Source organism: Tachypleus tridentatus, chromosome 8 (assembly GCF_004210375.1).
Source record: "Tachypleus tridentatus isolate NWPU-2018 chromosome 8, ASM421037v1, whole genome shotgun sequence".
Classification (NCBI taxonomy): domain Eukaryota; kingdom Metazoa; phylum Arthropoda; class Merostomata; order Xiphosura; family Limulidae; genus Tachypleus; species Tachypleus tridentatus.
Genome location: NC_134832.1, coordinates 152,099,332 through 152,154,896, shown reverse-complemented (window position 1 = coordinate 152,154,896; position 55,565 = coordinate 152,099,332). Strand labels below are relative to the sequence as shown.

The 55,565-nt window shown below is 32.9% G+C and overlaps 1 pseudogene across 2 annotated transcripts; it reads right to left on the bottom strand.

Annotated features, from left to right (window-relative positions):
* Positions 1-22,076: 22,076 nt before the first annotated feature.
* On the bottom strand, positions 22,077-52,038 carry LOC143223755 (hexosaminidase D pseudogene; annotated as a pseudogene). Of its 2 annotated transcripts, XR_013013067.1 has the most exons (3): positions 51,835-52,038; positions 48,650-48,776; positions 22,077-28,964 (listed from the first exon to the last, which is right to left on the bottom strand). The product of XR_013013067.1 is annotated as a hexosaminidase D pseudogene, transcript variant X2 (transcript). The 2 variants fall into 2 exon arrangements; XR_013013066.1 differs by lacking the exon at positions 48,650-48,776.
* Between the last annotated feature and the right edge of the window lie 3,527 nt (positions 52,039-55,565).

Sequence of the window (55,565 nt, the reverse complement as noted above, 5' to 3'; positions counted from 1 at the left end):
TTGAAACCTCAAATTTGCATGGACTTAACAAGTCTTCATGCTAAATTCGGTGAAGATCTCTCCACACATTGCGAAATAGTTGCATAGACATACAACAGATAGTACTATTATATTTGCAAAAACACAGAACACATAACAATTCTGTTAAGTATTACCACAATAATAATAACTAATAATCCTGAGAACATATATAAAACTATTATTAATTAAATAGTGCCATTTTGACCTAATTTCAGATTTGTTTAATTTTTTGGCATTAAGTATACGCTTTTCCAAATATTTTATTTCTGACGTGAAGTTATGTCTTTATATAATTACATTGATTTCAATTCACTGGCGCTACAAAATATGGCGTTATGTCTTACCGAACAAATAATCTAAGAAAAAAAAAAAAAAAGATAGTAAGTACTTTCAAGCACAAATCGTAAAATTTCAAATTGTATTATTTTATTCCGTTAAGTTTCGGACAGAAAGTGCTAATGTACAATGACTTATCATAGGAAATTATTTTTTTCGTCTGACTACTGAATTAAACTTTTTTAGACATGATTATGAAAAGAGTGAATAAAACAAATAAGACCGCTACCATTCTGTTGAATAAAACGAATTACTCTGGAATAAAAACCACATATTTGTAAGTTCCACTGTGGATAACTGTCATCCAATCAAATAGTGCCACACCAGCATGATATCTATAAAAGTTCATACATTTCAAAACAGAAGCGTGACGAAACAAATATGTCGCATGAGAAATATGCAAGAAATCAGAGTTTTGACTGACGAAAGCTAAGTTACGCGAAAGAATGGGGTGAAATTTCACGTGGTACGTTTAGTTAATAGAGTTTATAATAGAAGTGGTGGAGATTGATAAACAAAAAATTTTAAAAGTGAGTTATGTAACTCAAGGCTCGTTCTTTACGTTACACAGTAATGTTGCCAATGATACTGTTATAAGTATACATATAAATGTTACTTCTAGAAGAGCAAGACAAACATAGGCAAGAGGTTGCCTCAATGGATGTGCATCTGTTTAAAAACCATTGCTTAGGAGAAATAACGAGTCCTAAAAGTTGAAAATGAGTACCATACTTCAAGAAACGACGCGTGTGTGTTTTTTTATAGGGAAGCCACTTCTGGCTATCTGCTGTGTCCACCAAGGGAAATCGAATTCCTAATTTTAGCAATGTAATCCTGAAGACTTACCTGGGGCACGACGACAAACGAAAAATTGGAGGAGTGCACACTTAAAAGATAAACACAATTCAAAATGTTTGAAAATAACCAAGAATAGTTTGTTCAATGTCCAAAAGAGTATTATTTTCAGTGAAGCATGCACAAAATATGGTGCAATGATACCTGGAAGGAAAGAGGCTAGTGAAATATATAAAAAAAAAAAAACAACATATCCTTGTGCGCATAAAGTACTGATATAAATATCATTAAGGCAGTATGGACTTTTATAGAAACTGAAAAGCTCAAAAGGCAAATCAGCAATTTGACTGAATTATAAATGTAATATAAACATTTGGAAAAACAACATTTCCCAATGATGCACTAACAAACTTTTGCTAGTGTAAAAACAAGAGGCGAGCCCGGCATGGCCAAGCGTGTTAAGGCGTTCGACTCGTAATCCGAGTGTCGCGGGTTCGAATCCCGGTCGCACCAAACATACTCGCCCTTTCAGCCGTGGCGGCGTTATAATGTGACCGTGAATCCCACTATTCGTTGGTAAAAGAGTAGCCCAAGAATTGGCGGTGGGTGGTGATAACTAGCTGCCTTCCCTCTAGTCTTACACTGGTAAATTAGGAACAGCTAGCACAGATAGCCTTCGAGTAGCTTTGCGCGAAATTCAAAAGAAACAGAAACAGAAAAACAAGAGACAGTGCTCTGTATAAAGTAAATAGACAATATCAGCGCATTGTACAACTTAGTTTCTTTTGATTTGTATATTCTATAATAATATCTAATTCAAGTTGTGTCTTTCTGAATTTCTGCATTTGTTTGTCCACAAACTCGACTCCTCTCATATTTTGTAAACTAGCAGGATTAAACTTGGTTGGTAAAGCTTGAGATTCCCGGGGATGTCTATATAACTTAACCTCCACCCTCCATCACAGGAAGGCTGAAACACGTCTGGAAGGTCATCAAGATAGGATGTAGTCTAGAAGTTGGTTTTGTGGATTGTTGAGCCTCGAACCTAACATTTGATTTTCTGTTTCTAGTTCTATCGGCTTGAAAATCGATTCATGTTGTCATGCACAAGCTAATGAGACCAAATGGGTGTGCGTGTTCTAGCGGGATTTATTTTCAGGTATGGACCCCTCCTTCATTTAGCTATAGAAATAATTTGGAATAAAATAATAGAGAAAGTTGATCGAAACACTATGGATTTTGTGAATTGTGAGCGGGTCTCCAAACTCCTCAGTGTAACATGGATACTTTATGCTATTTTTACTAATGATAAACTGGTGGAACATGGATAGTTTATGCTACTTGTACAAATAATAAATTAAGCATTAAGTTGCGATAGCTCGTTGTTTGTGGTTCCTATATTTTATTATGCGTGCATTTACATAATGTTTTCCAATACTACACATCAGATGTGTTAGCAAACACTAGGGAGTGGACGGGTGGGTGGGATCTTTTCTTCTATACGAAGAATATAAATGTTTCACTCGATAGTCAACTGCTTATTTAAAAAAAAAGAAAGAACATATTGAACATTTTAGAGTACTGAAGTGGTCGTTTTCACCCTCTTCTTTGCAACGTCCCTGCTGTAACTGTAGGCTTCACATATTTTGTAGGTGTGTTCAAAAGTTCTCTTGTTAACCTTTCTTCCAGTTTTAAACTACTTATATTTTTGTTTTACTGGAATAGTATGGTATAATAAAAACCCCTAATTTTTGTTTTTACACGTGGTTCTGTTTGAAGTTGGTTATCTTTGGTGTTTAGCGGATTCACAGATGCAACAAATCGTTTAATAAAACTAAGAATATTTATAACTATATGTAAGACATTGTTAGGGTTAGATGAATCTAGAGATTCCGAACATTTCTGTGCGTTTAGGAGAAATATTACAAAAGCATTATCAACATATAATTTTTAGAAAATTGTTCTGAAAAAGAAAAGTGTTGGACAAGGTTAGGCTTCGTAATTGTGTAGGAGCTGCCTTACAGCAACGTTACCTGTCGGTGTAAAAAGTGATCACTAAATGTAAGTATAAAATATAAATGTATAAAAGATATTTTTTTATATATAAATACAAAAATCTCAAAAACTTGTTTAAATAGTTGAGAAATGACTCAGGTAAAATTAATTTTTTGAAACAATTACAGAGATATTTGCAGACGAGTGGGAATGTTGGTAAAAACAGATTTTTGAATGAAAATTGGTCATGAAGTAAACTTCCTCAGTACTTTATTAATTCTCTAGAAATAGTTTACATTTGAAATAGTATATTCACTACCCGTCCAAACTTTCCTCAAACTTTTTTTCTAAGAAAAATAGTTCCTCATCACCAACTTTAAATTCAAGGGTATGGTGATGTGATTTGCAAAACAAAACAAGTCGTTAATTGCAAAGTTGTTGGTGATAAGTGACCGTAGTATTAGGAATGTATCTAACTGACATGAATGTACGTGGATGACAGAAGGTACGAGTCTGATATACAGGTCTGCTTTCTGTACTTTAGGAAAATCAAATAATGCACCAGGATAAAAAAATCATAGTGTCAAGTTTTATCGCACGTATCTGGTGGTCGATTTTCTTTTTTTTTCGATTTCTGTGGATGTACTGAAGTGTAAAACTAAAAACGTTAGAGTTAACTTTTGGTAAAGTCGGATAAAATTCATGTTGTGTATGCACTATTTTATATTATATCCAGAAGGGTATTAAATATATTGAGATAAATACACAGTTACTGATAGTGATAAGAGAAAAAAGTGGAAAAAACAAAAATATATAATTTATGCACGAACATCTCTGAACATGCAAAATAAATTAAATGCGGGAAAATAAACAAACTTAACTGGAAACCAATAACATTTTATAGAAAACGGATAACTACATGTAAACATGAATCGTTGAATTTTGTTTAATCCGAAGCCTAATTTGAACACTTCTCAATAACGCTACTTCAATACGAAAAATTTCTGAATAGGAATTGGAAGTGCTGAGCTCGGGTAGATAGTTGTCTTAAAATGCACGAGTTAGTTCGATAACGAACTTTTTTACAACCTAAGTGATTTTATTTTCAAACAATCATAATTCTTATGAATGAAACACATTGAGACTGTTACAAACGTGTAGGACTCAGAAATGGTATTTTAATTAATGGTTATTTATTAAAATAATGTAAAATTTGTTCGACAGATGGCGAGATATCTATGTTTATTTGAATAAATAACAATTCAGTTCCACTCGGGCTACGTATGTCAAGTAGGAAAAGGTTTATTTAACATTTGTCCCTCCCAGGTCACCCGTGCATGACCAAATACGTGTCATATTTCTCAGTACATATGCCTGCCTGTCTGTCTGTGAACACTATGAAATTTCAACTTCAGTCTGGAGTAATTTTTTAAACAATATAAAGAAAATTTATGGCATTAATAGTTTCATACAAAATAAATGGTTATATAAACTTTCACTTGTTTGTTTGTTTTTGGAATTTCGCACAAAGATACTCGAGGGCTATCTGTGCTAGCCGTCCCTAATTTAGCAGTGTAAGACTAGAGGGAAGGCAGCTAATCATCACCACCCACCGCCAACTCTTAGGCTACTCTTTTACCAACGAATAGTGGGATTCACCGTCACATTATAACGCCCCCACGGCTAGGAGGGCGAGCATGTTTAGCGCGACGCGGGTTCGAACCCGCGACCCTGGGATTACGAGTCGCACGCCTTACGCGCTTGGCCATGCCGGGCCGAACAGAAGTCATTAATTTACGGTAAAAGTAATTACCGAGTATTACGATGTTTACAAGGTATTCTATAATTGATTGAAAGCAAAGCACAAATGTTATTTAGTAGTGGCATTATACCGTTATAAGCTAGATTTTATATGTTGTAATGTAGATATTAGATAGAGCACACATGACGTTAAGATCAAATAAGTTTACGAGAGAGTAGGCTTAGAACTCTCGGAATTGACGTTACGAAACTTTAGAGGCTTTGCGACATATCTAGAACAAAGGTTAGAGATAAATGCGGACGAACTAGTCAATTGGTTAAGTAAGTGAAGCAAAGATAGCTGGTTTCTAGTCGGTAGAGTGGATTAGTCAGTACATTTATATAGCTGGATCTTTGTTGGCTAGTCGATATAGTGGATCAGTCAGTACATTTATGTAGCTGGATCTTTGTTGGCTAGTCGGTAGAGTGGATCAGCCAGTAAATTTATATAGCTGGATCTTTGTTGGCTTTAACACATATTGAGTTACTTTGTAAAAGTTAGTTAATGTTTGAGTTTAGTGTAGCGTTGTTTGTGTTGATTTCAATATGGTCTAAATGTTACCAATGTTCAATATTGAATAATTTGGCCCCAGTAATACGAAGAGACCCATAAATGAAAAGAATACGTTACAACTCAAACGTATGTAATATTAAACCACTTCTATGATACTGAACTGGTAAACTTACTGAACTCTCATGTACTCCACTAACTGATCATTTGTACTTATAATTAATATATCCTCGTATGTCTGTTTGTTATGAATTTCGTACAATGATACAAGAGGGTTATGTGCGCTAATGTAGCAGTGATAGACTAGAGGAAAGTCAGCTAGTCATCACCACCAACCTCCAACTCATGAGCTACTCTTTAGCCAACAGATAGTGGTATGAACGGCACATTATAACGTCCCATGACTAAAAGAGAGAGTATGTTTGGTGTGACAGGAATTCAAATACGAGTCGAGCGTGTTAACCACCTGGTCATGCTTCAGGTGACCTTTGCAACTTCTGTTTCCACACTACCATAAAAACTTGTTGATAGCGGTATTCAGAGCATTAAGCTGACAGCACTAGGACACGTTTTCAATAAACCTCACGACACCAACGTTTCCTGTATACAAGTAGTGTTATTAGTCCAGTGCATCCCAATGAAATCCAGTTCTGGAAGCGTTAACATCATAATAACTTTCATTTTATCATAAGTTGATACATAAACACAATGTATTCCATTCTTTGTTTCCTCAGGACATGCAGCACTGTTTGGTTCAACTGTGCCTCAATCACAAGATGTATATTTATTCATAATAACTCTCTGTGCTCGTGTTTCACTTCTAAGTGGAACAATGAACATTTTCACTGTTATCACCAAAAGTCAAACACTGATTTAGTAGTTACCGTGTAACACACAGGGATTTCCTTATCGTTAAGCTATTTAAAATTAGTCTTACAACGAGTCAGTATGACGTCAATTATTTATACATCACGAGATTTAGAGAACCGTCCCACAGTAAAGTAACCTTCAATTATCCTTTTAGCAGGAACTTTACACCCAATTACTCTTCACAATAATCTTTCTTCATCCTCACGAGGAACTTCTCACCTTCCTTTAACAAACTGTGATCATACAGTTGTAGCTGTAGAACCGGTATCGAACAACATACTGTAAGGTTCTTCATCAATAAACCCATGCACACATTATTCCAAATAATGAATTTTTAATTCTTTTTGGGATAGATTGTGCATTCTTCGTAAATTCAGCTAGTTTTGTTTTAATCCATGGGTAACTAACTCTTTATTGTTTGTTTGATCTGGTTGTGCTCGAAGACTCATCATTACAGTATTGTCTCCTTCATTTGGTAAAAAATGTTCATTCTTCACAGTCTCGGCTAAGTCCAGGACTCCCTCATTTATAACGGTTCAATTTTTTTCGACATGGTCTGTGATGAATTATTGTTCAATACAAGATTTACTACGCAGTTCTTGGCAATAGGTTCTTTCAAATCACACTTATAATACCTGTTGTCTTATCTATTACTTCTTCTTTGTAACTGGTCACCGAATCAACGTTTCAGTTATTCCAGACTTTCGTCAAAGAAAGACAATGTTTAAATGCTACCTGATATATGATGTATCCTTAGCTTTGATCGTTTACCTACAACTTTAATGGATTCCAGTTCCATCTCTGACACAAGCTGGATCCAGAGATTAGACTAACAAAAGTGCAACACACACAGTTAACAACTGCTATGAATATTTACAGGGAACATTTAAAACGAAAGTAAAGTTAATTGAAAGTTTTAAAGCTCACTAAATATTATCACATCCTGCTCTGCTCTTTCTGGTAATTCATGTATCTTTATCATTTATAGCGAGTAAAGTTCAGTTCAGATTCGTTAACATTAAAATGTTTATTGTTTCTCTGTATCTTTATATTTATGACACTAAATATGTCTCAGTCCTTTTCATGTTGACATCACTGCTTCTGGTTTGTGATCGTCATTTATCGCCCATGTAGTGAATGTGTTGTTTCGCACGCTCTCATGACTGCGCCCCAAACCAATGACTGAAACTTAACGTGTAGTCTCTAGGCTTAGGCTTGTTTCATTACCATGGGTGATTCTAATTATGACGACAGCTCTAATCTAAGTTTAAAGATTTATTTGGAATTAAGCACAAAGCTACACAATGGGCTATCAATGCTCTGCCCACCACAGGTTTCCTATGGTGCGAGTCCGCAGATATATTGCTTGCCACTGGGAAGCAATTTTAAAGAACTGTAGCGTTACAAACCGAGTTTCAACCCCAGTGGACGGCTCAGCACAGTTAACCTGTCTTATAGATTTCCATTTAATAACAAACAAATATCACCAGTCTAGAGTAATAATAAACAAACATTACCAGTACAAACTTTACCAGTCTAATCTAATAACTAACAAACATTACCAGTCTAATCTAATAATAAATAAACATTACAAGTCTAATCTAATAATAAACAAATATCACCAGTCTAGTGTAATAATAAACAAACATTACCAGTCTAATCTAATAATAAACAAACATTACCAGTCTAATCTAATAATAAACAAATATCACCAGTCTAGTGTAATAATAAACAAACATTACCAGTCTAATCTAATAACAAACATTACCAGTCTAATCTAATAACAAACAAGCATTACCAGTCTAATCTAATAATAAGCAAACATTACCAGTCTAATCTAATAATAAACAAACATTACCAGTCTAATCTAATAACAAACAAACATTACCAGTCTAATCTAATAATAAATAAACATTACAAGTCTAATCTAATAATAAACAAATATCACCAGTCTAGTGTAATAATAAACAAACATTACCAGTCTAATCTAATAACAAACAAGCATTACCAGTCTAATCTAATAACAAACAAGCATTACCTGTCTAATCTAATAACAAACAAGCATTACCAGTCTAATCTAATAATAAACAAATATCACCAGTCTAGTGTAATAATAAACAAACATTACCAGTCTAATCTAATAACAAACAAGCATTACCAGGCTAATCTAATAACAAACAAGCATTACCAGTCTAATCTAATAATAAACAAGCATTACCAGTCTAATCTAATAACAAACAAGCATTACCAGTCTAATCTAATAATAAACAAATATCACCAGTCTAGTGTAATAATAAACAAACATTACCAGTCTAATCTAATAACAAACAAGCATTACCAGTCTAATCTAATAACAAACAAGCATTACCAGTCTAATCTAATAATAAACAAACATTACCAGTCTAGTGTAATAATAAACAAACATTACCAGTCTAATCTAATAACAAACAAGCATTACCAGTCTAATCTAATAACAAACAAGCATTACCAGTCTAATCTAATAACAAACAAGCATTACCAGTCTAATCTAATAACAAACAAACATTACCAGTCTAATCTAATAACAAACAAGCATTACCAGTCTAATCTAATAATAAACAAATATCACCAGTCTAGTGTAATAATAAACAAACATTACCAGTCTAATCTAATAACAAACAAGCATTACCAGTCTAATCTAATAACAAACAAGCATTACCAGTCTAATCTAATAACAAACAAACATTACCAGTCTAATCTAATAACAAACAAGCATTACCAGTCTAATCTAATAATAAACAAATATCACCAGTCTAGTGTAATAATAAACAAACATTACCAGTCTAATCTAATAACAAACAAGCATTACCAGTCTAATCTAATAACAAACAAGCATTACCAGTCTAATCTAATAACAAACAAGCATTACCTGTCTAATCTAATAACAAACAAGCATTACCTATCTAATCTAATAACAAACAAGCATTACCTGTCTAATCTAATAATAAACAAGCATTACCAGTCTAATCTAATAACAAACAAGCATTACCAGTCTAATCTAATAACAAACAAGCATTACCTGTCTAATCTAATAATAAACAAGCATTACCAGTCTAATCTAATAACAAACAAGCATTATCAGTCTAATCTAATAACAAACAAGCATTACCAGTCTAATCTAATAACAAACAAGCATTACCTGTCTAATCTAATAATAAACAAACATTACCAGTCTAATCTAATAATAAACAAGCATTACCAGTCTAATCTAATAACAAACAAACATTACAAGTCTAATCTAATAACAAACAAGCATTACCAGTCTAATCTAATAATAAACAAATATCACCAGTCTAGTGTAATAATAAACAAACATTACCAGTCTAATCTAATAACAAACAAGCATTACCAGTCTAATCTAATAACAAACAAGCATTACCAGTCTAATCTAATAACAAACAAACATTACCAGTCTAATCTAATAACAAACAAGCATTACCAGTCTAATCTAATAATAAACAAATATCACCAGTCTAGTGTAATAATAAACAAACATTACCAGTCTAATCTAATAACAAACAAGCATTACCAGTCTAATCTAATAACAAACAAGCATTACCAGTCTAATCTAATAACAAACAAGCATTACCTGTCTAATCTAATAATAAATAAACATTACAAGTCTAATCTAATAATAAACAAATATCACCAGTCTAGTGTAATAATAAACAAACATTACCAGTCTAATCTAATAACAAACAAGCATTACCAGTCTAATCTAATAACAAACAAGCATTACCAGTCTAATCTAATAACAAACAAGCATTACCTGTCTAATCTAATAATAAATAAACATTACAAGTCTAATCTAATAACAAACAAGCATTACCAGTCTAATCTAATAATAAACAAATATCACCAGTCTAGTGTAATAATAAACAAACATTACCAGTCTAATCTAATAACAAACAAGTATTACCAGTCTAATCTAACAACAAACAAGCATTACCTGTCTAATCTAATAATAAACAAGCATTACCAGTCTAATCTAATAACAAACAAGCATTACCTGTCTAATCTAATAATAAATAAACATTACAAGTCTAATCTAATAACAAACAAGCATTACCAGTCTAATCTAATAACAAACAAGCATTACCAGTCTAATCTAATAACAAACAAGCATTACCTGTCTAATCTAATAATAAATAAACATTACAAGTCTAATCTAATAACAAACAAGCATTACCAGTCTAATCTAATAATAAACAAATATCACCAGTCTAGTGTAATAATAAACAAACATTACCAGTCTAATCTAATAACAAACAAGCATTACCAGTCTAATCTAATAACAAACAAGCATTACCTGTCTAATCTAATAATAAACAAGCATTACCAGTCTAATCTAATAACAAACAAACATTACCAGTCTAATCTAATAACAAACAAACATTACCAGTCTAATCTAATAACAAACAAACATTACCAGTCTAATCTAATAACAAACAAATATCACCAGTCTAGTGTAATAATAAACAAACATTACCAGTCTAATCTAATAACAAACAAATATCACCAGTCTAGTGTAATAATAAACAAACATTACCAGTCTAATCTAATAACAAACAAGCATTACCAGTCTAATCTAATAACAAACAAACATTACCAGTCTAATCTAATAACAAACAAACATTACAAGTCTAATCTAATAACAAACAAACATTACCAGTCTAATCTAATAATAAACAAGCATTACCAGTCTAATCTAATAACAAACAAACATTACCAGTCTAATCTAATAACAAACAAGCATTACCAGTCTAATCTAATAATAAACAAATATCACCAGTCTAGTGTAATAATAAACAAACATTACCAGTCTAATCTAATAACAAACAAGCATTACCAGTCTAATCTAATAACAAACAAGCATTACCAGTCTAATCTAATAATAAACAAGCATTACCAGTCTAATCTAATAACAAACAAGCATTACCAGTCTAATCTAATAATAAACAAATATCACCAGTCTAGTGTAATAATAAACAAACATTACCAGTCTAATCTAATAACAAACAAGCATTACCAGTCTAATCTAATAACAAACAAGCATTACCAGTCTAATCTAATAACAAACAAGCATTACCAGTCTAATCTAATAACAAACAAGCATTACCAGTCTAATCTAATAACAAACAAGCATTACCAGTCTAATCTAATAATAAACAAGCATTACCAGTCTAATCTAATAACAAACAAGCATTACCAGTCTAATCTAATAACAAACAAGCATTACCAGTCTAATCTAATAATAAACAAGCATTACCAGTCTAATCTAATAACAAACAAGCATTACCTGTCTAATCTAATAACAAACAAGCATTACCAGTCTAATCTAATAATAAACAAGCATTACCAGTCTAATCTAATAACAAACAAGCATTACCTGTCTAATCTAATAACAAACAAGCATTACCTGTCTAATCTAATAACAAACAAGCATTACCTGTCTAATCTAATAATAAACAAACATTACCAGTCTAATCTAATAACAAACAAACATTACCTGTCTAATCTAATAATAAATAAACATTACAAGTCTAATCTAATAACAAACAAGCATTACCAGTCTAATCTAATAACAAACAAGCATTACCAGTCTAATCTAATAATAAACAAGCATTACCAGTCTAATCTAATAACAAACAAACATTACAAGTCTAATCTAATAACAAACAAGCATTACCAGTCTAATCTAATAATAAACAAATATCACCAGTCTAGTGTAATAATAAACAAACATTACCAGTCTAATCTAATAACAAACAAGCATTACCAGTCTAATCTAATAACAAACAAGCATTACCAGTCTAATCTAATAACAAACAAACATTACCAGTCTAATCTAATAACAAACAAGCATTACCAGTCTAATCTAATAATAAACAAATATCACCAGTCTAGTGTAATAATAAACAAACATTACCAGTCTAATCTAATAACAAACAAGCATTACCAGTCTAATCTAATAACAAACAAGCATTACCAGTCTAATCTAATAACAAACAAGCATTACCAGTCTAATCTAATAATAAACAAACATTACAAGTCTAATCTAATAACAAACAAGCATTACCAGTCTAATCTAATAATAAACAAATATCACCAGTCTAGTGTAATAATAAACAAACATTACCAGTCTAATCTAATAACAAACAAGCATTACCAGTCTAATCTAATAACAAACAAGCATTACCAGTCTAATCTAATAACAAACAAGCATTACCAGTCTAATCTAATAATAAACAAACATTACAAGTCTAATCTAATAACAAACAAGCATTACCAGTCTAATCTAATAATAAACAAATATCACCAGTCTAGTGTAATAATAAACAAACATTACCAGTCTAATCTAATAACAAACAAGCATTACCAGTCTAATCTAATAACAAACAAGCATTACCTGTCTAATCTAATAATAAACAAGCATTACAAGTCTAATCTAATAACAAACAAGCATTACCAGTCTAATCTAATAATAAACAAATATCACCAGTCTAGTGTAATAATAAACAAACATTACCAGTCTAATCTAATAACAAACAAGCATTACCAGTCTAATCTAATAACAAACAAGCATTACCTGTCTAATCTAATAATAAACAAGCATTACCAGTCTAATCTAATAACAAACAAACATTACCAGTCTAATCTAATAACAAACAAACATTACCAGTCTAATCTAATAACAAACAAACATTACCAGTCTAATCTAATAACAAACAAACATTACAAGTCTAATCTAATAACAAACAAGCATTACCAGTCTAATCTAATAATAAACAAATATCACCAGTCTAATGTAATAATAAACAAACATTACCAGTCTAATCTAATAACAAACAAGCATTACCAGTCTAATCTAATAACAAACAAGCATTACCAGTCTAATCTAATAACAAACAAACATTACCAGTCTAATCTAATAACAAACAAGCATTACCAGTCTAATCTAATAATAAACAAATATCACCAGTCTAGTGTAATAATAAACAAACATTACCAGTCTAATCTAATAACAAACAAGCATTACCAGTCTAATCTAATAACAAACAAGCATTACCAGTCTAATCTAATAACAAACAAGCATTACCAGTCTAATCTAATAATAAATAAACATTACAAGTCTAATCTAATAACAAACAAGCATTACCAGTCTAATCTAATAATAAACAAATATCACCAGTCTAGTGTAATAATAAACAAACATTACCAGTCTAATCTAATAACAAACAAGCATTACCAGTCTAATCTAATAACAAACAAGCATTACCAGTCTAATCTAATAACAAACAAGCATTACCTGTCTAATCTAATAATAATCTAATAAACATTACAAGTCTAATCTAATAACAAACAAGCATTACCAGTCTAATCTAATAATAAACAAATATCACCAGTCTAGTGTAATAATAAACAAACATTACCAGTCTAATCTAATAACAAACAAGCATTACCAGTCTAATCTAATAACAAACAAGCATTACCTGTCTAATCTAATAATAAACAAGCATTACCAGTCTAATCTAATAACAAACAAACATTACCAGTCTAATCTAATAACAAACAAACATTACCAGTCTAATCTAATAACAAACAAACATTACCAGTCTAATCTAATAACAAACAAATATCACCAGTCTAGTGTAATAATAAACAAACATTACCAGTCTAATCTAATAACAAACAAATATCACCAGTCTAGTGTAATAATAAACAAACATTACCAGTCTAATCTAATAACAAACAAGCATTACCAGTCTAATCTAATAACAAACAAACATTACCAGTCTAATCTAATAACAAACAAACATTACAAGTCTAATCTAATAACAAACAAACATTACCAGTCTAATCTAATAATAAACAAGCATTACCAGTCTAATCTAATAACAAACAAACATTACCAGTCTAATCTAATAACAAACAAGCATTACCTGTCTAATCTAATAATAAACAAACATTACCAGTCTAATCTAAAAACAAACAAACATTACCAGTCTAATCTAATAATAAACAAACATTACCAGTGTAATCTAATAACAAACAAACATTACCAGTCTAATCTAATAATAAAGAAACATTACCAGTCTAATCTAATAATAAACAAGCATTACCAGTCTATTCTAATAATAAACAAACATTACCAGTCTAATCTAATAATAAACAAGCATTACCAGTCTATTCTAATAATAAATAAACATTACCAGTCTAATCTAATAACAAACAAACATTACCAGTCTAATCTAATAATAAATAAACATTACAAGTCTAATCTAATAACAAACAAACATTACCAGTCTAATCTAATAATAAATAAACATTACAAGTCTAATCTAATAATAAACAAATATCACCAGTCTAGTGTAATAATAAACAAACATTACAAGTCTAATCTAATAATAAACAAATATCACCAGTCTAGTGTAATAATAAACAAACATTACCAGTCTAATCTAATAACAAATAAGCATTACCTGTCTAATCTAATAACAAATAAGCATTACCAGTCTAATCTAATAACAAACAAGCATTACCTGTCTAATCTAATAACAATCAAGCATTACCTGTCTAATCTAATAATAAACAAACATTACCAGTCTAATCTAATAACAAACAAGCATTACCAGTCTAATCTAATAACAAACAAACATTACCAGTCTAATCTAATAACAAACAAACATTACCAGTCTAGTGTGATTGACGTTCAATACAAGACTGACCCATGTCATCGACTGTGAGTATTTATGCATAAGCCACCAACAAATTCGCTCGTGTAATTGCGACAAACAGACATGTCACGTGTGAATCGACAGTAAATTGGTTTGGTACAGCAAAAATAAAATATAAAATAATAGAGAGCTCTTAAAATAAACACCCAACACCATTATAATGAAAAGACTCACATTACTTTTAGACCGTGACGTAGGCGATGTATATAAAATTACTGGAAGGTGAGGCTCTTCCATTAAGGCGAACTAACACGGCCTTAAAAAACAACATAAAGAAAACAGAAATATTATCTCTCTTTGTGATACAGTCATCAACTGGAAAACTTCTTTAAAGACAGGCACCTACGTTGTATCAAAGTACAACTTGTGTTGTCTGTTACGACATCTATAAATTAATCACATGAAAATGAATGTATTATTTCACATGGTAGAGCATCTGAGTAAGATAAATGGACAAGCCTTTCCAAATTAACAACAAATGCAGCTAAGATCTTTTCTTCATACCGTTTAGTAACTTTCCTCTAAATAACTCATTTTGGCGTCACTCTGCACCTCTTGAATAAGGCAGCCGCAAGAGCTTGACAATTATTATTGCTCTCAGATAGAAGACTATTTAAAGTTGGCCGTACCAAATAGACAGCAAGAAGAGTACCTTGCCGTTCATTATGGGAATTATTTTGATCTGCGTTTGACGAGGTTCCTTTCTCTCATAGCCCATTGATTTCTCAATTGTTAAACGTTACTGAATTGGCCAATTAAATCATGGAACTAGATTTGTTACTCAAATGGCTGGAAGAGTTCAGGAATATTCTGCCTCAACAGATGACACAGAAGTGGTGATAATATGATCAGACAAAACATGTTCTCCAACTTATTTTGTAGTAATGTGTTCACACCGAACACGTTCTCCTACTTCATATTTTGTAGTAACATGTTCACACCAAACACGTTCAGATACTTCATATTTTGTAGTAACGTGTTCACACCAAACACGTTCTCCTACTTCATATTTTGTAGTAATGTGTTCACACCAAACACGTTCTCCTACTTCATATTTTGTAGTAATGTGTTCACACCAAACACGTTCTCATACTTCACACTTTGTAGTAATGTTTTCACACCAAACTCGTTGTCCTACTCCATATTTTGTAGTAATGTTTTCACACCAAACACGTTCTCCTACTTCACACTTTGTAGTAATGTTTTCACACCAAACACGTTCTCCTACTTCACACTTTGTAGTAATGTTTTCACACCAAACTCGTTCTCCTACTTCACACTTTGTAGTAATGTTTTCACACCAAACACGTTCTCCTACTTCACACTTTGTAGTAATGTTTTCACACCAAACTCGTTCTCCTACTTCATATTTTGTAGTAATGTTTTCACACCAAACACGTTCTCCTACTCCATATTTTGTAGTAGTGTTCAGATGAAACACGTTCTCCTCCTTCATATTTTGTAGTAATGTTTTCACACCAAACTCGTTCTCCTACTCCATATTTTGTAGTAGTGTTCAGATGAAACACGTTCTCCTCCTTCATATTTTGTAGTAATGTTTTCACACCAAACTCGTTCTCCTACTCCATATTGTGTAGTAATGTCTTCAGACCAAATACCTTTATCTTAACGTATTCCAGTACATGGCTACTTATAATGTAAAAAAAGTGAACTAAGCGAAACGTAACAACTACAGATTTGAGGTTCAGCTATTCTTGCTCGTGACTGAAGTAACTAGCAACATGAGGTTACATTGTGATGATAATGAACTTCCAAAGAAGGAAAAATAGGTAACTGGTCATTTGGATGGGTGTTGAGCTTGTGAACTATTGTACTGACCAAGCTGTCTACAGATAGTAAGAATAGTGTTCTACGGGCTGGTTTAGTATGAGCACACATAATACTGTAGACACAAAGTGGTTTAGTATAAGCACACATAACACTGTAGACACAAAGTGGTTTAATATGAGCACACATAACCCTGTAGACACAAAGTGGTTTAGTATAAGCACACATAAGCCTGTAGACACAAAGTGGTTTAGTATAAGCACACATAAGCCTGTAGACACAAAGTGGTGTAGCATGAGCACACATAAGCCTGTAGACACAAAGTGGTGTAGCATGAGCACACATAAGCCTGTAGACACAAAGTGGTTTAGTATGAGCACACATAAGCCTGTAGACACAAAGTGGTTTAGTATAAGCACACATAAGCCTGTAGACACAAAGTGGTTTAGTAGGAGCACACATAACTCTGTAGACACAAAGTGGTGTAGTATGAGCACACATAACCCTGTAGACACAAAGTGGTTTAGTATGAGCACGCATAAGCCTGTAGACACAAAGTGGTTTAGTATGAGCACGCATAAGCCTGTAGACACAAAGTGGTTTAGTATGAGCACGCATAAGCCTGTAGACACAAAGTGGTTTAGTATGAGCAGACATAAGCCTGTAGACACAAAATGGTGTAGCATGAGCACATATAAGCCTGTAGACACAAAGTGGTTTAGTAGGAGCACACATAACCCTGTAGACACAAAGTGGTTTAGTATGAGCACACATAAGCCTGTAGACACAATGTGGTGTAATACAAGCACACATAAGCCTGTAGACACAAAGTGGTTTAGTATGAGCAGACATAAGTCTGTAGACACAAAGTGGTTTAGTATGAGCACACATAAGCCTGTAGACACAAAGTGGTTTAATATGAGCACACATAAGCCTGTAGACACAAAGTGGTTTAGTAGGAGCACACATAACTCTGTAGACACAAAGTGGTTTAGTATGAGCCCACATAACCCTGTAGACACAAAGTGGTTTAGTATGAGCACGCATAAACCTGTAGACACAAAGTGGTTTAGTATGAGCACGCATAAGCCTGTAGACACAAAGTGGTTTAGTATGAGCACACATAAGCCTGTAGACACAAAGTGGTTTAGTATGAGCAGACATAAGCCTGTAGACACAAAGTGGTGTAGCATGAGCACATATAAGCCTGTAGACACAAAGTGGTTTAGTATGAGCCCACATAACCCTGTAGACACAAAGTGGTGTAATACGAGCACACATAACCCTGTAGACACAAAGTGGTTTAGTATGAGCACACATAAGCCTGTAGACACAAAGTGGTGTAGCATGAGCACACATAAGCCTGTAGACACAAAGTGGTTTAGGATGAGCACACACAACTCTGTAGACACAAAGTGGTTTAATATTAGCACATAAGTCTGAAGACACAAGGTGTGACCATTGTTTTCTTCTTGTTCTCACAATTCTTTGTTATGGACCTGACGAGCCACAGACAGTGCTTTACCTCATTACCATCAAACTGATAACAGCGTCCACAACTGAAGACTGGCCAGGTGGATTAAGGTGTTCGACTCACAATCTGCCGATCGTGGGTTCGAAGCCCCGTCGCACGAAACATGCTCGCTCTTTCAGCCGTGGGGGCGTTATTATGCGAGGTCAATTCCATTATTCGTTGGCAAATGAGTAGCCCAAGAGTTGGCGGTGGATGGTGATGACTAGCTGCCTTTCCTCTTGTCTTGTACTGTTAACTTAGGGACAGCTAGCTTTCGTGTAGCTTTGCGCGAAATTAAAAAAACTAGAAGCTGTTAACATCATAGACAATAGGGATTGTTTTCTATTGTTACAGGTGTTTCTTTCGTTACAATTTACCATATGATAAAATCATCATAATATAACCAGATTGAAGTACTTGTTCTACGATAATGAAAAACGTACCTCAGTACTATAATGGAAATTATTCTTGAAATGGTACACTGTGGTTGGAGATTACGTTCTCACGACGAACTATACCAATGCCATTTATTAAATCTTACAAGTGTCAATTGTTTAACTCGTTTGTGGAAGTCTGTGGAAACATAAATGTACAGAATTTTTGTTATTCAATGATAACAGTTCTGAAGTTACCATAAATATCCAGTTTCATAATGTGGTACACATGTGGTCGTGCACACGTATTCCAGGAATTTTTGTATTTTTTTCTAGACTGTTCAGACTTAGTTTTATTCTGGTTCCTATTTTCTATACAAGTGTGAGGTTACTTACAGTTTCTTTTTATGTGATTATGTTAGTTGTATTTTTGCATTATTTTGGTGTACTCAGTTTAACTTAAAGGTGTTTGTTTCACTGCCTATTTTTTAGTGTTTGTTATTCAGTACAAACGGCTATCTGTGTTCAGGGGTATCGAAACTCGGTTTCTAGCGACACAAATCCGCAGAAAGACGCTGTGCTTCCGAGGAGCTGTTTTACTGCAAAGACCTTCGGTGGTAATTGCTTGTTTTTGGTACCATGGGGATGTGGTTAAGCAAGTTTTATTTTTGTTTTTCTAAAGAATTTTGAGTTTAATGTTTTGATTTATCGAACGTTTATTATTGTGTTAAATAATAATTAAAGAAATTTGACAGATTTTGTGATTATTCTTTTATTGTTAACACTATTTTTTATTCATTTGGTTCTGTGTTAAAGGGTCTACTTTTGTGAAACATGTTTCTCAGTATTAAAGGATTATTTCATATTTCTTTGCTTGATGTTAATATTTTACCTTTTTAAAGGGTTACTTTGATACATCTCAATACGTAAAGTAAGCTTTACGTTGAGGGATTTTTCCTTCTTTGAAGGGTATTTTTGTATTAATGAATGTCATAGTCAATTGGTATTTGTTACTATATTTTTATTGGATAACGTGCAGGACACTACCCTTTATTACAATTTACTTTTTCACATCTGGACTTAGTCACGATTCTGAGCAAGTGGTTCCACTGGAGAGAGGAGACAAATTATACCGTTTCTTGAGTCACATGTGATTAAAGTTAAGACTTGTTGTGGCTTTTTAACCTGGAAATGAAGGGAGGTGAAAATTAGCTTTTTAACCTGGAAATGAAGGGAGGTGAAAATTGGCTTTTTTAACCTGGAAATGAAGGGAGGTGAAAATTGGCTTTTTTAACCTGGAAATGAATGGAGGTGAAAATTGGCTTTTTTAACCTGTAAATGAAGGGAGGTGAAAATGTGATATGGGATAGTGCCACATACTTTCTACTTTGGTTAATAAGCATTTTCCTTTTTTTAAATTCAGTTAGCATGTAGGAAGATATTTTAAATAAACACATTTTCACTTCTTTACAGATGTGACCTCATTCACTAATCCGCAACAAACCAAACTTATTACAGAAAAGATAGCACGAGATATTATGAATAGGAAGTAGTCTTTTCTGACGTCAAACTGTGTAATGGCTCGGGGCTTCTCTACCATAACAAGCATGAAAATCGCACGTATAGTAGAATTTCTATGCAAACCTTTTAATATATTTTCTTCTAGGATATTAAAGGCCATGTTCTGCTCATACTAGGCAAATTTTCGTACAGACTTGACAGGACTTTAGAAAGTTTTGTAATGTTTATAACTTAACTTTTATTATAGAAGTCATGGGACCGAAGTAAAGATGACAATAAATTGCTACCATATTGGACGTAAATTCATATAGGCATAGCTTTTGCTAGAGAATCACCAAGATTTACATTCATTTTTCACGTATGTGCTGAGAAATCATGCAATACATCATAGTCAGGACATGAAGAAAGTCTTGACAAAGAATCTTATTCCATCCTGTCAACAATGACAATCACACTAGATGCAAGTAAGTTAATCAACATTGTACGACCCGACTTAGTCCTACAAGTCAACGTTAAAGTCCTACAGGTCGAGAATATATCACAAATTTAGTCCAGACGTTTTTGTTTAGACCCTAAAACAATTCAAAACCAATGAAAGCAATGATGATTACAGGTATTTTGTAGCCAATCGAGTACATCTTGTCAAACTGTGAAAAGTAAGATGTGAAACTATAGTTTACTCGACGACACAAAGTTTTTTTTAGTGACTAGGTCGATTTTTCATGCTTTATCAGAGTTAAATTTAAAATTCAGATATATTACATCATATGATATTGCATCTTAAGTCCTCCTGGCTTGTAAGACCAATTTCTTCAGCACATACTATATATTTTACATAGATAAGCCCTCTATTTTAAAAACCACCTCCTGGACAAGCCACATTTTTTATAAAACATTCCTCACTGGTCCATTCCACCAACCAGTGCTTGTATTGGTTTTTATCATAGCATTATATTACAGGAAGCCCTAAATACCTACAGGTATTATCAAGATCTGTACAATATAATTGCGACAAGATACGTTGTATATACAGGTAGTACAAACCATACTCAAAATAGGAACTGCACAGTCTATAGTATGACAAGCCTTGTCAATGTTATTCAGGTCTTCACGTTTTACTGACGTAACCATTTAATTCTACATACTGTGTCTTTCGGAAACCTATAAAACATTAACTCCTAATTCTTTCTCCGATTGTAAGTATAGCTAACTGCCGCACAGTTTATTATCAAGTATTTGAAATGACAATCAGCTGTGCAGCAGTTAGGAACTACTTGTGATCACTAGGTTGTCTCTGATATATCCAAAAGGACAGTTTGCTGATGGATATATGCACGACGTCACGCACATAGAGTCTATAGTCTCTACCTTGTTTCCCACTTTAATCTTAGCACTGTTGTAGTTTACCTTACAAAGGAGCACATACTAGAATAGTGAGAGAAAGAGAGAACTCACAAATAAGGTTTGTTATTTTCACTAGTCTAATACACAACACACAAACAGACACACTCGTTTATTTTGTTTATTTGTGTGACGCGAATAAAGGCTATTCTTGTAATCTTCCCAGAATTCACTTAGACTGAAAATAAAAACACGTGCGTGGTCACTTTATATTCTTCAAACTCTATGTTAGCTGACTTTAAATGCAATGAGAAATGTGCATGCCAGGAAATAATACAGTATGAAATATTGTTTGATATCAAATGTTCGCAGTCGTGCTAATTCTGCTAGACTGAACAGAAACAAAAAAACAAGCAAGTAAAACAAAACAATTAGTAGTAATTACGACTCCGTAATTTTATTTCAAATACTGTCGTGCACTTACAAATTGAACAAGTTCTGTTTATTACTACGAATGACCCTTTAATGAGTTTTACTTAAATCATATATAAAATAATAAACTACATCGACAAACAACACCAGAAGTTGAAACTTACAATTAACACATAAAGGTACAAGTACATTGGGTGGGGGATATCCATACCTTTAAGGTACAACCACATAGATCCAAAAACAGATCAAATACGCTAATGTCTCAGCTTATAAAGTGAGAGACAACCTAAGTATTATGTATCTTTGTTCCCTTAAACAGCTGGTTACAATATTTCCTTCTTTACCGGTGCTCAACCAACAATGTCCTTAATATCCATTCAATTGGTTTTCTTAACATGAACCTTAAGTAATATAACACTTTACTACCACTTCTCAGGATACTGCAGTGTGATATACACTCGACATGTCAGAATACTGCATTACTAAGTAACTATTCAGTGATGTTTCAGGTTGGTGTATTACGATATAAACATTCAGTGACTTGAGACACAACAAACACTAATTTCTCACGCTACTGCAGTGCAATACACAATATAAACACCCAGTGACTCACCAGGAAATTTAATTAAAAAACTTGTGTGAAATTAGTGAATAATTTTACATCAATGACACCATATCTACTGTTTCCAGTAATGAGGCCTTGTGCCCAATAATAGAACACTTCAGGCCTTCTGGGATGTTATTTATATTAGCAAACTGCTTGAACAAGAACTGACATTTCAGAACATTTCAGGAAACAACTTAAGCACTCGACTTTTCAGGATGTTGGAGTAAGTAATATAAATATTGAGTTTTCAGGTTGATGCAGTGAATAACATATTCACAGGTATTTTTATGGTGATGAATGAATAATAAGTTATCACCACTTTACAGGGAACTGTACTGATGTAAACTAGATTATGTTAGTGTACTGGTGACTACCTGTCATTATTAGGAAGGTTTAATGACTACAGTATTCACTTATTTAAAATCAAATTATTATTTTATTGATTTATTTTACTTCCACTAATCTATACATTATTCATAACTGGAAATTGATTAGACTTATCTTCATGATCCTAGAAGTGGTCACATGACAACAGTATCACACAGAAGACAACACTAACTACTTCTGTATGAAAGTAAGAATGTAATATATACATTCTGTGACTTAAGTGTTACACTGAGTAATATAAACACAGACCAGTTTTTCGTGATGGTGTAGTGAAACAAATTCACTTATGATGCAAGCCTTTCCTATTCAATCATTACATGAATCCACAAAACTCACTGTATCAGTTGTCTGTGACCTTTTACTTTTATGTAACCTAAACATGAATAAAAAATTTGAGCTAAGAACTATATTCACCCTAATTCTTATAGCTCAAAATACAAAGATTTAAAGTTAACTACACCTACCTGATAATACAGCAAAGGGTTTAAAAACCAAAATATTAAAAACATCAGTACTATAAAAACATCTCTTTTATAGCATACACATTTTATAATTTCTTGATAGGTTTGAATTAAAAGGAATCTAGGACTCTACAGTACCATTTCAGGCATTTGAAATTGTTTACTTAAACAATGTCCCATATTAGCACCTTCTCAGTAATATTCAGATTTAGTCCTTATTGGCTAATAATAAAAATATTGTAACTTCACACAAGCAAAGTAGATTACACATGTGTTAATCTGAAACACATGTTACACAAACTAAGCTTCAATAAAACTAATACATACAAAAATTTACACATTAATTCACCAGTTACATCCCATTGTTGCACAAGCACATTAAACAAAACACGATCACCATTAAAAGCATAAAACAAAATAAAATCCCAATACAAACTTTTGTTTACTGTGAAAAAAAAATCATTAAATTTTGTTTTCTAGTCATAATACAAGATAAACAAGTAATTATTGATGAAAAAATTAAATTCCAATTTCTAAGAGAAATAATTAGTGTTTCATATAAAGCACAAAGCTACATAAAGAGCTATCTGTACTCTGCTCACCACAAGTACCAAAAACCAATCATTGTGTTGTAAGTCTGCAAAGACAATATTAAAGAAAAACAAACTTGTGAATACAACAGTTTAGTAGTATAAAAGAAACCCAGTGTTTAACAAACTTGTGAATACAACAGTTTAGTAGAAGCATAAAAGAAACCCAGTGTTTAACAAATTTGTGAATACAACAGTTTAGTAGTAGTATAAAAGAAACCCAGTGTTTAACAAACCTGTGAATACAACAGTTTAGTAGTAGTATAAAAGAAACCCAGTGTTTAACAAACCTGTGAATACAACAGTTTAGTAGTAGTATAAAAGAAACCCAGTGTTTAACAAACCTGTGAATACAACAGTTTAGTAGTAGTATAAAAGAAACCCAGTGTTTAACAAACATGTGAATACAACAGTTTAGTAGTAGTATAAAAGAAACCCAGTGTTTAACAAACCTGTGAATACAACAGTTTAGTAGTAGTATAAAAGAAACCCAGTGTTTAACAAACCTGTGAATACAACAGTTTAGTAGTAGTATAAAAGAAACCCAGTGTTTAACAAACCTGTGAATACAACAGTTTAGTAGTAGTATAAAAGAAACCCAGTGTTTAACAAACATGTGAATACAACAGTTTAGTAGTAGTATAAAAGAAACCCAGTGTTTAACAAACCTGTGAATACAACAGTTTAGTAGTAGTATAAAAGAAACCCAGTGTTTAACAAACCTGTGAATACAACAGTTTAGTAGTAGTATAAAAGAAACCCAGTGTTTAACAAACCTGTGAATACAACAGTTTAGTAGTAGTATAAAAGAAACCCAGTGTTTAACAAACCTGTGAATACAACAGTTTAGTAGTAGTATAAAAGAAACCCAGTGTTTAACAAACATGTGAATACAACAGTTTAGTAGTAGTATAAAAGAAACCCAGTGTTTAACAAACCTGTGAATACAACAGTTTAGTAGTAGTATAAAAGAAACCCAGTGTTTAACAAACCTGTGAATACAACAGTTTAGTAGTAGTATAAAAGAAACCCAGTGTTTAACACTCCTACGAAAAGTGGGGCCTAATAGGCCCCAGAGCAACTTGGAAAGGTTATTAATATTAGGCTAATAATTTTGTATTTAAATGAAATTGCCATTTAAATCCATTAATGAATGGATTAACGAGATTCCCACTGTCTCTATCTACTATCTAGCGAAACCACAGCCAGGAGAACGGGCTTGGAAAAATCATGACTAGAAACGTCTTTTCGTAGGAGTGTTAACAAACTTGTGAATGCAACAGTTTAGTAGTAGTATAAAAGAAACCCAGTGTTTAACAAATTTGTGAATACAACAGTTTAGTAGTAGTATAAAAGAAACCCAGTGTTTAACAAATTTGTGAATACAACAGTTTAGTAGTAGTATAAAAGAAACCCAGTGTTTAACAAACCTGTGAATACAACAGTTTAGTAGTAGTATAAAAGAAACCCAGTGTTTAACACTCCTACGAAAAGTGGGGCCTAATAGGCCCCAGAGCAACTTGGAAAGGTTATTAATATTAGGCTAATAATTTTGTATTTAAATGAAATTGCCATTTAAATCCATTAATGAATGGATTAACGAGATTCCCACTGTCTCTATCTACTATCTAGCGAAACCACAGCCAGGGGAACGGGCTGGAAAATCATGACTATTTTGTAGGAGTGTTAACAAACTTGTGAATGCAACAGTTTAGTAGTAGTATAAAAGAAACCCAGTGTTTAACAAATTTGTGAATACAACAGTTTAGTAGTAGTATAAAAGAAACCCAGTGTTTACACTACACTGCTTGATGTCTATTTTTAATTCAAAGTATTCTTTAATTTAGTTTTAAGCAATTATTTTGTCACCAAGTAAGGTACTAAAAACACATTTTAATTGCTTTGTATGTAAAGTAAAATGGTTTTTTTTTTTCCTATAATCATTCACCATGATGGATCACATACCCTACTACGCTCTGGATCAAATATTCATTTTCTAACCATTCCAATAAGATTTCTGTATGTATTAATTCTACAATATAGGTAAAGTTTGAGAAACAAACTAATAGTTCAGAAGTGTTAATGACCAATATCCTGATTGTATAAAATACATATTTTGATGACTAAACAACAATGTTTATTACTACATAGTCGTTAACTTATTCAAGCAGTATCACTTTAAACAGAATTAAAAACTTATTAAAAAAATAAAAACCATGCCATTTCCTTGCTACATGACTAGTTGCTACCAAATAGTGGTAGAAATTATTTATCTCATAATATCCATGTCATGAGTTTTGAAGAAAGGTGACAAATGAGTAATACTTTATATTCTGAATGTCATTTGATGTTAATATTTCTAATTCCTGATGTAATTTGAATCAAGAATTATCAGTAAACAGTTATCATAATCCTTAGTTATAATTATTGTGTTAAAGGTCTTATTTAATATGAAGTTAAAACAATTAAACATTAAAAGATAACCTCACAACCAAGCACTCAAATAGATTAGAAGCTGTGAATATTTAAACAAATGAAGTCAATGTAAAAAGAGAAATATAAAGATGTGGTTTGGAAACGTTAACAAAAGCTGCCTTCTAAGGTTAGTAGCCTATATTTTAATTGAAAATTAAATGTAAGTAATAAACTTAGTATTTACAATGTATAATATCTATACTCAATTAAAAATAAGAAGTACTACCTAACCATCACATTCTTCTAACAATCCTTGTAAATCAATACACCAACAACAGAACAGCTAAAAAATATCAAATGTGGTGGTTACAATTACAACAACATTTGTGTGTTTACACATTATTCACATCATCAGTTCCAACATGAAACCTTTTTAATTCTTCAAGAGGTTGTAGTGGTCGTTTGGGCCACACTTTTGCCTTTTTCAGATCCATACCGTTTTTCCAAAGCTTCTCCATTTTCATTATATATGGGTAAATATTTTGCTCTATCCACTCGGATACAGTGTATTCATCATACACTTCACGCAGAGCATCACGAGCTGTGCGTACTAATGACGTTAATGGGTAGTAAACTGACGTGTATTCTGTAAGACCTTCATCTACACGCATGATACTGGTTAAGTTATGACGAACGTTGTAGTCTGTGAGCCAAGCTTTGTGAATTGTGACATCATAGAGGTATTCATTAACTTTCTTAATGGCTTCATCATGGTGCTGTGTCATCCTAAATACTGGAGAGCCAGGAAAAAAACAACCAGATGCTCTATTCCACAAGTGAAGGTCACTTTCAAAATCCACTGATCCAGAAGGATAAATGGTACATTGAAGTATCTTGTGAAATTTGTTGAAAATCTGTTGGTCAAAGTATCCTTGGGTGACAGTTAACAAATTAACCACTAATGATGGTACACCAGATGGCAGAAGTTCACAGAGAGTTCCAAAATGGTCATACCTCTGCCACCCTGCCAAGACTATTCCTCGGAAAGATTCAAATTTGTTGAACTGTTCACTCATGGCTTCTAACCATGCCTCATTATTCTCCAAGTGCATCTTCACATTAGGAATGGTTAGTGTCTCACCAAAGGCACCCTTGAAGGCACTTGCTGCCCATATGAAAGGAAATACTTCACTGTAGGTTATCCAGACACTGTAGGGCACAAAGCGATAAATGTCCTTCACATAGGTCCAAATCATAGGCTCCAAGAGAGATCCAAGACGAAATTCTTTCAGTGTTTCAGTGGGGATGTTTCGAAGCATGTCATCCCATATTATGGGAATGACATTGTGTTTCTGTCGCACATAGGTGGCTATCTTAGCTACATGCTTGAGAAATAGAGTATCCCTGTCATAATGAGCACATTTGTCACAGTACCCAAGGTGATATACTTCATCACAACCAATGTGTAACCATTTAGTTTTGGGATGCATCATTAAAACTTGATCAATCATTGATTCAATCAAACTCGCAGACTCATTTCTTGAAGGACATACTGACTGTGGAAATTCATCTACCTCTCTTAGATGTCTGAATTCTTCTAGCTTTAAGACAAATTCCATGTGACCAAATGTTTGGACAAGTGGAATGACTTCAAATTTATAAGACTTTGCAAGTTTCAAGATAGCTTTTATATCATCTTTACTATATGCATTTCCAGCTGCAAAAGATGACAATGGGCCCCAAAAGGGAAACATGTCTTCATATTCTAAAATGATTCCATTGGATCCAGCTTCTTTCAAGATTGGGAACAACTGCTTAAGGTAGCTTAATTTTGGAGGGGCTCCTTTCATGTCAAGATGAACTAGTCTATAACCTGGAATATAAGGTTGCTTATCTACCTTGAATTGAGCAATGTTCTGACCTTGCCAATTACGAGAATTCATGTCACCTTTAGAATGTGCCATATTACCAAACAAGTGGTCACTTCTTTTCTGTTGATCTTCTAAATGCATTGGAATATTGTCTCCATTTGGTAATTCTTTGGCAATTTGTAGGGCAGTATCATCATGTAGTAATTGGGGTTGTCTTATTACGGACCCTGATAAAGAATCTGCAAGACTATCAGGTCTGTTATCCTTGGATAAACTTGCTAAGCCAGACAGATTCCTTCTGGGAGGGACTTCTTGATGCTCCTTGGAACCTTGCAAACCAAGTGGAAAGTCTTGACGATTTTCAAAAATGTTTTTAGAACTGTTTTCACTGTGACCTCCAACTGAACTGTACTGCAAGCATATAATAAGAAGAAAGGTTACCATAACAGCCATTATCATCAGGGACTTTCTTCTCCAAGCTGAAACCACCAGATGATGGGCATAGCGAACTGAGAGCTGGTTCATGTCAACCATTTTCCCGTTTGAATGTCATCCACACCTTAATATTGCATGTGAAAAAGAAAATATTAGGCTTAACTGAAATAAAGAAGAATATTTGACACAACTTGTTTTGTTTATACATGTTCATGGATCGTATATATGCTAGCTATATGATTTAACACATTTATGGATATTATACAGGAAATTTCAGTTTAACCATTAAACAATTCAGGATAAGTATTTTAAGAAGATTAGATTTCTGTACTTATCTTCAAGTTGTGCAACATACAAGTATAAAGCTCATACAACATAATACACTCAAAACTAATAAATGGAGGCTTGAAACTAGAGATGGTTGATTGGTTGGTTGATTTAGTGTTTTATGGCACAAAGCAGCTAAGCTATCTGTGCCAAACGTCCGTTAAAAAGGTAAAACTAAAGTAAATTTAGTAAAATTCATAAAAGGAGATAAAGGTAAAACAAAACATCACTTAAAACATAAACAGCATAAAACCAATGTTGACATCCAGTCTACAATATTAAGAGAGAAACTACAGAGAGAGAAGTTGTAAATGACTTTCTGTAGCATAATGGTAATTATCATAACCTGCCAGGAAGACTAACAGGTAAGTACAAGAACCACCATCAGTCATCTGAAGTTGGCCTTTCCAGTCCTGGTTCCAGGTTTTGTGTCATTACAGCCATAATCAGAAAGTAAAGTAATAAAAGCGTTAAAAGACATGTAGCAAAACTGTAATAATAACTCGCCAGGACGACTAACGGGTAGTTCAAACGAATAGTTCAAAACAGCAGCGTTAGTCACCTCAAGTTGGCCTTTCCAGTCCTGGTGTTGAGTTATTTAATGTTAGCACCATTTTCTAATTTCAAATTGAACTTGAGAAATTGTGATTCTTAAAAGGAAACCACAATAAAAAAGGTTTAATGAAGAAATATAAAACACTTAAATGGCATTAAAAAGATAAATGGCTGTTAAAAAACTAAAAACTTTATCAAGGTGGACAGCGTCACCATCACCAATAACACTGTCTAAAGTTATGGAAAAACCTTGGGACAGAACATGTTTAAAATGGTGCCATTGTTGAGAGTCATAACTATGGTAAGAAAGTAAAATGTGGCTTATTGTGATCCGAATGTTACACAAACTACACACTGGTGCATCAGTTCCAGATAAAATAAAACAATGAGTTAAAAAACTCTGACCAATGCGTAGTTTCGTCAGAACAACTTCCTCCTCCTGATCCTTACAAAAGCAATACGGCCAAAGTCCAATATAAGGTTTTATTTGGAAAAGCTTGTTTTCACGTTGCTCACTCCAAGTCACCTGCCAGCTGGCACGGAGCCGAGCCTTGAATACAGGACCATAGTCCATGTATGCATTAGGCACAGTGGTGCTAGTACCAGAGCAGATAGATTTAGCTGCTGTGTCTGCAAGCTCGTTCCCATGAATACCAACGTGGCCTGGTATCCAGAAAAACTGGATAGAAGTAGATGTTAATGAGAAATGGGCCAGTCGGTTTTGAATATCAGCGAGAACAGGGTGTGAACTAACGTGAAGTGATTCCAATAGAGAACTAAGCAAATCAGTATAAATAATGCAGTTGGAGTACTGCTTAGCTTCAATATGATCCAGGGCAAGAGAAATGGCGTACAGTTCAGCAGTGGACACAGAAGCTGTAGAGGGGATTCTTCGAGCAACCACCAAACCACAACAAACCATAGCAGAGCCCACAGATTTACCTGATTTGGAACCATCCATATAAATTGGAATGGAATAATTGTTCGAAAGATGTTCAGTAAAGTAAAGACAATACATCCAATCGGGAGTATCTGCTTTTCTCAGATGACTTAAAGATCGGTCACATTTGGGGACTGTAATAAGCCATGGTGGGATGGGCTGACCAGTGGATTCTGCAATGTTATGCAAGGACAGACCCAATTCATCCAATTGCGCCTGGACGAGAAGGCCAAAAGGAGCAATGGCAGATCGTCTGTTCTGAAAACGTATGGCTCTTCAACTGGTGGTAGAGAGGACACGGAGGATGTTCAGTGCTCTTGTGCATTTGACCCATAGCTGCTTAATGTGAGGTATAAGTGTCAGCTTACAGTCAAAGATAAGCCCCAGGGACCACAGGCAGGGAAACTTCACCGATACAGAGTTCAGGATCAGGGTGAATACCCCATTGACAGCAAAAGTGCATGCAAGCAGTTTTAGAGACAGAGAAATTAAAGCTGTTTGCCATGGTCCACTTCAGTACACAACTGAGGGCAGTTTGTAGTTGCCGCTTAATACATCTCATGTTCGACAACTGACACGAGATGTGAAAGTCGTTGACATAGAACCCATTTGCAACAGTGAGAGGGAGTTGTTCAGTGATGGCATTAATCTTTATACTGAAAAGTGTGACACTCAAAACACAGCCCTGAGGGATCCCAAGTTCCTGTAGAAAAGAACAGGAAAGTGTCAAACCCAACTAGAGATGTGTTTGTTTTTTAATTTTGTGCAAAACTACACGAGGGGTATCTGCTTTAGCCGACCCTAATTCAGCAGTGTAAGACTAGAGAAAAGGCAGCTAGTCATCACCATCTACTGCCAACTCTTGGGAAACTCTTTTACCAACAAATAGTGCAACGGATTGTAACATTATAATGCCACCACAGCTGAAAGGGTTAGCATGTTTGGCATGACGTGGATAACAAAATGATATAAAAGTTGCTGGGTGCTAACATGTTACTGTGCAGCTCAACCATTCACTCTCTCTTAAGCAGACAACTACACGTGCTTATGTAGCGTGGCAAGAGCTGTAAATCAGCCTGTTCTACAGGGTGTTCAGAAAGTCACTGTGCAGTTTTGTAATCATATTTTATTCAGTCTATTTCAAGCCAGCAACTGATAGCGGTGTTTAGAAACAAAATATGAAGGAACCAAGCCTGTATTGATGCCAACAGGGGTCACTTTCAACATTGTTTATAACTGTCATTCATGTTTACCTTCTGTATTCTATACTGAAACATGTCTGTTAATAACTATATAAGTGCACAGTGACTTTCCAGACACTCTGTATATTGAAAAAAATATGAAGAAAAAATCAAGTACAGGGAGCAAAAACCCAGACTAGTATCCCAAAGCAAACCCAAGACCCATCTAACTGAACCTAACTACCAGGAATAGTTTCGTTTATGATGTAGTAGGATGTCCTGAACTATACTGCTGGGTAACAACAGCTCAGCCCCACTTCAAGTAAAGGTACATTCACTCACTTTTGTACAATGGAATTAGACTGCTAGATGATGGAACTTCCCTCATGGAAAATGTTGATGAAAAATGACAACTAAAACAAGATGAAAGTCAGGGTAAGCTGTGGTGTAAGTAATGAGACACTAATGTGGTGGAAGTCATCTACATCCCTACCTGCAATAAATGCAAATGAAGAGTGGAGGATAGATGGTGATAATAAGACTACTATAGTGGAAAGTAAATCCACTGAAAATATTAGAGGGTAAAGAAACCACTGTGGGAACAGTTCAGGCCCAGACAAAAGAGACAACAAACCACAAGGGCTTTAGCTTACGATCACCAGATTGTGTTGTCAATCTGTCAGTTTTCAAGAGACAAAAAGAAAGTATATAGTCAGGAAAAGATGTTTCATGAGCAAATGCCTCTCTATCAGAAGGAACAAGAAAAAATCAGAGCTGTTTGAATGTAGCATAAGTAAACCAGACTAGATAAAAGATGATATGGTTGGGGGAAAGCCACCAGCTTGAAGATGTATAGAGAGAGAAACCTTGCCATTGGAGACAAGATGGTGGAAATGGATCAGGTGCCAAGAAACAGAACAGAGCAATGAAAAGATGTATTTGTTAAGCAAAACCCAACATAAAGTGCCACTTGTGCTGTGCTAATTACAGATATGGAAACCTACATGTACAGGTGGAAAAAACCCATATGAGAGTTTCTGAATCTCAGTAACATCAAACAGAAGCACGAAGAGAAAGGTAAAGGTAGAGATAAGTTCAGAACCATGTATGGTCAAATAAGCCACCATCACCAAGAAAGGTCATGTGAAGATGGAATATCTCTGAAGGTACTTGAATTAATGGACTAGAAACCACTGAAGGGGATACATATAGACACATTCAAGAAGAAAGGTCTAAATGAAAAAAAAAGTATCCAAAAAAGACTTTTCCAGAAAATGGAGATCCAAGAGCTCTGGTGTCCTTAACACAAAAGATGATAAAAACTGCCCCACATACAAAGTAATAATGACCTCCAAGTGAATGAAATGCAATGTGAGTTGAGACGCATAGCTGGACCAGCCACCCAAAATGAAACAATTCCTGAATGAGAATAAAGGGAGCTATGTTAAAAAGTATGAACTAAACATTATTTATCATTAAATACTTCAAGAATGTAACCTCTGAATACAAACACATTGGATATACACAAAAAGACAGGGTCATGGCCAACTTGAAGGTAGGGAAAGATGAATCAAAGAAAGCAAAAGGCAGGCAGGAAAAGCAGAAGGGTGAAAGTACATGACACTTTAAATCAGGTCATCACTGGGGAAATCATCTACACAAGAGTGATAAAAACTATTCTTCAGAAACTGAGAAATGATCAAAGTTATGTCAGCTGGTAAAGATGTTATCTGGCTAACACCCCCCATTAATGTGAGAACAATCAGATATGTGTGGTAGAGGATTTGTTCTATGGGGAAAATCCTAAGAAAGCATCTGTGGAACTCAATATGTTGTATAGCAAAGGGAGTCCCAACCCACCAGTATACAAACTGGAAGAACTAAAGCCAAAGGGTTACTATTCCATACAAATTACTTCCAAGATCTGTGATGGCCAACTGTCAAAAAAAAAGAGACCATGAATAGTAACAAAATGATAAAAGCACAGACAGTATGCAATAAGAAATCCATGAGAGGAGATGGCTGCTGAAGAGCTACATTATTTCAAGAAACCAATGTAGATACCTTAAAAATACAAGTCCTGAAGAGGAAACCTGACAAAGGACATCTCCAAAACAAAGAAACCAAAGTAAATTAGACAAATAGAAGAAAAACAAAAGTAGCATTAACACATGTAGATGTGGGAACTTTGTTTAAAGTTGAGGACATACATTGGAATTAGCACAGCAATGCACAAAAAGTAATAGTCCTTTTATAGAAGTGAGCTGCATTTCTAAATACTAACTTTCCCACCCTTAAAGTCTGATAATTAGCAGCTTAATTAACACTACTTGGAATAAAACAACCTTTTCTCCAATTGAATCGCATGCATTTATATTAATACACACATCACTACATTCAATGGTTTTAGAAGATACAGAAAGATTCCATCTCCCTTTGGTCTACTATAACTCTTTCTAGAACTGTATAATAACTAATGAAAGTAAATTAAAACTAGTTTGTACCTGATGAAGAAAGGTCCCCACCAATCAAAAGTACTTGGGTTACAGGGTTTTTATTTTGTGTCAAAACTAATTTATTCACAATTTTACCTTCCACTTTTCTTTCCACCTACACACTTTGGAAATGAATATACTTGTGTGTATTAAAGCATAAAACAAACTAGATACTTGGAGAAACTGGTCAAACTCTCAGTGAACTATTGATAATACAAAAGAAAATCAGTGTAATACACAAGTCTTAAGCATTTGTTTGGAAGATATTAGTTACTCTTTAAAAGATTCAGAACAAGATAAATATGAAAAACTCAGTAGTTTGTGGGTTAGTTTAAAAAATAAATTAGTCTCAAATACAAACCTTAATAGAAAACATCAGTGTGACGCATGCTTTAACTTAAATTATTAACAAAATGCAAAAATCCTTCAAGAAAACCTTGTTAATTGACTACCTTATAACACAAAAAACTGCTTAACATTCATGACTGGCAATTTAGAAAACAAAATATCAGTATGGAAAACATTCTTGAATGACTATTCATAATGTTGTTACAAAAGCTTGTAGAATCAAAATTATCATACCCTATAAATCAAACACTTCTGAAACGTCCAATTTTCAAAAACATTGTGCATATTGTCAGTGATGTCGAGAAAAAACCCGCTTGTAGAGAAATATATATGTAATAACAGCTCGTTGAGAGAATTTTTTTACGTAGAGGAGTGAACAACATTTCGACCTTCTTCGGTCATCGTCAGGTTCACAAAGAAAGAAAGAGGTAACTGACAGGAAGCTGACCATATGTTTGAAAGGGGTTGTGTAACTGAGTGTCAGAATGTAGAGGGCAGTGTTAGATGTTTGAATATATAATTTTATATTATTTATTATTATTTATTTTTAATATAGGTATAAAGGTGTTCCTTTGTATTGGTTTATTTTGGGTTTAAGTTCTTATATAAGTAAGGCTTCTTTAATTTTGCGTTTGTTTATGTTTGTTTCTTTATTTAGTATTTGAGTGTTTTCTATGGTTATGTTGTGTTTATTTGACTTGCAGTGTTCGAAAACGTGTGAAGGTGACTTTATGTTCTTTGAATCTGGTTTTCATTTTTCTACTTGTTTCTCCAATATAGAAGTCGTGGCAGTTATCACATTGTATTTTATAAATAATGTTGGTGTGGTGTTTGTCAGTGTAGTTTTTACATAGTATAGACCTCAGTTTTGTGCCGGGTTTTTGAATAAATTTGGTATTAACTGGAATGTCATATTTTGTTACTAATTTTTGCCAAATGTTGGTTATTTTTCTGCTGATGTCAGGAATATATGGTATACAGCAGTATATGGTTTCATGATTTTTTGATTCGTGAGATATATTTACTTTTGTTGGTTGATTTTGCTTTCTGTCTAGGTGTGTGCGTGATAATGTTTTCTACGGTTTGTGGAGGAAACTTATTGATGTTGATAAAGTATTGTTTTATTTTGTCTAATTCATCGTTAGTTTTATCTGGTGAGCATAGTTTTATGGCTGTGTTTATTTGGTTTCTTAGTATGTTGAGTTTTTGTTTTGTTTCATGTGCTGAGTCCAAGGAATGCATAGTCCAGTATGGGTGATTTTTCGATGGATTTCTGTTTTAAATTGTGTATCGGTTCTTGTAATTCTGAGGTTAAGAAATGATATTTGATTGCTTTCTTCCTGTTCACATGTGAAGTTAATGTTGGGATGTATAGAGTTAATGTGATTGAAAAAATTAAGTATGTGTTCTGTAAATCTGAATCCCGCATACATGTAATCTACATATCTGTACCAGTATAGTGGTGGATATAATGCTGTGTTAATTGCTTGCGTTTCAACTTGTGTCATAAAAATATTGGCTAGAACTGGTGATACTGCATTGCCCATGCTTAGGCCAGAAGGTCGAAACGTTGTTCACTCCTCTACGTAAAAAATTTTCTCAACCCAAACAAGCCGTTTTTACATATATATTGTGCATATCGTATTTTTGAACTCAAAAATCTACTAATGAAGTTATGTTGATAACAGCTTACTACATGAACACGTTTCTACAAAATATTAGAAATCATTCTGAGATTGCCTCTTGACATAAATGCTATTAATATCATGGTCTAAACCTATTTTTTGTATGTTAGGAAAGACCAATAACAAACCTATAACACACTGCTCAAGACACAATCACAAAGACCACTATATACCATCTGGTAATAAGATGATAGGCTTAGTTGATCCAAATTAAAACACGTTTATTATAGCTGAACCAAAAAGTCTAACTAGCAGGTGTGAAAACAAAATATTCTGAAAATGAGTAACTTTTTGTTGTATATACAGGTCTGTTTAGTTTAAAGAGTTAATAGTTTAGTGATGTAATATTTCATGATTATATAGTTTTATCAAAAATATGTTAAATGTTAATTATTTTAAATGTAATAATCACAAGTTTTGTTATGTAGCTTAATTATTGTACTAGGCTATTGTAATATAGTTAACATCCTCTTACTTGAAGCTTCCAAGTTTTTCTCATTACCTGTAATGTTATGCTTGATATTTCTAGATTTTTTTTGTTGCATGTTGAGTATGCATGCAGATACAGTAAGATAGTAGAAATGAAATTAGACTGCATGCAAGGTTAGCTGTAAGAGATGAATTCTAAATGAAATCTTATTTTAAAATAACTGAGCACATCTAAATGGACTAACAAAATTGAATTATTTAAAGCCCTGGACACAACTGTGATAACCAACAGCTAACACAGTTTTATACATATGGTTGACCTATTTTGAATCTTATTTTAAAAGTGGTTTAGGTGCTCATGTTTTTGGAATTTATCACCAACAAGTTACAGACACCTCCTTTGAAGAATCAAACCCTATAAAACCTGACTATTCTGAAGTTAAACCAATAAGAAGTCTTGACAAGTAATGTTATCTAATGAAGATAATTCCAGTTTACATGAAACATCATGACTGCTAATAACTAAGTACTTTTTGATGAACAATCCATAAACTTTACTTCACTATATGCCACCTTTTTTTTTATAGTCAGATCAATATTTAATGTATTTTGATTTAATTTAGTGTAGTTAAATCATAAACACACAACCTTTATAATTCTATTATCTTTGTTCATTCTACTGCTGTACTCTAGTATAACATTTCTCAACCTTGGAGTCAAACTCCACATCATCATGTTTGTTGACTCGCATTCCAATTTTTACTGAAATACTAATTTATAAATTTACGTCAATAGGTTTGGAATCATATTGTAGGTTATAATTCAAATTTTATTACATGAGAGTTAAGTTCTAAATTTAAAAGTAAATATTAAAAGAACACATCTAATTATAGATTTTAATCATATAGTATGTTGAATGCAGCACTTTAAAATTAGATGTTTGTGAGGTCAAAATATGAAACCTATACTTTCATATAAATTGAAAACTCAAATTACTAATATTCACAACCTAGAATATAGAATAAAAACCTCGTATCTTTTGTATTTTGCTGAACTATGGCTTATGCACTGAATCAAACATGGTCCGAAAGGTCCCTTATATATATTCTCACTACAGTATACGACGTGAATAATCAATCAACAGCTCAGAATGTTCCAACACTATTTTTCAAGGTGGTAGATTGTGTTTTTAGTTTGCTCAAAGTTGAAAAATTTTAAATCTTAATATATCTAAGTTATTAAACTTAACAAATTAGTGGAATTCTGCAGTATCAGTATAGCTATTTGATTTTTTGGTTTTCAACTATATATAAAACCTTAAAATATTTGATATCCTGCAAATGCAAAGTTTTAAAAGGTTTAGCAACCTATGTTCAGTAGCAACCAAGTACAAAAGATTATAGCAAGAAGAGATAATTGCTTTACTTCTCGATTTATTATTCTATAGTTTAAGAGAAATAAGTTTGATAATTTATTTCTAAGTAGTAATAATATATACATATAATGTATATTGAAATGTGACTATATATTACAATATACTAGTCCACTAAAACACAGCCATGACAGGAAAGACTAAAGGTCTGTTATATTGTTGCATTCGTATCATGAGTGTGTGTCATGTCAATGCAATGTAATGTTAGCTGAGCATGATTGGAAGGCCAATATAATAAATATACATGCAATTATGTAGAGTTATGAGACTTGAGCTACATAAACATTTGAAATGTATTTAGGTTTCATAGATTACACAAATAATGAGATTTTTGGTGATAAAAATAGTTCTTTGTAATCATAACACTTTACACCTAGACTAGTATCAAAACAGACTACTTTCACAAACAAATCAGTAAAAATCTTTAAAAAAATATTTTTTTTTGACATAAAATACCTGTAATCATTATTAAGTCTACCAAATTTGAGAATATGTACATGCTGTATTAAAAGTTACGATGCAAATATTTAATGTGTGAAAATGTGTAGATGAACTCATGTATAAGGAACCCATGATTAGAGTTAATGTGCAGGTGAATTATATATTAAATATTCAAAACCTTTGTTTTACTTATCAATGTCTATGTACATTACATATTAAATTTATAAAAACATTAAATTAAGACCTATTTCACTTTATATGAATCTCGGTCCATGTTTCCCAAATCCATAAATTAGCATCTAAGTTAAGGTCTGTGTTCTGGCAATTTTGTAGGGCTGCTATGTTTAATACCTTATGTTCCAAACTTCCAATAAAGATTTTAAAAACAAATAAACAAATTTAAAATTGTTCTTCCTTGCTACTTATACAGAGTATAACTAAAAATTAACCTTGTGGAAACAGTTTGATAAATACCTGTGTGTGTGTGTGTGTGTGTGTGTGTGTGTGTGTGTCCTTACAGCTAGAATAGGGTGCCTAGTAGTAGCTGCTAGCCAAGCAACTGAAGGTCATGTTAAATGAATTTATTTGTACACTTGTCCCACAAACAATGGTTTGTGAAAACAAAAGAGAATGTAGATGGTGGATGCTTTCAGACAGTTGCCTTTCAGTAGTTCAAAAATAAAGTTATGACTGGTTGCTACTGGATTAACCTTCCCCTCAAGTAAGTTATACAAGGTTAGTGACAATGACAGTTAAATATTAGTAACAAGTGGAAGTTAAATCAGATTTTCAAATCCTCATCCTCAAAGGTAAAAAAAAATAGCTTCTCAAACTAAAAATTGGTAGAGAAAATCATTAGATAGCTTTGTGCCTAACAACAACATTAATTGAACAGTTGTAATAAATTAAAATAATAATAATAGGAAACCACTACTTTAACATGACAACTGATACAAAGTGAAGTTCTGATTGACTGTTGGAAAACAGTAATAATTGGAAACAAAATTTTGATTAACCAATTAGATTATATGACATCATTAATGTAATTGTAGCTCATAACTAACTGTCTATAGTGATTAAGTTGCCCAGTTATACTTGGGGCTCTCAAGGGAAGGAGGTTTCTCATTTTGATAACTCCACTATGTAACCAAAGGAGGACTTGGGTCTTTTCTATACATTGAAAGGGTATGCAAGATACTGCAGTTATGTTCATATTCTAATATAGCTAAATGTATGCAGTCACAAAATTAAAACTTGATATAATTAGAATACAATGATTCATTATCTGGATACTGTGAGTGTTACAAATATCTTCATCCATAGTCCAAATTATATCTCAAAGTTTAGCCAGTTAAGGAAATTAAATCCATATACTGAGCTAACAATATAAAATAATTCTCATAGTTAGGAAAATAAGATAAATGAATACAGAATTATATTACCTATAGTAAACTTTTAAACAGTACTGTTAACAAAAATGGATTAACATTTCTCAGTAGACAGATAAAAACAGGTCTTTTCTATTACACACTTTTACTAATTCTATCTCAAGAACTATGCTTACAAGCAACAGGAAAACAATAACCCACCTTTGCCCACACGTATGTGTTTTACACGCCTCACAACCAAAATTATGAAAACGACAAAATATAAACCAAGTACACGAACACATCCTTTCAACCTGAATGGGTCCCCGATACGATAAAATCAAAAATTAAAGAACAAGGTATCAAACATTTCCAGTCACAAGATGGTAAATGAAACACCAAGTAATTTACAGTTACTAATAAAGTAACAGTATTTCTTTGGTAACTGATTGACTTAACATCATAATTCTTACTCCAAATACTGAACTATTGGGTTGAGGAATAATTCGTGAGCGTTTTTTCAAGTTAAACAAATATATTCATAAATGAAACGCTTTCGCAAAATATTTCATGTCATTTGGTAGATAATTTTTTGCTCTAATAGATGGTGTGTTTGATTTTCATATGTCTTTAATATTTGCTTTCATTTAAAGCTCATTAAATGGAATGTCAAGTGGACAAAATCGAGCATTTGACACCATCTGCTTTTCGCATTTAATTTCTTGCAATTTCGTTTCAAACAATGCATACTATATACCTAGGTATTACATGAAATAACGTATCATAATAAATGTTTTGGGTGTAATGTGTTCATGCATTGAAGTATTGTATAGTCTTGCATGTAATGCTTGAATGAAATTATTTAAAAACGCTCACGAATTATTCCTCAACCTAATAAATCACTAACAATAATTCAATAAATCCTTGAAGAAGCTTCAAACACGCCAATTACTTGTATTTATAGTGTAATCTGGTTTCTATAAAGTACATATTTTGTACATCTATTATTCTATTTATGATATAACAAACAAAACTGACAATAATGAAACATTTAGTCTTTCAAGATTGTTTTTTCACTTTCACCTTTGAGAAAGTAAAAAATTTTAAATCAACCTTACATTTTCCAAGAAATTTCTAACTCTGTCACAAGCTTGTATACACATTAAGCATGTACACTATAACACATTAAGCATGTACACTATAACACATTAAGTATGTACACTAACTTCTGATACACTTCACAACCTTCACAAAATTTGACACTTTTAGTAAGGATTACAAAATTTTTGTACCTAAAAAAATCAGATTTTTTAATGAAGTATTTTTACTAATAATTTATTTGTGAAAATAGTCTCTTTTGCTACTAGACTGAATGCAAAGAGATTTCATGTTATGAATATATTATTATTTGTCCCAAAAATCTTGAATATTATTTGTGTAATCTTTTAAACCTCCTATATACAGGCATGCCAATGACATTTATGGAAAAAAGAGGAAAAGGTATATAGCCTGGTGCCAGAGGCGCCACAGCGTGGCGCCTGACTAGGGGGGTCCGGGGGCATGCTCCCCTGTGAAATTTTTAAAAAATGGATGCTATTTGGTGTGATTTGGTGCAATCTGGCACATAATTTCTTTATGTTTTTTGACATTGCAATGTTGGAAAAGTACACAATATATATCATATAAAATAACAAAAGGAAATTAAAAGACTAAATCAAACTAATAAAAACTATAACTTTCATTTACAGTTTTTAGCAGATTGATTTATTCTTTTAATTTGCATTCATTTTTTAGAAGATATATCAAAATATCTAAAATTAACAAATAAAATAAAAAGTAAATAAATGAAATTTAAGATTGTTTATTTGCTATTCAGTTTAATTTTTTTCTAAATCAAAATATATTAGTAATATGAGTTAATAAAGCCAAAATAACTCAGTAAATATTTCAAATACAAATCATTTCATTATTATCCTTTTTGTCATCAATAACATCATCATCATCAACTACTGGTATGCTGCCAATTAAATGTTTTACAGTCATTGCCAATAACTACTTCTCTGCTGCATATATTCCATACAATTTTCAAATCACATAAAATTACTCTTGACTAATCATGACTACCTACAGTTCAGATTGTTCATCTATGCAATCTTGTCATTATACTACTGGTACCTTAATGTCAGTGAATTTTCCATTCTTTCACAAATTGACAATACAAACTAAAACAGCATATGAAGGAAAGCTACGACATTGCTTAAAAATTCAACTACTGATATGGTTCAATATTAAACTACTGATATCAGTGATATGCCTCAGAAATTAAATTTTGTACAGTCACTGACATCAACAACTACTGCTCTGTTGCATGTATTCCATTAAAATTTCAAAGTACTTAAAATTACTCTACATGACTACCTACAGTAAAACTTGTTCATCTATACAATCTTGTAAGTAAATTACTGGTACCTCAATATCAGTATATTTTTCATTCTTTCACAATACAAACTGAAACAGCAAATCAAGGAAAGCTTTGACATTGCTTCAAAATAAAATTAATGATATGCTTTAAAATAAACCACTGGCACTGTATGCTGCAGATAATAATAAAATGTTTTTCAGTCACTGATATCAACTTCTGCTCTGCTGCATAAATTACAGTCAAATTTCGAATCACTTAATTTCCTTTAATCAATTTTGGCTACTTTCCTCTTTTTCGAGACAAGGGTTTCCAGTGCTCTCTTCGAGCTTTTTTCTCTCCTTCTCTGAATGGGCAGCTCTCTGTGCCTCTGCAGCTTTCTGGACTTTTTCTTTAGCCAAGGTGGCTGGGCCAGATTTCACAGAACCATAGGCCTCAAGCCTTTCTGCCCTTTTCTTCTGATTCTTCCTCAGCTTTGAGGTATACTTTGAAGCTGCTGATCTAATGTCCTTACACATTCTCTTGTCTACAGGATCAAAATGAACATCTTTCCTTTTAAACATTTCAATCGCTGTTGTTTCTTTAGAGCGTAGAGAATATTTTATCGTCTGGTATGCACACGATACCAGACCACAAGACCTGCAATGAGATGAAACGAGACTGCCTCCAAGATGGCGGTCAGATTTATTTTTTTTTCTGCAATAAACATTGAAAAAATACGATTTCTCCTCAAAAACCACCTACCCGGCCCCCAAATCACTCATATTTTCTCCTCGAATTTACACGAATCTCGTGGGTGATCATTGGCTGTTTGAAAACTGCGTAAATCCAAGTTTCAGCGGAAAAATGGCACGCATGTATATACATTTCAAGCACTGGTTTTCAGTAAGACTAAATTTTTTATTTTCTCTCCTAACTATGGGATCTGTCAATTTGACCACTCACATAACCACCATACAATAATCAAGAAATAAACATAAATTATGCTTTTTTGCATACTAACTAGTTTGTTTTATGAATTTCACACAAAGCTACACGAGGACACTCTGCAATAGACATCTCTAGTTTAGCAGTGTAAGACTAGAAGGAATGCAGCTAGTTATCACCACCAACAACCAACCCTTGTACCAATGAATAGTGGAATTGACCATCGCATTATAATCCACCCACGGCTGAAATGGCAAGCATGTTTGGTGTGACAGGGATTTGAACCTATGGCTCTCATATTACAAGTAAAGTACCCCTACCACTTGGCCACATTGGGCCTTCTCATACTTTTTTCTTGTAGCAAAACCATACTGGGCTATCTGCTGTGTTAACGAGGAGAATCAAACCCCTGACTTCTAGGGCTGTAAATCCAGACTTACTGTTGTCCCACACCAGGGGACTTTTCATGCTAAAATGACTATAACAAAAATATGTCTAGCTTAAAACACACTAAGTCTCACAACATAATACATTTATTACTTTTTATCTAATTGATTTCCCCCTCGTACCTGACTAACAGTACATAGATAACATAAAACTGAACTTTATTCTTTAGAAAGTGACCCTGTATTGACTGTTTTAATGGACTAGTATTTAATAATTTTAAACGTTACTGTACATTATAAAACTTATTTTTCTTAAAATATAGGAAAATAAATCAAAAAGTAAAGCAAAAAATGATTTATTCCTATAGCCTTTGAACTTGGTTGCTGGTGGGCATAGGTTGCTAAGCCTTTCAAAATTTCCTACATGGAAGATATAAAAACATTTTGTTATATATATACACACACCTTAGTAATAAAAAAATCAAAATTAACTATATCAATACCATAGAATTCTACTATAATTTATTAAGTTTAGTAACTAAGTTGTATTTAGGTCTAAAAAATATCTAAAAAACTTCAAGTAGACAAAAGACAGCCTACATTCACGAAATCTTGGTTTGAAAGAATGTGGTAACCTTTCAACATATAAAGATGGCTGATAAAACCACGAGGGGGACATCCAAAGCTGCTGACTGGTTATTCACAGCATACACTGAAGTGTACGTAAGGGATCGTTCCCAAAAATGTAAATAGGTGAATGTGACCACTATGATCCAGTACACAAGTAATATCTCAGCAAAGTAAAAAGATATTTTTATATTATAGCATGTTAATATCAGTAATTTAAGTTCCTAATTAGTACAAAACTACATACTTAGTATTTTGATCACAAACATCTGATTTTAAACAGTGCTGCATTTAACATACCATGCGACTAAAATCTACATTTAGATGTGTTCTTTTAAAAGTTACTCTTAAATTAAGAAATTAAATTATACACAATATCAAAGTTTGAATTATAACCTATAATTTTTTTCCCAAACTCACTGACAAACATTCATCAAATAGTATTTTAGTAAAATTTTGAATGCAGGTCAGCAATCAAGACATGTCCTTTGACCCATCATGAAAAGTTCTAAAGATCTTAACCTGATAACCCTTTCATCTTCACAATTATTCTACTGACCTTCTGCACTATTTTCAATAAATCAGTCTTCGAAAAGGTGGCACACTGTACACGTGTTAAGGAATAGCTAACTTGTGACCTATATAAAATCATCTCATAACATGAAACCAGTAGGTCCATGAAGACATTAAATTATTTTAGATTTATTTGTAGCAACTGAGTACTGGTTGGTTGGCTTAAGTGACTTATCTACCATTACAAGATTTGTTTATTCAGTCACACTATTGAATGGGTCCCAATCTATGTTAAACACAGAATTCCCTTTCATCTTCACAATTATTCTACTGACCTTCTGCACTATTTTCAATAAATCAGTCTTCGAAAAGGTGGCACACTGTACACGTGTTAAGGAATAGCTAACTTGTGACCTATATAAAATCATCTCATAACATGAAACCAGTAGGTCCATGAAGACATTAAATTATTTTAGATTTATTTGTAGCAACTGAGTACTGGTTGGTTGGCTTAAGTGACTTATCTACCATTACAAGATTTGTTTATTCAGTCACACTATTGAATGGGTCCCAATCTATGTTAAACACAGAATTCCAAATATCCTTACCTAACATTTACTATAATTAAAAGTCTTTTGCCAAACAGTTGTCTGTCTTACCAAGTGATCAACAGTAGCCTTGACTCGCTCAAAGACACATCAAGGAATCAGTAGTTGACAGACATGTCAAGGAAACATTAACAAACATACATCAAGGTTATAAATTTTCAAAAATTGAGAAAGCTATTAATGAAAATATTTTCTTCTTAGCAGTAAAATGAAATATTACACACTTCATGCATTATCAATAACTAAAGACAGGATAACCTTAATAGTGTTATGGTGTAAGCCACTTAATACTATTTTTAGTTGGTCCTTGAATAGTAGTTAGGTACTAGATGATTGGAAGTTATCTACTGTAATTCCTATCTTCATGAGGAAAGATAAAGATTGTTCCACTAATTATAGACCTATTAGTCTTATATCAGTTGTGGGAAAAGTTTAGAAAAGTCTGTTCAAAGATGTTTTGCAAAGCCATTTAAAAACATTTAGAATGTTATGGAATAGTCAACATGGTTTCACTGATGGAAAATCTTGCATTACAAATCTTCTGCCATTTTTTCAAATAGTTACTACCCGTGTAGATGAAGATAATGGTGTAGATTTGGTCTATCTGTATTTTTTAAAAACATTTGACAAGGTGCCATATAAAAGGCTTGTAAAGAAACTTATCTCTGTAGGTATTGGGAATAAGTTAATTATTTGGATAGAAGAATGGCCTTACAGAAAGAAGCAGAGGATTGTTACAGATAGAGTTCAGGCAAACCAGATTAATGTTGGTGTATCTTAGGGTTCAGTCTTAGAACATCTGCATTATGATTTACATAATTGAAGCAGATGAAGTAAATTACTTATATTCACTGATGGTATCAAGGTCTTTGGTGTTGCTTGCTGTGAAGAAGATGCTGCCGATTTACAAAAAAATTTAAAGTTACTGAGTTTGGCAAATAAATGACAGATGCGACTTAATTATAAATACAATATACTGCATGTGGGTTATCATAATTTGAATGGTAATAACCTTAACAGTGTTATGAGGGAAAGAGATCTTGACGTAATGATTGATCAGTCTCTTAAGCCATCTAAGCAGTGTGTTATTGCTAGTGGTAGTACAAGTAGGATTTTAGGTTGTATCTACATAAATACTGAATACAAGTCTAAAGTTATAATTTCATTGTGCAAGTCACTGATTAGGCCACATTTCAAGTATTGTGTTTAATTTTGGTCTTCTTAATCTTAGGAAAGACATCAAATTGTTGAAAAGGATTCAAAGGAGGGTTACTAAAATCATATCTGGGTGGGATGGAGAGGCTGAAATCTCTCAAATTTTCTCTTGAAGAAAGAAGAGTTTGGAGGGGGGGCAATCTGATTGAAGTGTTTAAAACTGTAAAAAGAACCGAGTGTTAATACATCATCATCATATTGTACAGGGAGAACAGCAGGACTGTGGAACATGCATCATATTGTACAGGGAGAACAGCAGGACTGTGGAACATGCATCATATTGTACAGGGAGAACAGCAGGACTGTGGAACATGCATCATATTGTATAGGGAGAACAGCAGGACTGTGGAACATGCATCATATTGTATAGGGAGAACAGCAGGACTGTGGAACATGCATCATATTGTATAGCGAGAACAGCAGGACTGTGGAACATGCATCATATTGTATAGAGAACAGCAGGACTGTGGAACATGCATCATATTGTATAGGGAGAACAGCAGGACTGTGGAACATGCATCATATTGTATAGCGAGAACAGCAGGACTGTGGAACATGCATCATATTGTATAGCGAGAACAGCAGGACTGTGGAACATGCATCATATTGTATAGCGAGAACAGCAGGACTATGGAACATGCATCATATTGTATAGCGAGAACAGCAGGACTATGGAACATGCATCATCTGCTATAGCGAGAACAGCAGGACTATGGAACATGCATCATCTGCTATAGCGAGAACAGCAGGACTATGGAACATGCATCATCTGCTATAGCGAGAACAGCAGGACTATGGAACATGCATCATCTGCTATAGCGAGAACAGCAGGACTATGGAACATGCATCATATGCTATAGCGAGAACAGCAGGACTATGGAACATGCATCATATGCTATAGCGAGAACAGCAGGACTATGGAACATGCATCATCTGCTATAGCGAGAACAGCAGGACTATGGAACATACATCATCTTCTATAGTGAGAACAGTAAGACTATGGAATATACAAATTTTAGCAGGACATGTCATCTTCAGCTAGAACAGCTATTTTTCTAACAGGGTGGCTGGCCTTTGAAAGTAAGAGGCAGTAAATTTAAATGAGTTCAAGAAAAAGCTTGTGTAAGTATATTAATTATAAATGCTGGCATTACGATTCTTTACATTAAGTGATAATTTTAGTTCAGTTTATAGAATGGAACAGCTGAGGTGGACCGGTAGGTCCTGTATTGGCTCAAAATGTTAACTGTACATCACAAACCAAGGAATAATAAATGCTTTGTAACATCAAACATCACTACTGTTAAATTACTTCATAAACTACAATTCAAGGTTAGATATGTCTGCACAAAACAAACAAAAAACTTGTTATATTAAATAAAAGTTGTGTTTTTACTGTAATAACTGTGTAATATATCTAATGATTTTGTCAATAGTCACATGTATCTAAAGATTTTAATAACACTTATTTTAATCCACAGATACTCAATACAGCGAGAAGCAGTCAAGAGTTTTATATTACCAGCTAATAATGCCCTTACCAATATCTCAAAGTAAGAAAAACCTATGATTCAAGCTCTTAACCCTGAAATATTTCATTTGTAACAAGGGTCCAGTTTCCCTTGTCTCCATTAATAACCTCGTTTTTTTTTTCCACATGTCCATCCTACAATCTGATAAGAAGATTTTAATCTATAAAATAACCCCTTTTATCTCAAGAATTATCCTAATAATCTTTGTTATTATCAATAAATAAATGTCCAATCTTAGAAAAGGAGACAACATTCTAAGTAATGGCTAACTTGTGACCTGTATAGAATTATCTCTTATAACATGAAACCAGGTCTATAAAAACATTATTTTAGATTTACTACTTACAATTTAGCACTGATTGGATGACTTTTAGTGACTTACCATGAAAGGGTTAACTCGGTTCCTCATTCCCCACTGATGTGCTTTCCTTAACTGTTTAGTACCTTATATCACTTTAAAATGTTTTCCATTTTATGAATGTTTTATGTGCTTGTTATATTGATAACATCTGTAAATGACCATAAAGCTAAATGTAAAATATTCCTCATAATAATACAACTGAAAAATAATAAAATACAATACATAAAGTATCTACCCAAAACTATTAATGAAACTAACAATAATATGGAACTTATAGGACATAAGAAATACTTGTTTGCTTTGTGCAATTTTACCAATTCCCTCTCCAAAAACCTGACACCAATAAATACAAAAACTTCAAATAATCCATCTTACCAATACGTAGTGCTCAATGAAAGCTCATTAAATTGTCTGACAGTGTAATTTAAATTAGCTTGACATCAAATATAAATGTAAGATTAAAAATAAAACTGAAACATTCAGATATTCAAACTATAACCCTCCTTTTTCCGAAAAACATTGTAAACTTACTTATGCAAGAAATAAATAACATCAAGTGTAGGTAAAATATTGTTGCCACAGGTCTCTCCCTTGTTAGTACATCTTTTTGAACAAATTGTTATTGGCCAGATATCTGTCATGAAATTCTGACAAATTGCCATTCAAATCCACCCATGTCTTATCTTAAATAAATGCTGTAGAAATAACAAATTACACGAGTTATAGATAGCACCTGCCACTTGTATTCAAGTGCCAGTTTTGACTAGTGTAAAATCATGTACTCTGACATTCACTAGTGACTTGTAGCAATCTTTACAAGTTAGCTTTGCCCAGTCATTCCAAGGTGTGAATTAATTATTCAGTTAATAAATTCATATTTTTGATGCACAGTTGTTAGAGGCTCAAAGTACTAAATACCAGATTAAAAACGTTACAGATTATTGCCATATATAAAACTGGAACACTTAGGATTTCCACAATCATCTATTGGAACACCAGAACTTCTCACTGCCTTTGATAAATCACTACATGCTGTAATTAGTAGTAAAGGTTTTACACACAACTAGGTTAAGGCCATACCTTTTTGTAAACTACACTCATGGTAAACTAGTTTCAAAGGCATTCATGAACAGTCATGACTTAGAGTCCCAGAATGGAAGACTTAAGACATATTCAACCTGTGAAGCCATTAAATAAAGAATTTCAGCTGAAAAAGATGTACCTTGTTACAGTAACATCTATTGGAAATATGGTTATCTGTTTTTCTGTTCAGCACAGTTTAAATGGAAGAGGATTTTCTACATAACACATTCCCAATTAACCCTAAAATGCCAGCATGGAGTCACTGACCTTATAGAACTAAAGGTAAAATTTAACAGTTAATAACCATAATCCATAATGACAAATAACCCTGCTTGACATCATGTACCAGCAGTGAATAGATTATGAACAAGTGACCTTATTTTATTTACTATAGAATATTACTATATTTTATATTTTTAATGTTGAAATATATTTGTCAGTTGTGGGTTTTTATTATTTAGTGTGACATGAAGTTCATGTTAGTCCTAAAAAAAGGCTTAGTTATTATAAAGTAGTAGTTGAGATAAAAAGTTATTTCAGAACAGAACATTATCAGTCTGCTAATCAGAAAATGAACCAGACCCCACAATTTTGTTGTAACGAAAAATAATTATGTAAGGGGATAAAAGCATACTCCCAGAACATCTTGAAAGGTAACTGCCTTCAGTTTCACAACACTTTACCACATACTAAGATTTTACATTTTAAAAAATCCCTATAAAACATATATAAAAGATAACAGCTTTACAAAGAATTCCTAGCTAGAAAAAAATAAAGTTTTTAATTTTTTTTTACTAGTGCATAAAATAGGATGTAATTTAATTCATTAGTTGTAAAACATGTCTTATGTACAAAAGAACCTTTAGCTTTCTAAACATGGATAAAAATGGCAACTTGAATAACAATGATAACTATCATTTGGAAATACTGATTGGATTTCTTAGAATTTTTTGTTAGAAATGGTAATTTGCAGATGTTCTGGTAATGATGTTGCTTGTCTAGATAACCTAGATTAATTTAAGATTTGTTTGACAGTTCTCTTTATTACATATGAAAATTACAGAAACCCAATAATCTAAATGCTTTTTGAATTTGGAAAGTTGACTTTTCTTCAGGAATGAATTTCCGGATTGACCTCAAGACAAAAAAGTTAAACTTTTGGTAATACAATCTTCCTTCTTTAATTAAATTTATGTAATATTTTTGTATAATATTTCAAAGTAAGCAATATTAAAAATTTTAACATTAAAGAATAATGAATTCATAAAATATCTGAACCAATACTACTTTCACTTCCAAGTTTAAAGGTGTTTAAAGTTAATACTGATGAACCATTTAAATTAAAATAGAAAATCATTGACATAAATGCTATCATCAGTGGCAGTGCACAAATCAATAATAATTTTAATTATCGGAAAACACCAACAGCATGTCATGACGTTTTTGGGGGGGTGGGATGTTTTGACGAATATATATATATATATATATATATACTAAACTATCTTAGCATCGACTCTCTGTCCAACGCTGTAATTCATAAATAGAACGTTAGATTTTAGCACTGCAAAATAAGTACGTCCACACACTTACTACTGACACTAAAGTGGCTGATATTTAACATCAAATTAGTATAATATTCTGGTTATCACACTTGTTTAGAAGTGTTTTTTTTAATCAAATTCAGGCTCGGCATTATGGAAAAGCAACTATTGCATCGAATTTATGTTACAAATATTGTTTGTATCATAGGAGTAGTATTATGTTACTATTATGCGCCAGTTAAAAACTACCGCCTGACAAATATAATTAAGTTTGTAATTTTGAAAACCAACTCCAACTTATAAAAATAACGAATAATTTAATACTATAATTGCAAGTAAGTAATTTTATTCTACTCCTACATTCGATATATTAAACAGCATCTGAACTTTTAAAATGCCTCCTCGGTCTACATTGTGAAACATGCAAAAGTGAACAGCGAAATATTTATAAATAACCTTGTTCCCAGTGCACCATATTCGTCCATTACTGCTCTTACTCTATGAAAATCGATTTTGCACATTTTATTCTATCAGTTGGATATGTAATATGGAAATATTACATTATTTTAAATCAATACTTACCTCACAGTAACTTATATCTTTATGCAATGTAATTACTAACTTCACTAAAAGGGCGAAAATAGACTAACAAACTACCTAGATTAAACTATCGCCAGTTAACCATATTGCCAAATTGTAAGATGTCACAAACAAATTTAAGCGCAGCCAAGTATATTTCAACTACGTCATTGAAACCAGTACTCGACGCTGTAGTAACGTACTAAAATGACTAGATTTTACCAGGCCCTTCAACGTAAAAGAAAAGGCGGAGTTAACGAGAAACGAACAATAAACGATGATTTTCATTTTTAACAGTAGCTCTCTATACAATAAACAATACAGAGATCAAATTACTGTCGCTAAAATAACTATAAAAATTGTTTAAATTTTGAAGAAACTACTGTTAAAAAATGATAATATAACTTTCAAAATCATCGTAAAAATACACAAATTGTAATCCTTAATTATAAAAATATTTGAAATACCCAGTGTAAGAAATTGTTGTAGCATTTATATGTCATGCATTGATATTCATGTAAATTATTTATTTCAATGATTTTAAAATATGTTGCATTGTTTTGATATATTTTTTATAATTTTGTGTTTAGCTAATAGACTTTGTCCCACGATGTCATAATGTGACGATTTTAACGACCTTAATGTAACAATATATATATATATATATATCGAGAATTTAATATACATGTATTGCATGCAGTTAGGGATGACCTCTTAAACAGGATATGGAAAGGTCGTAAATCTTTAAAATTACACGTTAAGATCCATAGTTCTAAAAGCCTCAAAATAAAAATCTAGAAACAACTACACTTTTTCAAGCTACACGTTCATTCATTCATTCACGTAATGTTTGATTTGCCGGCATGAAATACAGATATCTCATAATATTACGAATCATGTTTTTTGTAAATAAAAATCAAAAACAGATAATTGGCAATTAGGAAATTCATGTGCAATGTACAAGGGAAAATTTGAGTGACTTTCTTGAGTGTATTATTGCATTGCGACCAAGAATAATTAAAACACAATAATTAAAAATAATTTATTATTTGAATTTATCTTTATATTACGCCCTCCTGAAGTGAGTCAACTAAAAAAAAAAAACTCCGCTGTGGTACGATTAAATGGAAATAATACGCACACTTTTCAAAAGTTTAAAATCACCAGTGCCCGAAACGTTGAGAATATTAAAACATCTATTTCGCATTAACCATTTTTCGAAATATAAGTTTTCTCTTATTTTTGCTTCCAAAATGATGCACTCATTTGAAATAGTACTTAAAGAAACTAGAAGGAAGAATGAGTTGAGGGCTGAGGCGTAAACAAGTCTTCAAATCTCCCCACCAAAATTTGCAAGTTGACGATGTAGCCAACATTTTGACTTTTACCATTTTTATTTATGTATGCAGAGCCTACTAAAGTCTGTGGCCAAATATATTTGTAGTATTTTTACATAGCCTTATAAGTAATTACATCAAATTAAAACAACCGTATTTTATTTTAAAAAATGACGAGGTCATCCATTCTATGTACTGGAATAATGTAATTTTACAGATTAAGTCATATTTACACATTGAATCACTGGGTTTTACTGTAACAAACTAGTAGTTTTTGTGTTGTTTTTTTAAAACATCAATTCCTTTATAGGTTATGAATTTCTTATTACTCGTTTTTAGATGTCATTGTCCGGACATATGCCCAGCTAAGTCTGATATTGGGTACTCACTATATTTACAGCATAATGGAAATTATTATTAACAGAAGTAACATAAGATTGTGGGATAATATAAAGCTTTTCTTATCTAACATAAAAGCGTAGTATCATCATGTTGATTGTTCTTCTTTCTATTCATTGCAGCAATAATTTCTCCAATTGTAGCAGCTAAAGAGTTTCTAATTATAAACAAACTTTGAAGCTGACCTCAACAACATTTAGTGATTTGCAAATAAAAGTAAGTTGGGAAATATAAATAAATAAGTAAATTGTAATAATTCGTTAGTAATTAGGTCCTAAAGCTTGATGAATGTTTACTTACTGAAACTAGTCTGAGGATTAACAAGTCTTTGTTTCAGAATAATTGTGTTTGTAGTAAGGTTTCTTTCTTTTGTCTTCTTGTGGTAAAGTAACACGAGATTTTTAAGTAGGTAAATAAGGTTACTTCTAATTTTATACTTATTAACTTAAACATAAATAAATCACTGAATTATAATTCCAACTGATACTTTATAATGATTTATTCTGGTTCACTTTTTAATTTCCCAGACTAAAGCATACTTTCATATTTAGGTAATTCAAGGCTAAGGAAGCACTAGAAATTAAACGACTTAGTAGGCCCGGCATGGCCAAGCGTGTTAAGGCGTGCGACTCGTAATCTGAGGGTCGCGGGTTCGCATCCCGGTCGCGCCAAACATGCTCGCCCTTTCAGCCGTGGGGACGTTATAATGTGATAGTCGATCCCACTATTCGTTGGTAAAAGAGTAGCCCAAGAGTTGGCGGTGGGTGGTGATGACTAGCTGCCTTCCCTCTACCCTCACACTGCTAAATTAGGGACGGCTAGCACAGATAGTCCTCGAGTAGCTTTGTGCGAAATTCCAAAACAAACAAACAATAAACGACTTAGTATGTAGAAAAACAGCTGTGGCAAACTTGTCAATGTGGAATGAAAGGCACAAGTCTTGGCACAAAGTTAAAGCAATAATTACAATTTCATTTGTTGAAGGCCGGTTGTACAGATGAAAAAAAAAACTATTGTGTTGTGATAAGTTGAAACAGAAAACAGACTATTTAAGTGTGAAATAAATATGGAATAAATAAAATATGGAAACCTGAAGAGAGCTTCACAGGCAAGTCTTGACTCCTTTTAGGAGAGAAACTAATCGGCTCTTTCATTAAGTAAATATATGTTATACATATACAAACACGACGTTTAGGTAAATAAATGATTTGTTTTGAGATATTGATTAGTGATATGTTTAATGAAAACTGTGGTAATCAACTCGAACGTTAGAAATAAAGAAATGCAATAAATTCAATGCTGGTAGGAATATGTGATTAGTGTTTCCTTAATGCTGGTAGGAATATGGAATCAGTGTTTCCTTAATGCTGGTAGAAATATGGGTTCAGTGTTTCTTTAATGCTGGTAGAAATATGGGATTAATGTTTCCTTAATGCTGGTAGAAATATGTTTGATGTATATATATATATATATAGTGAGAAGGTCGAATCCCTGTCGCACTATACATGCTTGCCCTTTCAACGGTGGGGGCGTTATAATGATACATCAATCCTACTATTCGTTGGTAAAAGAGTAACCCAAGAGTTGGCGGTGGGTGGTGATAACTACTGCTTTTCCTCTAGTCTTACACTGCTAAATTAGGGACGGTTAGCTCAGATAGCCCTCGTGTAGATTTGGGCCAAATTCAAGAACAAAAACAAAGCCATCAGCGAGAAGGAAGTATAGAATTAATTTTGAATATACACCATGCCAACCGATAAAAAAAGATAAATGCGTTGTTTTTACTGATTATCCTTTACATCAGAAGGATTGTAAAAACACATACAGGGAAGGTGTCTGCGCGTTGAACATGACTACTTTAGAACATTTACTTTTGGAATGAAAACTACACTGCACGATCACAAGTTGTAGTCGTGTCGTCTTTCTATCTGCATGTTACTCTCCAGGCCTTCAGTTGTTGTGTTTCAATTAATCACAAAGCTACACAGCGTGCTATCT